This window comes from Hippichthys cyanospilos, chromosome 20, assembly GCF_059441005.1.
Source record: "Hippichthys cyanospilos isolate Australia breed blue-spotted pipefish chromosome 20, RoL_Hcya_1.0, whole genome shotgun sequence".
NCBI lineage: Eukaryota > Metazoa > Chordata > Actinopteri > Syngnathiformes > Syngnathidae > Hippichthys > Hippichthys cyanospilos.
This window is the reverse complement of record NC_142388.1, coordinates 13478119-13530843: the sequence shown is the minus strand read 5'-3', so window position 1 is coordinate 13530843 and position 52725 is coordinate 13478119. Positions and strand designations below refer to the sequence as shown.

Below are 52725 nucleotides of genomic sequence, written 5' to 3'. Positions count from 1 at the left end.
TATATCGAATTAGAGGTGGTGTATGTGTATGTATGTATATATATATATATATATATATATATATATATATATATACGTACACATACACACACATTTCAAACATGGTAAATGACATATTACTTGTTTCGCATTCAAATTATATATTATCCACATATATTTGGATATGTTATACACCCCCCCCCACACACACACACACACACACACACACACACACACACACACACACACACACACACACACATACGAACACACCACAGTTACGGGGGTTGAAATTGAGAGAAGAAAACCTGACTTGTCCTCTAAGAAATATGGTATATCACAGTATTGATCTATGACTGTTTTTTCTGATTTTGGTTGCAATTTATAGTGGTGTAAGAATGCATGCATCGCTGCATGCTACTGAGTTTTTGTTGTTCTTAGTGACTAGAAGAAAAGATGAAAAAAGATTTTTTTTTTCAAATATGAACAGCTCATTGTGCAGTTCTTCACTGCTGCGATTCACAGCAACATGGGAAAAGGCAGTAAAATAATCACATATCCTGGATCTCGTTAGATTTTACCTGTTAAATGCTCTTTTTTTCCCCATATATGTAAGAATAATTAAAACATACCATTTAATTTAGAGTGGGGAAACAGTGAAAGAAATAATTCATTCGAAGCAATTATCGCAGCAGCCCTCAGCGGGGAACCAGCAGACATTCATGGAGAAGAAAAGCCTTCACAGTGAAAGTGAGAGAAGAGCGGAAACACATCCTAGTATGATTAAGTCCTTCTATATTTGTCGGATGTGTTGACAACAGGGCAGATGTTCTATGTAGCCTGCTAATTGAAAAAAAAAGGAGCTCTGATTAGGCATACTGTATACGGTAGTATGCTGGAATCATATCTGTACCACGTTCAGACATCATTAAAAGGAAACACGTTAGAAAGGGGAGAAACGTGAGAACAGAGAGGAGGATGTGAGGTGGCAGAAGAGCTTGAGAAAAGGAAGCACAAATAATCCATTGCAGGGACGCGACATGATTAAGAAGCAGCAAGAGTCAAAAATATCCCAGGCCAAGACATCTTGCCGCAATAATGTAGCAACAAAGCACAATATGACAGCAGTAACTCCTGCTGTCTTGTATCTGCGCAGGAGGGTTAACATTTGGGGGAAATCATGAAAACGGCACAAGGACATCAGTAAGGGGCAAAAATGCTCCACAGGTTCAACACTTATGATTATTGAAGCTTTTGTCAGTTTTGAACATAAGTGAGGGGAAAATGCAAAGCATCCCTGTGATGCTCAGAAAGAAAGGTTTATAAAGTTTAGTAAAAAAATAAATAAAATAAAAAATCCGAAAACATTTGTGGCTTTGCAGGTTTTATTAGACCAAACTTGTACTAGCTTTCATAACCAAATTGTCAAGACATTCTGCACCCAGCCATACTTGCCAGAAAGGCAAAGAATGGAAACTCGAACAGCCATTGAGACAGGCAGTCTTTTCCATTCAATATGCAACGTTTTCTGTCAGAAATGCAGTATTCCTTAGTCAGTCTCGCCACGTCGCCATTTCAATGCTGTCGGATTGACAGGCTTGTCAGTATTAACTCTGTAAAAATTGCTGATTCGTCAAAATCTGACCAAGAAAATGTCGCATGTTGAATGTTAGCAATAGCGTGTAAAGACAGCTGTCAATGCTGCAGCGCCATATCATTGCTGCTTTCAGGCAAGTATGGCTGCACACATTAGTCGTCATTTCCAAATACAGTGATCCCTCCTACTTCGCTGTCTCAGATATCGCGGTCTCAGTACTTCGAGGGTTTTTCCAGGAAATATTAAAAATATTTCAAAATAAAAAAATCATTTAAAAAATGCGCAAAAATAGAAAAAATGAAAAAAGAAAAAAGTACATTATGCAGTACTGTATTCATCAAATAACTAAGTAATATTAGCTAAAAACTATGTTAAGAATTATTCAAGCGTTAGAGTTCGTGACGTTTTCTATCTTATTTTGAAATGCATGCTTTTAATTTTTCGGGTCGCGTTGCATTTCCGTTTACCTTTTTTACGTTCTCTGCGCGTCATTCGGCTCGTTAAGGTGAAGTAGAGAATGACGACGTAAACTCATATTTATAGATTATTATTATTTATGTTGATAACGCACGCTACTGCCTATGTTTAGTAAGCGATGAGTGTTTATTCTGTTTATGTGTTCGTTTGTGTAGAGGTTGCATTATATAGTTAGTAGTTGTTGCTAACCTGCTAATGTCAGCTAAAAATACAGTAAATTCACAGATTAAAGTTCGGCAAGTGTTTATATGTTAGTTGACTGACTCTAACATTGTTGTTGATTTATTATTCAACAGATACTGCATGATACACCATACATGATGATACACCATTCTCAACAAACAAAATTAGTTATTTAATAAATATACAATAATGTTAATAAGGCTAATGTAATGTTAAATGATAGGAGAAAGGAAATAAAATATGCAAAAAATACAAAAAAAAAAAGAATTGTTTATGGTTACTGCGGCTATATTGGGGCGTACATAGAAATCTAAGAACTGATACCCTACTTCGAGGGTTTCATACTTCGCGGGAGGCTGACACCCCCCATTAACCGTGAGGTAGGGGGGGATCACTGTCGTGTCGATTTGAGATTTAATCTAGAAAATTGATTTTTTTTTTTTAAATACAAAAATACTAAATTAGAACTGATTAATTTTACACTGCTACTGGCTATAATACAGCAGATGTGCAAATTACTGTTGCAGAAATCATTTCCTGAGGTGTGAACAAAAGTTTGAACATTTTTTTTACTTTTGACTTATGGTACGATAAAGTACAGTATTCGTATTTTAAGGAGCTCTGTTTTTATTAATTTTGTTTTGATTCAATGTACAGTAGCTGTTTCTTATTTTTCATATGTACAAGTCGACCTCGCTTATAAGACGCCCTCCCCACCCTCATTTTTACTTAAATTTGGGACATCACAGACGTCCTTATCTTCCTCCTCATCAATTGATCAAACATCCTCTTTACTCTTCCACGGGTAGTCATCTTCAGACCCGTCGAACTTGTTTGAAATTGAGTTTTGTTCTGTGCAAACACTCTAAAACGGATGCCTACAATATTGAATTAGTGGTATATATTATCATTTTAAGCCTTGTAAATGACATATGACTTATTTCACATTTGAATTTATGTTATTTAAACACAGGTGGAAAAAACAGGTCTGTTTTCAGCAATGTGGTTATGTCGTTTTGTTTTGTTTTTTACAAAAAAAAGACTTGCAATTCGAGAAATACAGTCTATCTCATCCCATGTTCATAGCTTTATCATATTGACTAGGTTTTTGTTCACTTTTTGTGCCAATCATCCCATCAATCCATTCCCCATTGTCTTGTTCAGGTGTGCCTATCAGTTTGCGTATACGTATTTAGTTCCCAGGTTTCTCACAAGCTTGTCAATTCATTGTTGCTGTTATTGTGTAATGTAAATCCAATTGTGTTATATTTCCTAACGTCATGACTTTATTCCCTGTGTTCTTTGTTTCTTTGAATCTCCCAGTTAGTTTGTGTTATGCATCTTCTCTACAGTATGCTTTTGTATTTCCTCATTCGGTCTATAAGCTTTTAATGTACTGGAATTCTCTTACCTGTGTGAATGAGCCTAAGTAGAGGACAAAATGGAGTCAATACACACAAACAGAATGTTGGCAATTACATCCAATTTAAATGTGAATGATCAACATTAACAGTGCACTGTGCAAGGAAAAAGATCTAGTATACTGGTAACATTCCACTGTTTATTACTGGTCTACTGTGTTCAACTTTTTTCCCCATTTTCATTCTTTTTTATATATGAAAATCATGTCAAAAATCGTTCTATAGCATATATTTTCTTAGAAAATATACAAAATAATATAATACATTTATTTTACACATAGAACATCCTCTGGCATTTGTTAGGATCATACATGACTCATTATTTTCTCAGCTCATGGTTTTACAGAATATGCATTGAAAGAACAAACATACGTCAGAAGAGGTTTGGCAAATCATATAAAACAAGTTCCATACATGCATACATAGAATGCAGTGCCATGCAAACACAGTCAATATGTCACCTTTGCTCTTTTTTTCCCCTGACACTTCATGCCTTCTTGCTATACATATTTGACATGTCGTTCATCACGTGCCGTTCAGCTGCCACTACTGCTCTTTTCTGAGCAGGGCAACGTTTGACTGATGATAGGTGGAAGTGAGAATTCAACGCTGACTTGTCAGGAGAACCTATTCCATTGCTGAGCTGTCATTTGTTACTGGAAACGCATAGTTGTGAAATTCACACACAACTTTCGATGTCATCAAAGATTTCTAACCATCTCATTCAACATGGATCCATCATGAGCTGTGTAATCGTTCAACAATACACGAAGACGCACACACACTCACACACACACACACACACACACACACGCGACTGCCAATGTGTGATCCATTCAGTTTGTCATCGGCACGACAAAGAAAAGCTCCTTCATGACAAACCTGAAACAATACACTGACAAGTCTCCTGTGTCATTTCATCACCGTTTCATGACTGGTGTCCAAAGTGGCCTTTGACCTTCCGTGTGTACTTTTTGGGCTGCAACTGAAAAGTATTTGCAATGCGTATCGAAAGGGAAAAGCATATCATGAAATCAGAATAAAGCCATAATGTTGAGAAAATGAGGCAGGCTTTGATGAAAATCAACTCATTATTGCAAGAATAAACCAAAGTCATGATCTCATCAGAATAAAGCTTGAATTTGAAAAAGAAGTGGCTGTCAGTGCAAGAAAAATGCTACAATTTCACGAGAAAAAGTCGTATTTTCACTGTCAGCATATTTGGCAAAATTCGAATCAGAATGTACATTCATAAATGTTCCAAAATTTCATAGTTGAAGACCTAAAAAACTTAACGAGGAAATATTATCCAAGTATCACTGTTTTTTTTCACTGGGACACAAACAATAATACAGATGAGAAGATGATGTTGTAAAATTTTACATAACTATTTCTAGACTAAACTAACATGATTACCTTCCATGTTCCTTATCTTCAACCACGTTACAAATTTTGAGTTCATTGACATTATGTTTTGATTCACAAAAAATATCCTGAATTTAATATCAAAATATTTTTAAATGAAAAAAAAAGTTGTACAAGGGTGCCGTTACATCCTTTTTTTCACCTTCACAAACATCAATTTATACTATAACTTGAATTCTATTTTGGTATAGTAATGTGAAACTACTGTCCTATTGCGTAGCCATTAGTTATAAAACATAATACAATTTCTAGCTTTTAAATTATAAAACTATTTTGGCTGGATCATAGTCCTTTGAAATGTGAGCAAATAAAAATGAATGAATGAAACAAGAACAAAACTCACAAAAATAAATGAAGCTCTTCCCCGTTGTTTCATTCCATGGATTGTCCCTGGCAGGATATATTGAGCCTGACAGTGAAGAGCCTTTGTCTATAGATGGTTGCTCCCTTTTTTAGTACTGATTTCATAAACCAAAACGCATACTGTATACAATCTCGCCGATCAAAGTTAGTGGGGTGGGGTGACTGAAGTTGCCAACGGATGAGCCGTCATCTTACGGACCGACAATTAGAATTTTAAAATGAAAGAAATGGCAGACTGATGTAAGGGGGCGGGAAACTGACAACTAACTGATTGTTGGACCAGCAAAAAAAATTGAGTTGGCCTCCTATAGTGAAAATACAATAAGGATTCATAGAATACTTGATCTAGCAAAATCTGCAACAACTAAAATTCAAAAATAAATCCAAGAATCAATCACCTATTAGTACAATTTCTTTACTCCTGTTTGGTAACAGAGCCTCCCAAATCTTTTCTAAAATAAAACTCTTGAGTGTTTGTGCATAAATGCTCTTGAAAATTCATCTGCTTCTCTATAACATATTTATGCCTTTTGTTGCCTGGCTCTTTAATTTTAAATCATACTGTATTTTTTAAGTTTTGGTTGTGTTGTAAAAACTTGTTGAATGCTGCCGGGAGCAAAAGCTACAGCTGTCTGTTGGGAATTTCATTTTAGATGTTAAAGCTAGTATCGCAAATTGTGTAAAACGGTTCATTTTCAATAAGTGAAGGTTAGCAACATTGCTACATCATTATTGTTTGTTTTTCCAACGTATATATTCCAAGGCAACAATATTCAAATGCAAATTTTATGACCTGGAAATAGCCATATTTTTAGTTTTTCATAGCATTCTAATTTGCACTTGTTTATTTAAGCCAGCTGCATAGTTTGTCACGCACAACATTTCTGATTGCTGAGGTTACACTTATTAAAATTTATGACCAAAACACTTCACATTGGTGATGCAAAATCATTTTGCCAGTGTAAAAACCACACATTAGAAAAGTTTAACTCATAATGTCATCGTGTAAAGATCAATATCATCATTATACTTTTTTCCTTTACTGATCAACAATAAAACCTAGCTTGTGTGTTTATGTGAACTACACTGTTGATTATACATAAATATAGTCAGTTCCCATATCAGTTTTCTAAGGGCTAGTCGGGGCTTTGCACAAAACCTCAACAAACCTAAAATAATTTGCCTACTGCAATAATATTTGTCATTTACTAGAACATAAATGATTGAATTTTGGAAAGTATAAGGTATGTAATAAAAATGTTTCGGTAATTCTCTTCATAAGTACAGTATGTATTTAATGATGAAATAAGTGCACATGCTATATGTAGTGTTTCTAATATATGCCATTCAATGGTGAAAACGTTAAATGGCGAAAACCAGTGAAAACTCACACCTGGATCAACCTTAAACTTAATCAAAGTAAATAAAATATTCATGCTCTCAAACTTAAATGTCCATTCCAAAGACAAAAAATATATTCACAAGACAATTCATTTGTAACACTAATATAATCGATGTGTTATAACAACAAAATCGGAAAATCATGTGAATAAAGGCTTTTTAAAGCTTTTTTTTTTAAATCAATCATAGAGTGATTTTCGTATTATTGTTATTATTATTATTATTATTATTAGTAGTAGTAGTAGTAGTAGTATTATGACTTTCTAACTGAATTAAGGGTTTTAGTAATGTTAATCGTAATGTATCTGTATCATATCAAGTTTGTGTGAGGGAAAGTGTTTTTATTTTTCTCAATGCATTTGATAATTGATACAGAGAAATTATTCAGCTGCAAATTAATAATCGCAAATACACCTTAAATCAGGAGTGTCAAACTCATATTAATCATGGGCTGCATTGTAGTTAATAGTTTCTGTTGGAGAGGCATTATGACTGTGGTCGAATAAATTGTAGGTATGATCGTTACACATTTGCACAATTTGAAATCAGAGGCCGCTAAAAATATATAAAAAAAAAATGGTACAAAAATGTTTGTTGTTCCTCACAAAAATTGTAAAAAAAAAGTTGAAGACAACTTGCAAATTTTATATTTAGCCCAGTAACTTTTCGTTCACGGTTATATTTTGCATTTCGTGGGCCATATAAAATGATGCGGTGGGCCGGATCTAGCCCCCAGGCCTTGAGTTTGACAAATGTTCCTTAAATAAATGTTTTCACTGTTAAATCTTGTACACAAGTATTAACATAATAACATAAATATAAATAGGATAAAATAAAGAAATATTTCACGCTCTTTGTTCATTTGATGCACAATATTGAAGGAAGCACCTTTTGTTTTGATTGGGCTCACCTCATGGTTAGAATAATGGAAGAGCAGGAACATGAAAAAAAAATGCCTTAAGCATGAATGACGAATTACTTTAAATTGGCGTGACGTCCTCAATTTGCATGTTCAACTCAAATCCAAAGGCTCAGATCTACGAATGCAAAGAATCAGATCCACCAATCCAAAGATGAGTCGCAAATCCAAAGGAGAGATTCATGCAAAGACGTGAAGTCGTGTCTCGCGGGTTGTACTCATACGAATGATGAAACACGCCTATGTCTTTTTGACATCAATCTTACTTCATGGAGAATGGGATTGTTTTGCTGTTTTAGTCTGACTACCAGTTTTGATTTTGATCAATCAAAGATTTGATCAATCTAATAGCCTAACAGATATGACTAGTCAATGTCCATCCACCCTTCCATTTTCTAGAGCCACTCATGTTCACAAGGGTCGTAGGCTTGCTGGTGCCTATCCCAGATGACTTCTGGGAGTAAGCGGGGGACAACCTGAACTGGTTTCCAGTCAAATACAGGACACAAAGAGACAAACAACCATTCACACGCCCAATCACACCTAAGGACAATTTAGTATGTCAAAAGCACCTGCCATGCATGTTTTTGGAGTATGGGAGAAAGCCGGAGTGGCCAGAGCGAACCCACGCGAGCTCAGGGAGAACATGTAAACTCTACATAGGAAGGCCGGAACGAGGTGGATTTGAACTCGGGTCCCTGAACTGTGAAGCAGACATGCTAACCACTGCTCCACCACGGCGCTAACTTGTGTGATTATTATTATTATTACTTCTATTAGGAATTTGCTGCTGAACAATGTTTTGTTAGAAAATTGTCAGGAAAGTGTTTGACACAAGAGACAATTAACATAAACCATGCATATCTGCATCCTGCTAATGTGTTTTAGAAATAACCTTAATGCTTGGGAGACTGTTGTAACAAAGTTTCTTGACATCATGGGAAAGCTGGTCTCCCTTTGAATGATAACCCTAATTGTAAAGGCTATTGACACATTTATCTGACTTTGATAAAGTCTGGGGACTTCATATTGACTACGCTTACATGCAGTCAATAATATTAAAATCTGAACATTACCAATATTTGAATTTTGACATGCAAATATGTAATAACTCAACATGCTCATAATCCGGGGGGCGTTTAATCCCGAATAAAATCACTACACTACCCCTTTTTATAACATGTATATTTGAGCATTAGAATGAGATCAGGTTGCTACCTTTAAGCAGAACATTGTTTTTCTGAATTTTGATCTTTTGAATACAGAAAGAATGTGTAACGATGCCAATTACTTGTCATATTGAGGAGTCAAGCCACCAGTGTTGTTATCAGGTTGTTGCTTGCAAAAGCAAAACCATCTTGAATGCATCGATTTTTCACAGTTTGTTACTTCTTGTTTCCACTGTGAAAAAGGAATTGTGTGTAGATAATCACAAGCATACCATACGTGTGACTAAACCGTAAATATACACAGGGAGAGGTTAACAAACATGGCTAAACTTACAAAGTAGGAAGTCACTATTTTGGAGTAGGAAAAACTTTATTTATTGTGGTTGGTGCCATGATTGTGTTTTACTATCTAAAAATCCTGAAGCAGAAATGGCATCTACTGCATTTCTAGTACAGAGTACAAGTGGGCCTCACTTATAAATCGCCGCCCTCCCACACCCCTTTTTTTTTTTTTTTTTTTACTTCAATTTGGATGAATTTTACAAAACCGCGATTATAAGTCTACCCCTGACTTTAGCGGTTCATGGCTGGTCACATTTCTTCATCGTATATCGAATAACATACTGTAGCGGTTGGAAGGAGGGATGGGGCAGAAAAGAGACAACTGAAAGGCAATGTACGCGTGCGCATAGACACAAATGCTGAAACTCATGCTACAACAGTAGAATGAAGTTTGAATACTTTATTTTTTCGACACAGCTGAATATTGTCGAAAAGCCCTAAAAGTCATCATCACGATCTGACACTCCAAATAGCCCCTATCGTTCCCAGACATCCTAAAACCTCGTTACCTTTCGGACCCAACCAATTTTTTTGAAATGGAGGTCTTTGGAAAAGAATTCCTGATCATCTTACTTGGGACGAAGAGGATATTGGACGGCGCAGGATGAAAGCGCATATTTGACGTTCTGTGGAAATGCTCTAAAACAAATGCATGTCTATATCGAATTAGATGTGTAAATATATATATATATATATATATATATATATATATATATATATATATATATATATATATATATATATATATATATATATATGGGGGTTGAAAATGAGGAGAAAAAACTCGACTTATACTTGGAGAAACAGGATGTCTTATTACCATGTATGCAAAATGTATTATTCCAAATGTTTCAAAAACCAGAATTTGAAACATGGCCAAATATTACTGAATGTAAAAATAGAATGTCGCTGCATTATTGAATTGGCAGTCAAATGACACAGCTAAAACGAGGACTAAAATGAGTTTTTACTAACCACGCACTCACGTTTCGCAGAATATGTTCAGCTTTACGGCTCAATTATACACTAAGGAAATTTAATGCCTCTCTGTGGATGAGAACACACTTATGATCTTTTTTGCTTTATGATATGATTTACTCCAAAGTCCCATATTTGTCTTATAAAATCACCACAACAACTAACGCAGCATGAACCATTATTTTCTTTTTTTTTTTGGGGGGGGGGGGGGGGGGGGGCAAAAACAAAACTGTAGTCCACATTATTTTTGCTTTTATGTAGGCACATCTAACAAATTGGCACACAGCTGTAAATAAAAAATGTTGAGGAGATTTGGTTTTCTGCTTGTTATCGAAGCCGTGTTATTAGCATATGGGGGCCACCGTCAGTACCCAAGTTTTCAGTCGATGCAATGCAACACAGGCAATTCATCAGTTGACAGGCACAAACAACCAACACGTCATTTTCATTTCCTGTATATGAAACACAGTATCGCTTGCTTAAATGGATGACCCTCCCCTGATTTACTGCTAGTTTTTAAATGATTACATTTCCAGCAGCCTGTTTGCGCATACTTGGCTGAACAGACTGCTTTGCACCTCACTTGCGTAGACGAGGGCTGCTGTAGAGTTAGCCTGACTTACAAATGTTTCAGTAGGACAATCAACTAGATATTCATAATTTGCGTACAGTTCTGGTCACCTAGTTTCACATATACTGCACCTAGTAGGAGACTATGCGTATGCTGTGGTTGGTACCAATGACACGTTGCCCAATGGGACTGCGCTCTACTATGGGCTGCTTAGCTGCTATTGGCCGGGAGTACGCAGTGCTCGTCACACGGGTGACAGGCATCGTCACTGCCCTCTATGACTTAATAGTTGTCTAATTACGTTACATAATCCAAACTACTCAGACATTTGTCACATGATCAGGATTCTCTCTAACGTCTATGCATTCGATTTCCTCTCTTTCTCTCTCCCGCTCCCTTTCTTTCCGCTTGGCCCGTTTCTTTTTCTTGTGTCTCTTTTTTGACGGCGGGAAGAAAGTGAGGAAGACGGGCAGAATGACAAAGCAGTGAAGCATGGTGCAGCCGGCTGTGAGGAGCGAGCACTTGAACAGTGTGTAGGTCAGATTGGAAGGCACAAACACTAAAGGTATGATCCCAATCACAAAGCAAGATGTGTTCTGCAAGATGGCCGCACCATGCTCCTCCAGCGCCAACTTGATGCACTGCGTCCTTGTGTGCTCGGTGGCCAACACAAACGTGTATAGGTGTGGGGCACAGTGATCCATGGCGAAGTTCAGGGTATAAATAAGGCACAGGATTGAGATGCTGTCCATACCAACACTCCAAAGAGTCATCAAACCCAAGACGCCCAGCTCCACTGACGTAACTGTGAGGATGAGCCAGAAGTTCCCTAAGGGGTTAATAACAAGGAAGAAAGTAAGGATAAGGATGGTGAGCACACTAAAGCCTGAGGTTAGGATTGGAGAGATGACAGAGGAACTGTAGCGGTCCATAAACACAAATGTGGGATTGAAGGCAATGAATTGGATGCTTTTTATCAGCATCAGTGGACGAAGCTTCTCTAGAAGCTCCACCACCTCCTCGCGCTTTTTTTCAGTGGTCCGCGCCACCAAATAGATGCGCGAGGCAATTATATCGTACTCATTTGTGTCACGGTTTTTGGAGAAAATGATGTCCTCTGTGAAATGCTGGTACTCGGGGCTCCGCAGGAATGAACCTTTGAGAATGTTGATGAAGTCGCTCTTGGTTGATGCGCTCACATTCACGACACGCAGGTAGTGGAAAAAGTTGTCAATCCAAGAAATCTTGTTGAAGCCGTGACTCAGTGTCTTCAAATGCTCCTGCACCGTGGAGTTCCAATACTCGATGGGCTCATAAATGTAAAACCCAATCACAGGACTGTAATTGCTGAAGTATTTCTGCTGAGTCAGCGCATACGAAACACTTGGAGAGTTACTCGCCAGAAGGTTTACAATGTTTGAGCCATCGCTGATTTGTAAACATCCCATGAAGGAGAAGGAGGCATAGATGAGATAGAGAATGACCACAAAGGGCTTGACATAAGTGTTGGTAATCCACTCTGTGTAGTGTTCACGCAGGAAGTGCTGGATGAAGTGGTTCTGGTAAGGGACACTGTCATGGTGTGTAGAGAGGTCGTGGCCATCACTCATCATGGTTTTAAACCAAGTGGGCTGGCGGTCCAAGTACTCCACTGAGGGAATTTTACAACAGAAAACACTGTGGTAGCGGTTCTGCTCCAATTGTCCAGCAAACACCAAGCAGGAGCCATAGAATGAGAAAACGTAAAAGTAGTTGACCAGGATGGCGACGCACATGCTTTGGCAGAAAATCTTCACAGATTCAATGTTGGTGAACGGGCTTGCTCCCATGCCGAACGTGATGATGTAGAGCGAGCTGGTCATTGTGTAGCACACCATCACGTCGGCAAAAGCATCAGCGACGCGCTCTTTAAAAGGCAGGTTTTCCCTTGTTCTCCTCCAGCCTGCCAGCAGCTCAAATACCCCTTTGGTTCCATGACCTGGAGAATACATGAAAGAGAACACAGTACTTCATTAGAATAGTCACGGCTACTTCACGACCACTGATGGCCAAAAACGTCAATGTTCCATTTTAACTGGCCTGAAAGTGAATACAGTTATTCCTCGTTTTTCAAGGTTAATTGGGACAATCTGTCAAATAGCTCAAATGGCACTCCTACAAGATGCGGGGACAGATGAGGAGTGGAAAACTACTGGGATACTAGTTGTGTTACAACTCCTGCCCTCATTGGTCGATTGTTGCGCCGGGAGTCTATCATGTGTCTTGTAGGAGTGCCCGCGTCTTCTAGGAGTTCCCCTTCAGCTTATAGAGAGACTGCCTATGACAATAACACATATGACATATAAATTGAAAATAAAACTCTTAAATCTTGAATATTCTGTTTATTTTGCATTTAGCCTACAAGTACATTCCCATTGCCACAGAATATGTACCAATGCATTAAGCCTACATGTACGTTTGTACTTTCGAATGTACCCGTACTTGTAGGCTTGATGCATGGGAACATTTCCTGTGGCATTATGGGAAAAATAGTTTTTGTATTTAGACTACAAGTGTGTTCAAATGCATTTGCAAGTATGTTGGAACATATTTGCAAGTGCGTGCTAAGATACTTGCATGTACGTACAAGCATATATTTAAATACAGCATGTTCAAATGTACTTGTAAATATGTTCAAACAAGTCAGTTTTTTTTTTCCCCCCACATTGGCAGTTCCGCACATTCATTCTTATGTAATTCAGCTTTTAGGAGGTTTAGGAAATGCAGTACCTCTGCAACCAGCAGGACTTTAATTTGAAGATCTGCACCATACACAAACTTTTTGAACCTTCCCATTTATTTACTGCTTTAGAAAATGAAGCAAAGTAATATGGAACCTCTTGACGTGCACAGCCGCCCTTTATGGTTGTACAGTTTTAAATTATTAAAAGTTTCCATACACTTACAAATTACTGTGCTGGTAAAGAATAAAATGTGGATTTGGTTTGTAAAAACTGTCTGGCCCCTACGGCTGGAGAAATGGCTCATGTCAACCAACAGAAGGAGCTGAAACAAAATGTGGGGCGAAAAATATGCCTGGGAGGCAAGCTGCTGCTCAATGCTAATCAGCTTTGGAGCTCACTGGAAATTCTCAGAATGTTGAATGATGCACAACCAGAATGGCAGCAAGATGACAAACTCTTGAGAAGGGGGGCAGGATAAAATAAGCTGAAGACAGTGAGTGGTTTGCTGAGTTTCAATGATATGACCCATACAACACATTCAAATAAGAAAACCTCTGATTATAACAAATAGCAAAAGTGGACAAAATGTTATACATAAGGGCAATGCTATATTCAAACAACCCCAACCTAAAATTTTCACAAGAGAGGTTTACTATATTTCCAAGTATTCTAGTACATTTGTGAGCCTGGTGTGTGTGTGTGTATATATATATATATATATATATATATACCAACACTGGTGCACATTTTTAAAGCCATAATTCATTTAAAAATAAAAACACGCAGGCCTCTCTGCCTCAAATGAGCTACTGAAGTACCGTATTTTGCACACTATAAGGCGCATCTAAAAACCTTAATTTTTTTTAAAAAGCCGATGGTGCGCTTTATAATCCGGAGCGCCTTATTTTGGGATCAATATTGAGATTGGGATTTGTAGATGGGGAATGAACTGATAAAGTAAGCTTTATCTGTTTCTTTTGTGTTTACAGTTGAACAAGGTTGGTCATATTGACATTGAGTTATTATACTATTGAGAGTTTAGAGTTAATATTGGAGTTATTATTGTTATTACTTTGAGTATTACTATATTGTGATTGAAAAAGTTTTAAAATAAGTCATTAATTGAGGGTGCGCCTTATAATCCGGTGCGCCTTATATATGGAAAACGCTTTAAAATACGTCATTAATTGAGGGTGCGCCTTATAATCCGGTGAGCCTTATAGATGCGGAAAATACGGTACTGTATTTTTCAACCTCGCATATCAGTCGACTCACCCTTTTTTTATTTAATTTTCGTGAATTTTACAAAAATATCATTACAAGTCTAACCCTGACTATAGTGGTTACATAGACCACGGCTGTCCAATTATAACACATGATGTGTGAGGGAATTACTCTTCTTTTAGAGGCATTTCTACATCTATAATGTGTAACATACTGTTGCCGTAATGGGGAGAACATGTGCGAGGCAATGCACACGTGCACGTAGACACAAATGCTGTACATAATGTTGCAACAATAAAGTGATTTGAAGTGTCAATTCTTTATTCTTTTTGACGCAGCTGAATGTGAATTCATCTAAAAGCATTATCTGACACGTCAAATAGCTCCTCCCATTTCACTCACAGACATTTCAAACATCCTTGTAACTCTTCCAAGGGCAGTCTTCTTTGGGCCTGTCCAATTTGTTTGAAATGAAGGTTTTTGGAGATGATATGCTGATGATCTTACTTGGGATGTTCTTTACATGAGTGATAATTGTGAGATCAGAGCATGGAAGGTTGCCCTTCGCTGTTAGCTGTTCGCTGTTTCCCCCCCTCACCTGTCCACCTCAATGCCGGCTTGTTCAAGCATACGCCCAAGGGCTGAATCCATCTTTTCATTTTACAATTAATTATTAAGTCTTGTAAATGACATGTATTACTTATTTTGCATTCGAATTAATGTTATTCAAACAGATATGCGACAAAAAAAGATCTGTTTTGAATTATATGATAACATTTTTCTTCTACTCTGAGAAATACGGTACATGTAGTCTTCTAAATTCAAAATCATTGTCAAACCAGAATACAGAGCTTATCACTTCAAATAGTGAACTGCTTGAGCGTTCCAAATTTGTTCAGCGATTTGGTAGCTCAGATGCTCTGTTTTGTTCTTTTTCCCTGCATCACGATAAACTGATTGATAATGGCCTTCATAACCAGCTGCAAATCCTTATCACCTTACCCTATTTCCCTTGTGTAAGGGGCAGCCTGTGCTGTCTGGCAGCCACTGCAGCAGTTAGTCAGCATGCAGGGTTGGCTAAAGAGCGAGCAAAAGATAAGAAACTATAGCTCAGTATGAAAGGACGCAGAGACACAAGGCATTGTAGCTCAAGCCTGTCCCACTTGCAGGTTCAGGGCTCAATGGATCGTAGGAGGGCAGTTTGTCAACGGCTGTCCACGGGCTATTTTATCTAGAGACAAGGTGTGTGTGCATGTGTGTGTCTGTGTTCAATAATCCCACAGTCTGATCACGCCACTCTAATAATGGAAGCCTTGGCTGCATTTGCCCTCCCGTCCTCCCTTGGCCCACACCAAAATGCCACTGAGTCATTAAACTAAATCACTTCACTGAAACCTTTTGTGGCTCTCGCACCCCAAAAACACATCCATCACATGGCAAGAGAGCGGATCAGCTCCTCCCACCCACCATACTGTCTTTCCAATCAGGATGACTGTAGGAATGGCAGCAGAGACAATATTGCAAGAGGGATGCTGGACAGCAGACAAGATCGAAGCCCAATAAAAAACACACGAGGAAGGTGAGGATGAACGCATGGGAAAATGAAATCCATCTGTCGATATTTGGGAGAGAACACTTCTTGACAGGCCTTTTTCTGTGATTGACTTTTAACTGAGCAAACTTCACATGCCCGTGCATATGCAAACATAACATTTCTTCATACTCTCGAATTACATTTGAAGTTTGTAGTTCCTTTACAGTACTGTGTGCTTTTTTTTTCTAGATCTCATGCAGATTTCCCCAAATGCCGATCCGTGGTCCAGTACAGGTTTGTGGATCAGCTTGTAACAGGCCGCATGGGCTGCACCTGTAACTAAAGATGTTTTGGAACTGATTTAGTTTATTCTTTGACAGTTCATCTGTGTATGCTTTGTTTGGATTGATCTGTGTAATTTTGGCGCTCCCGCTGGCCACTGTTGATATTACATTTAGTAGTGAGGAAAAATTGGTGTGGCTTCTCTTGGGCTGCATCTGAAATAATATTTTGGAACTGATTTAGTATGTCCTTTGACATTTCATTTATGTGTGCTTTGTTTGGCTTGATCTTTGTTTTTGACGCCCCCTCTGAATATTGATGTTATTCCATTTTGTAGTGAGTAAAGACGATGTGGCTTCAATTGAGAGCAGCAAATGTCTGTGATGCACACGTTCTTCTATCTGTCTGTGAAATCTGGCCCACGAGTGTCTGTTACTTGTACTTTCTTTGTAAGAATGTTGTCATTTATGATATGCCCAAAATTAGTCTGTTGATCCAAGAACTTGTGACTGTGGATAGCACGCTAGCCAATGTTGGTTCTTATCTTCAGCATGTTATAGTATACTGCTTTGTATGTGTTTAACTTGTTAGCATTTTAGCGCCGGGTACTTTCCTTCAGTATATGTTAGCATATGCTAAATTGCAAATCCAACATTTTTAATTCACCGTTTTTTGCGTATTTCCAGCATTCCTCAGTCTATCGGCAAAACAGGCATCCGCCGGCAAGGGACTGATGGGCAGTCGGTCAATGCTGGCAAAGTGCCCACCTCTGGATATTATTTGCTATGTGGTTGCTAAGTTCATGTATTTGTCACTTTTGTCATAATGGTCATATTTGTCACTTTTGCCATTTATGTGTATTTATCACTTTTGATATTTATTGTCATGTATTTACTGTTGTGAGCGGTTTTGTCCCTTGATGTATCAGTTGCTATGGTCTCAAACTGTCATGTCAAGCTGTACTCCTAGGTACTTTCTGAGTTTAGTTTCTCAGTCTAGCTTTGGATGCTCGCTGTGGTTACGCTGGATTTTTGTGTATAAAGACTTTCTACTTTTCTACATCCATGTTCCGTCTGCTCTTTTCCTCACATGACAGGGGGACCTGACTAATGACCCATAACCTATCATTTTTAGTCATGATCAAAGTAAAGCAAAAACGCAAGTTGTTTTTCTATATAAGGAAGAATGCTGCAGTACATTCAGCCGTAGGAGTAAATAAAAAGGTGTGTTGAAGATAATCTATTTTTAATGGGACATGCTGCAGGAAGTGGGGTCTCAAAAGGTTTGAATATTGCTAAATATAGCATCTCAGAGTGACAGTGTGCTGAATTTTTAAAGGGTAAAGAATTATCATTGCCAATCAAACATAACAAATGTATATTTAGTCCTACTGTGCTATTTTTATACGCGTTGTCAATATTTTGTTATGAAGTTAGAAGACAGCGATGTTTTTCTTTGCTGTTCACATGCAAAAAAAGCTTTGATTTATTATTTCAATGCTGATGTGCTTTCTGTATTTTGTGGTCCAACTCATTTGTGAATTGACATCAGAAGGCTTCTGATAAATGATTCTATGCTTCATCCAGGTAAAACAATCAATCCATATCCATCCACGACAATGGAAATCACTCACAACACCATTGAGCTCAGTGTGCGATTCTAAAAATACAATTTGATTTATTGCACTAAAGGTTGCTGATCATGCAAATGGCTGGCAACCAGTTCCAGCGACCCTTGTAGGGACAAGTGGCTATAGAAAATGGATGGGATGATGTTTGCTGATCATTGTGAAATCTATCCACAGATAATCAAAATGTCTGTGCAAAATCCGTCATAAAATTGAAGAGGTTGAAAACAATAGGTGTATTCAGAAAATGGTGTCCTGAACCACTAATCACTCCATGTGCTGGATGAAAGCTTGCATTCTTTGCCATCTATGTATGAGTTATTTCTGTGAAAAGGTGAATGAGACAAAGTTTGCAAAGCACCTTGAAATGCACCCCATTTAAAATGCACCAGTAAGTACTCAGCCTGGCCTCGTTGTGAGGTTCTGAGTGGGTGTCGGAGCCAACCATTCCTTTACTGGCTTTTTCAAAAATGTCATTTTCTTCTCTTGAAAGCAGAGCTCCTCTTTTTTTTAATGTTTTTTTTTTTTTTGCAAAAATCCCTCCCAGGAAAGAGCCCCCCCCAACACACACACACACACACACACACACACACACACACACACTCATTGCGCTAACGCTCAATAAGATTATCATCCATAAAAGTTGTATAGCTAAAATTGTATCCATCCACTTTATAGCGCCACTTATCCTCACATGGTTCGCAGTCTTGCTGGTGCCTATCTCAGCTGGCTTCGGGCAGTAGGCAATACACCCTGAACTGATTGAAAGCCAACTGCAGGGCACACAGAGACGAACAACCATTCACGCACCCAATCACACCTAAGGACAGTTTAGTATGTCTAAAATTGTATCCTGCAATATACTGTAAATTAACTTTCAAAAATTGTTAATTACGTTTTACAATGGTTATGAAGGTTAGTCTAAATCTGAAAGAAAAATAGCCAAGTGCATCAAAGTGCCTGAAAAAAAAAGCTAATCCTTCCCCACTATATGAGAAGGATTGCTTTAACGTACGTTTGAAAATATCTTTATCATACCTTGTCAATGTTTGAGAGTTTTTCTGAGAAGTCATCGAATGTTGCTTTTTCCTTTTAAAGTTGCAGGTGCTCGTCAACTGTTATAATGTTTATGTTTCTTTTTTTATTGACAAGAAAAAATAGTTGAGAATAGTACGTGAATTATGGTTGACTTTTTGGAGTTGAATAAACATAGTTTTTAAATCAATGAATACTCATATTAATAATCCTGATTTGAGTATAAAAGTAAATATCAAAATACTCATATGATTATTTTTTTTGTCCATGCAGGGCATATATTCCGATAACTCTAACATGAAACATTGACAATTTTAAATTATTAAGGCAGTGCCTCTCAATTATATTTTGCCAAGCCCCCCCAGGAAAGAGAAAACCTTTCGCGCCTCCCCCTCGTTGCGTTGACTAGAAATAAGATTTTTATCTATAAACATTATATAAGTATATCGAAACCTGTATCCTTTTTAACATTAACAAAAGAAAAAAAAAACTTTCAACGACTCTTAATTTTTTTTAGCGTTTGTACGAGTTACAGCTTAGTCTAAAACAGAAAAAAAAGAAGTGCGTCAAAGTGCCTTAATTTAAAAAAAAAATGCTGAAAATTCAAATTCATTGCAATTACACTTCACATGACAAAAACAAAGCCTCTTCCCTGGGGTTGTCCTATCATAAGTCCACCACTGACTTTAGCGGTTATATAGATCATGGCTCTACAAGTATAACACATGATCATCATCATGATCTGACACACCAAATAGTTCCTCCCATTTAACTCACGGACATCCTTTTACTGCTTGTCATTTGCGCAAACCTCCTAGTTACTCTTCCGCGGCTAGTCATCTTCTGATCCATCCAGTTTGTTTGAAATGGAGGTCTTGGGAAAAAAGAATTGCTGATCATCTTACTTGGGATGTTCTTCACCCAAGTGACGACTGTTGTCTGTTGCATGGAGGGTTGGCCTTCGGTGTTTCTCCCCCGACCTGCCGACATCCATGCCAGCTTCAAGCACATGTCCATGGGCTGACAGAGACAAGCCAAGCTGTCTTTTCCGTTTTATAACCCGTCAATGTTTGTAGCCTCGTTGTTGACAGCAAAAAGGCAATTAGACGAGAGTGCATTTTGCATTCTGTGCAAACGCTTTAAAATGGATGCATACTATGTAGAATTAGAGGTACGTATAATCATTTTAATCCTTGTAAATTACATGATAGTATTTATTTTGCAATTTAATTATTGTTATTAAAACACAGAGACGTGGAAAAAATTGGTCTGTGTTGAGTTTTGCGACAGTTGACCCCCTAAAAAACGCCAAATACGGTAATACAGAACTCATACAGCTTAAGAAAAAAATGCAAAGTAGTTCATTCTCCAAACTGCACAAAGTAAATGGCACAAATACCTTTTTTATTTGCTATACTGTCATTTATCATAAATAATATAAATATTATATAAATTAGTATTTAGTGTGGTGCTGCAAAGAAACAGCAACAAAAGAATGTGCATTACAGCAAAGGCTAAGTATTGCAAAACAAGCTTCAAAACAGCAAGACTGAAAATTTAAGAAAATGCTTTGACTTAATTGTTTTCATTAACATAAACATTTTGTGGCAGTGTGGCATATAAATGGGCCTATCTATTTGGTGTTGTGAATGCAGTATTGCAAATATGACAAGCTGTGAATATAAACATGTTTGCCACTGATAACAAAATTGTAGGCAATGTGTTTGACATCTTAAACCAGCGATAAAGCCCAACACGACACATGACACTGTTGGTATAATTTGAATGATGGACATGGTAAATAGTGGCCTTGGGCGCTAAATCCAGAAGTCCGGTATCATGGGGAATATTTATTTTTCAGGTCAGTGGAAAACACAAAGTGTTACCTCGTAGGTGTTAAAAATAGGAGAAAAAATGAGTTTTTTTTGTGATATACAAACAAAATATTTATCAGTATGTCTTTTGAAAGAGACTCTTTCCTGCCTGTGCACATTCTAATAGGCAGGTGGTTTAGTATATACACAACCAACCTGAAGCTGTCTACTTGCCACTCCATTCAATTTAAGAAAGAGCACAGAGAAGAGAAAGTATGTTTGTGTTTGTTTTTTGTTTGTTTGTTTAATTATGTATGCTTATTGACTACACGCATAACCAATATCCTATTGGTGTCCAAACTAAAGCATTTGTAGCCTGCAATCCACAGTTCACAATGACAGCAATGTGAATGATAAAAAAGTGTAGAGACAGTGGGACCCCATATGCCCCACGGCTGCATCACACCTCATCACTATGAAGTACTTAAATAAAGCAGTAACAGATTTTCCATGTTATGCCCCCAGAATAAAGGCTGAGTGTCACTTGAGATGACAAAACTTTCCTGCCCTGAGATCTACTTTTCCAGCAGCTAATGTCTTGGGGTGGGGGTTGGTGGTGGGAGCGGTGACCGAATGACCTATTATAATCTCATAACCAATGATGGTCTATGTAATACATTAAGAGCTCTGCTTTTGCAGTATATATATATATATATATATATATATATATATATATATATATATATATATATATATATATATATATATATAAATGTTTTGTGATATTACTTAAGCAAACACCACACGGATGAAAATGCACATCTGGGCTGTGTCACAGGAGTGACATGAGTCTGTAGATTTGTCCAACTGCAGCGAATCTGCTCAGCTTACTTTGGCTGGGAGTACTCATATTGCTTCTTCTTTCATCAAGACAGGGAAGAGTACAATGACCCCCAGGCAGAATTGACATATTTACGAACAGTAACTGAAAGCAATGGGAAGAGATTGTTGTATCTTGTGGGGCCAGAAATGCAATAAGAAACATGGAAAAATGCTGGCTGTGAAGCTACTGTACTATAACAAGTAATGTATGGCATGAACAGCCATGGTAGTCTTTATTTTGAAGTTCCTGTAGGAAGCAAGGTAAGTAACCTCGCTGCTGTATATTATATGGGGAAGCTAGTTTAATTCCAGATCGCTCCGGCCCTCCCGTGTGAAGTTTGCATAGGGCACCATGGCTTCCTTCCACATTGCAAAAAAATGCATGTCAGGTGTATTGGGCACTCTAAATTGTCCTTGGCTGTGATTGGGTGTTTGAATGGTTGGTTGTTTCTATGTGCCCTGCAATTGGCTGGCGATCTGTTCAGGGTGTCTCCAGCCTACTGCCAGATGTCAGCTGGGAAAGGCCCCAGCAAGACAGAGACACTAGTGCAGATAAGCGACAATAGAAAATGGATGGAAGCATTTAAATTATTAGTGTTTCAGTTGTGCACAAAACCACGGTTGAATCCAATGAATAACGCAGCTAAGAGGAATAACTCAGAAAGGTCTTGCTGTAGCAAAAGAAAAAAGAAAGCCCCATCATAGTCAACATATTGCTGTGGCTGCAGGCCAACTCATTAACACAAAAGTAGAAAGTGTTTTCGCTAAACTGGGCCAAATTCAAGATGTCCTGAATAGCTAACCCTTGGTGGGATTTCTCCTCACGAACAAAAAGAGAAGTATATGTGTGGTGAAGTCTCAACATGGGGTACCACATTGGTAGATTGGTCTCTCAAGTGAGGTAATAAGTCAGTATCCATTTCATTTGGCAACCTTGATGTGACGTGGATACAGTGATAGGAAGAGTGTGTGTCAGCCAGAGTCTCCAGAGAGGAGGATGGACATCTACAGTCTCTGAGGTCCTGTCACATAAAATTATAAACTTAATCAAGTCCACTCAATCTCTTTGCCCATCTCTTCCTCTCTCCTTTTTTTCACTGTCTTTTTCATTCCCACTCCCATGTTTTTATTCCTAATAGGTGATGCATCTTCTTCTTCTTTGCTCTGTTCTCATTTTATAAGTTTAATTTCTCTTCACACCATCCCTACTGGGCCTCCTCCCTTTTGGTCAATGATCCTTAATTATAGGACTGTGGGCCAAAGTTGGGCCATGAATGCCAGCTAGTGGGCAGCAAAATCATTTTAAAAAGTATTTAAATGAGTTTCCACCTATGGGCTGTGAAGGTCACCAGATGACAATAACGAAACAAAACAAAAACAACCAAAAAAACAAAACAAAGCAAGACTGATAATTAGGAATGTTACAATAGTCTTGGTATTAAAAGTTCTTTGCAATCTTTGAATTTGTTTTTTGGTTGCAAATTTTTTGTTTACAATGTGTGGCAGTTCGCTTTGAAGCGGTTCCTTGTTTGCGTTAAAGCCGCTTATTGCAACACAGCGCCCGATTGGCTGAATAACCTATTTGATGATGTGACAAGTATGGAGAAGTGCACTGATGATTGGCTGGTGAACAAAACTTAACTCCCACAATCTATGAAAACAGAGGTGCCCAAACTCAGGCCTTGAGTGCAAGTATATTCATATTTTCCATGTTTTGTTACCCTGACACATTTGATTAAAATTTTCAGGCTTTTTCTGAGCTAGTTGATTTGCTCGCTAATTAACTAGCTGATTAGCTGAACAAATGAATCAGGTGTGTCGGTTAAAGAAAGCTGGAAAACATGCAGGATGCCGGGCTTTGAGGACTGAGTTTGGACACCCACCAAAGAGGAGAGACATAGTCTATCCTGCGTGTCCTGGATCATCTCAGGGGCCTCCTCCCGGTGGCATGCCAGGAACAGCTCACCAGGGAAGCATCCTAACCAGATGCCCTAACCACCTCAACTGGCTCCTCTCAACATGGAGGAGCAGGTCGATGCTGATCCCCTCCAGGGTGAAAAGCTAGGCAAACAGGGGCTTTAACATGCAGGAAGTTCAAAACAGAGATTCAAACCAGACAAGGAGAGGTCACATTCTACTCCCTGCAGCTGTGCTTGATTGTAAAAGGCTTTGCTTGTTCTAAATCCAAAAACAATTACAAATGCTTTTAAAGAAAAATTATTTGTGAATGACGGCGCGCTGCTCAGAAACATGTATCAATGTGACACCTAAAAATTTCCCCTGCAAGCTTGTATTCAATTATATTTTTATTGCTCGAGTATCTGGTGTGAAAACTCTGGTGTGAAAAAGAAAATGAAAGCACTAACATGAATCCTGATTTGATATTATTGTCTAAAAGCCTCAAAAGCCATTGAGCCCTTCACTCTCAGCCCAGTTAAAATGGTTCTGTGACATCTATAGTCATCAATGGCACTGAATGAGTTAATATTGACATGCAAAAAAATAAAAACATTCCCACACTCACCCATAGCGAAGAATGGAATTCCCAGGAGTGTGGAATTGAATTTCCCATCTGATATGAAAAAGATCCCTGCGGCAGTCACATTGGCAATGCAAATGGTCAAGACCCCGAGGAGGCCCAGAAAGGGTTTTCCCCTCAAACAATCCCGCATGGAGCTGGATATGGTGGCGGCAAGAAGAACCAGCACCAGGCTGACCAACACCTCCCCCTTGGCTAGCACACCCGTCTGATGGAAGTCTCGCCACAAGCTGAAGGAGGTGAGGGATTGGATGTGGAGCTGATCCGGTCCGTGAGGAGCTTCGGCAGTAGACAGACGACTGACCAGGGCGCAGAACTCGTTCTCCCAGCGCTCTGCGATGCTATCCTGCACTACAGGTCCATTGTTGCGGAGGTAGTAGGTGATCTGGACAGCGCGGGCGAACTTAACTTGTTGATCCCGACTGTTGGGTGAGAAAGACACGCCTCCCAGCTGATGACCGATGAAGGATACTCGACCATCCTGCAGGGAGATATTGGTATTCAGCATTCACCAAACTATAGAATTAACATTACTACTCTATATCATATGGTATATACAGATAAAGTACTGGCCAAATGTTTGGATACACTTTCTAGTTTAATTCCTTAAAGAGATAATAAACACTTGTTTTTCTTTAGTTAGCTGATTGGTTCTTGCCATGAAATGAATTTTAAATGATGTCCAATAGATCTGTCGACTGTGTAATAACCTGTCATCGGCACTGCACAACTTATGACCCCAGCCCAATTGTTTAAGAAAGCAACTTCACAAATTAACCCTGATAATACAGACCAATGAAGTGAAAACCATTTGAGACTATCAATATGACTATCTCTTGAAGTTCCTCGACAGAATATCCAAAGTATACAAAGCAGCAATATAATATAATATAATATAATATAATATAATATAATATAATATAATATAATATAATATAATATAATATAATATAATATAATATAATATAATATAATATAATATAATATAATTCATGTATTAGTCGTAGGCTCCTTGCTGAATTTCAATGGTGCTTCTAAAACAGGTGGACAGAATTGCATATTCCCACAATGATGCAATCACTTGGATTCATGACGATTGCACCCATTTCAGAACATTTTCGAGTTAAACAGAATGCATAAAATCTGGTTTGGTAGCTGTTAAAAAAAGATAACTCAATGTTACAGCTCGTTTTTGACTTCTCTGCCTGCAAATTTTGAATGATTAAAAAAAAAAAAAAAAAAAAGATCACATATATGAGTTCAGACTCCAAAATCATGATAAAAAGAGCAAAATTGTTTGACGCTGTGGTCATGTTTGCTGAAGTTACGGAAACACCCACAACTCAAACTTCATATGTAAATCAAGTACCTAATTTCACACCAATCAAGGTCCACAAGGCATACATTTTCTCCAAAATGTAAAGGGTGCCTTATAATGCAGGATTGCCTTATGTGTGCGCAAGGAACCTAAATCTATGAATGTTTTCGTGTGACTTTGATGAGTGCTCCGCTTGACCGACTGGAAGGATTTCTTGCCGACATGCTGGTTTAATAGAAGAAAGATGGACGTGAGTGAGAACAGCCTGAGGATGTTCACGGGGGAAGGGTACGCATGAAAGGACGCTAAAAGCATGCCCCCTGCAGGGATGGGCAATCAGGGGAGGCAGGAGAGGCGGAGCCTCACCTATCAATCTTTAAAAGAAGAAAGGTTCTTCATTTGTACCCTCAGTTTACTCTTGTGTTCTTCCAATTTACTAATCTGTTCTCTCAATTTACTAATCTGTTCCTTAAATTTACTAATCAATTCCCTCACAATTCAAGAGTTGTATTGTCATGTGGATAGTAATACCAAACAATGAAATTCTTATACCGTTCACCTCCCCGAGCAGACTACATTCCATAATCGAGCAATAATAAGATCGGCAATAAAACAAAAACAAAACAAAAAAACAGTAATAGAGCAATGAGGACAGTAATAATGAACCACTAATACATGAATAGACTTACATTCTGTGCATGTTACAGAGTAGATTGAGTGAAAAGACTGTTTACATATGAGGAAGACAGTACAAAATATCATGTAGTGCAAAATATCTATTTAGCAGTTTAGTTATATTATAAATTTTAATACCGTATTTTACGGACCATAAGCCGCGACTTTTTCCTCATGATTTGAGCCCTGCGGTTTATAGTCTAGTGCGGCTTATCTGTTTTTTTGGGGGTTTTTTTATGCTAGCCACCAGCAAGCGAATGTGTGTATCTGTTCCAGGTTTTAATTTATAGAACGTGAAATAGAATTTGAATCAATGGCTGTGTTCAAAAAGATGTTTAAAAATATATTATTAAAAAATATATATTATTTAAAAAATATACATGTCTAAATTTTTGGGTAAATTTGTGAAGTAAATTTTATATAAAGTACACAGTATATATGATTTTATTTATGTATTTATGATTGTATATATAAATTATGTGCAATGAGTTTTTATATTCACCTAGATAATCTATCAAACAAAGGGAGATAAAAAATGATGCTATTGAAGTATTGATTTTCATTTTGAACTGCTATTTAACTAACAGTATTCTGTTTGTGTTGAAAATATCCATCCATCCATTTTCTGTAAATATGTTCTATAAACATGCAGGCATGTTTAGTCTGTTAAAGAGAGGATGTTGTTGTTCGCAGACAATTACAAAAAAATTAAATACGAAAAAAATAAAATATAAACTTCCATGTAGCATCTTTTTGAGTAAATATCTCATGTTATTACCTGCGGCTTGTAGTTCAGTGCGGCTTCTCTGCGACAAAAATCAATTTTTTGCTCATATTTTGCTGCTGCGGTTTATATACCAGTGTGGCTTATAGTCCAGAAAAGACGGTATTTGTCGGCTGGTATGTACGTACCTAATAACCCATTTTCCATTTTAATCCCACAATAAAATGGTTTTTATTCATTAATGTGGCAAAATTTATATAAGTCCTGTTCAAATACAGGGAGGAGACAGAGGCTACACCCTGCTGTGATGCTCAGTAGTCCAATCCCTCACAAACTATGCTGTTTGTCTTTTGTTAAACCCTCTGTGGATAAATGCTTTGAAATGTTTTCAAACACTTTCGTTAAACGTTTTGCCTTTCCCGAACCATAATGATGTAAAAGATGTATTTCTGTAATGTGTTTAGGCTCACAGTTTCATCATAAAACTTTAAAGGGACAATTTTTTCATTAAAAAGGAATAAATTAAATTATTATAAATTAAAAAAACTTGCAAATAAATGTGTTCTTAATGACCAACAGTATGGTTTGAATTAAATTTCAGGTCTAGTTATTCTTAAACTATTTTACATGTGGAGTGGCACTTTCAAAAATCAATAAGTAATGAATAAAAGAAAACCAACACCGGAGCTGAAAGGATGATTTCAGACCACCTTTTTCCATCAAGTCGTAACAGTGTCTGTACTCGGATGGGATATTTTGACCCTAAAACTTTACAGCGAAGTTTGACATGAGCAGTCGACCACTCACATCCAAAGCCAAATACAGTACTTAACTACTAAAAACTTTTAAATTGGCTTTGGACGCATGACCAAGACTTACAGTAACAGCAGCATCCAGAATGTGAATGTAATTTAAGAGGTTTTATCGATCTCATGAAGCCACCTTCTTACTCACCAAACAGCAGCTAGCATTTTGCACAAACCCTGCTAATCGTGGCAAATATGTTGAACTTTTATTTTGTTTTGTTGAGAAAGATGACAGGATAGCTAACCGTTTGAAGACAATCACTTGATTTTTGGGCTTGTCAAATTGAATAGAGAATGATTTATTCAAAGCAGTCCTGGCCATCATTAGACGTCATCACATTAAATGTGCTTCTTTGTGCACTTCATGTATGCTTAGGTTCTGACCTGTGAATGGGTTAAATCCAGCCCGTGATATAATTTTGTAATATAAAGTATAAAAATGAGCAATTAATAATGAAACACTTAAAATGTTTTATGATTAACAGCAGTGGTGGACCATCAAGGCCTTCTCTGCTGGCCTAACATGACCTGGCATCATTATCATAATAAACTATAATAATTTTAATAACTACAATAAAAGTCAATTTCATTTCAAATTCATTTCTCTCTCTCTCTCTCTCTCTCTCTCTCTCTCTCTCTCTCTCTATATATATATATATATATATATATATATATATATATATATATATATATATATATATATATATATATATATATATTAACTATAATAAAAGTCCATTTAATTTTGAAGTAATTTTTACTATACTAATATTTATATATATACAAATAAAAAAAATATATAAAATTACTCTCCATATTTTGTTCTTTTTCATGCCATACTATATCCATTTGGTTGTGCGCCTTCTGGTGTTGTAGTATTGAGTTGGAGTTATTAGCCAATTAGAATTCAGCTAACTTGTGTCGCCTGTATGGCTATATGTAATCTGCCTTAGCCAGAAGCCAGGGCATTTGCATCAGCATGGCAAGCACAGATGGATATGTGAGCGGCCCGTATAACTTACAGGCTACAACGTGAGGTTGAACGTGACGGGAGTGGATGCTCACTGCAGGAAGACGCTGCAGTTCTCAACAAGCAAGCTACATGGTGTTGGCTTTGCCTGATTGCTATATTAGCTAACCTGTCCCGACTTGGCCATATTCCTGACTGGGCTACCAGGGGCGTGAACTAACACTGGCAAATCGTTCTACTGGGAATGCCTTTTGTTTGCAAAGGATCGATTTGGTGTTTGGAGCTCCACGAGATTTGCAAACTTCAATTGTTTAACCGAGGCAGCAACGAGACACCAAAGCACGGCTGGACACACGCGCTACGGTACTTTTAAAAACTTATGGGGACACCCAAGTGGATATTCAATATTGTACATCTCAGTTCGAAGGTAAAGAGAGGACCTCAATGTGCAACGGTGCTTTTAAAAATACTTTTGGAACACCCGAGTGGATACACTGTACATCTCAGTGCCAAGAGAAAGAGATCTCCATAATGAAAAGGTGAAGAGAAATCAGGAGATATTAGTATTGCGTACGTGTGTGCATGGGGGCTATTAATTCAAGAGTCTGACATCACAAAAGGCGTACGTGTGAAAGTCATGGCCCGGCCACTGATTGATAGTAATGTTAATATTTTATTATTAATAGTGATGTGCTTGTACTATTATGGACAGTATCTAAATAGAATAATAAATCTGAAGTTTCTATTTTAAAGTGACAAACATATATACCATGATTTTATTGGTCAGGTCCATTGGGAATAGAGTTTCCTCTTTGCACCCCATAAGCTAAAACTAGTTTGACACCCCTTGGCCGAGGACCCCCATGAATGATACCAACAAAGAGGCATGTTTATAGATCGCAGTTTAATCTGGAAGCTATCAAGTTATGCAGAGGCACATAGGAATCGAGCATACGTGAGAAAATTCAAGATCAATTACTCCATGGAGGAAGCAGGAAAACAAGCTTCGCCAAATCAAGAAGAAAAAGCTGAATTTCTGTGGAAACAGGACAATAACACTTGCAGACTATTTGAAAATAGAACATTTTCAAAGAAGTCCGTCGTGCTGCTTTCATTTTTTGAAAAAATGCCTTCTAGCCATCTGGACAAGGACTTCTGGCGGATTACAAGGAAAAGCTGGCCATCTTCCGCTCCTACTCCAGTAAAAAGATTGCCAACAAACAAATCCAACCCAACAACATAACCAACTGGACTAAGCGCTCACTTTCGCCATCCCGTTGATAAGGGTTTTAACTCTAGGCTACAATATACCATCATTCAGGGAAAGAGAGTGCAATCATGTCCACTGGATGTCATCATCATGCTATACATGACGCTCAAATATTGGATGTTGGATCTTATTTATAATTTCCTGCCCTACAACTATAGAAAATGGTTTCATTAACAAATTCCATCTGTCACATCCACTACAAGAGAAGTATTAGAAGTATTGCTGAGGTTGACTATGAAAAATTGACTTTAATTAGTGAATTTAATAAAACTTCTATCCTGCATTTCATGACCAAGAGACAATCAGAGCAAGAATGCAAATTTAGTCTGCTTTCATTGGTTATTTGAAACACATCCCAGATTGGTTTTACCAGCAAGAAACCTGAAACCAGGACTAAGAAAGGGAGCAACTACAAATAAATCACGGCTAAAGTTATGACAAGTAGTGAATTGCACCAAGCCAGTTTATTCACTCAACTGGAACATACTTCTCCACTGCTTAGTTGTACTGTAAAGAGACTATTGTCACATTGACTTCAGGCTGATTGCAGTTTGTACTTTAAGGATGCAGCAATATAGCGGATAAATATCCAAGTCAGTTGAATTTTATTTCAGTAAAAAGCAAAAAGGGGCTTAGCGGGCTGACGGACATATGACAGACATCTGACTCAATGTCTTGCCCAACGATTACAATGACGGATGAAAATTGCAACTCCGACATTTTTAATTTTTTTTTTTTTGCGTCGGCAAAACGGGCGTCGGCAAAACGGGCGTCAGCAAAATGAGTGTCCTTCGGCAACGGACTGACGGACAGTCCATCAGTGCTGACGAAGTGCGAATGTCTGGACTTGAAGGAAAAAAGGAATTGTAACCGCTGAATATTGATGTAATTCAGCAGGGCATTTGAAGTCAAATTGTGAGTGGTGTGGGAGCGTTGCATGTCAGATGGCAAACACAGCTTTACGAAGACTGAGGGGCAGTGCGCCAGGTGAGTTATGCCAGAATTTGTGAAAGCATTGGTCTGCTTGGAAGTTTGTATTAACAAGACACAAGCAAATCCATTTCCTCTTCTTCTATGTGAAGGATGATCAGCGCAACTCACTTGCATGGCATTTAACAGGAATGTGAGGTGTCATTTCACTTGGTGGTAAAGCAAGTTGACTATGTTCATGCCCCACCCCATAAAGTTCTATAAAATGTGTCATGGTGTACCATCTTGACATGGGTCTGTGACCATACCAAAACTTAGTCTAGTCCTTAGGAAGAAATACATCACACTTTGTGATAGACTTGCATTTGGCATAGGAAAAAAAAATCATAGTTTCATGCACCACAATTCAATACTAAATTGTTCTCGATCTTTGACCATTTATTCAAACTCTTCTCTACAATTAAATAGTGGGTGGGGTATTTCCACTGCTAGGTTAGAACATTAGCCGCCCCACTGTTCGAGAAGACAAGAAAATAAATGCAGGAAATATCTGCAACTGCACTGAGCACAAGTATATTTGAAGCATAACCAGCCACAACTTTACGACCACTTACATAATGTAATGTTATCAAATGCCAGGCCAATATCAAATATTGTGCCTTTACAATGGTAATGCAGTTTAGATGTGAGAGGCAGTAATTTCAGCGTTGTGGAACTGTACTGCATCATGAGTGCTGTACCTCATATTTTAATGGCCTAATATTATCTCAATTAACTCGCAAAAAACAGCAATATTTGACATGCTTCTGAAATACAATTGTTTTGTTTTGTTTTGTTTTTTACAATGGCAAGATGCTTGTAATGAATTTCGCCATGTACATGTAGCTCATGCTGTTGCCACTGAATGCATATTCATTCATTTGAATTAAAGATTTTTCAGAAAGGTTAATGTGATATTCAACGATACTCTTGACTTGCTTTTATTGCCTTGTTCACACACGGACAGTAAACTGAGACCATTTCAACTGTCACTGACCTGCTGCATGGTGAAGCTGCATTTCAACCCCTGTTGTATGATTTGTTAAAAAGAATTGTGCAAAACAAGCAGTAAACTTGTTGTGATATATAGGAATCATTTACTGTACAAGTCTAGATGAGCAGTAATATTTCTTTTTGGATTATTTTGAGCGTGTAAGTCAACCTGTAAGCGCCAACGACGTACTAACGACACTAACGTCAAACTCGACAGCCCAAAATGTTATGTTATGTTAGTTCTACGGTGTAAATTGTTGGTAGGAAATTTGGATGAAACCCGTAAAGAAGAAAAGTGCAAGACCTGGCGCCAAAAACTATTGTCTCGTTTGTAAGTAAGCCGGCATATTAATAAATTATTAAATTAATCAAATTAATCTAATCTAATTAATTATCAAACACTGTAACAAATACAGTAGACATGATGGCTTATGATAAACTATTACATTACAGTCATGTTGGCGCAAGCACTGGTGTCTTGTGTCTCATATGCCATCAATGGCGCCTTTTATATCCTGAATTTTCCCCTCATTACTATAGCCAATATTTTTCCGTCAAGGTGATTCACTGTAATCTAAAATAAACACGGGTAAAGTCAAGTTTCCTGATATTGTAATTAGCTAATTTTGCATTTTTTGTTTAAGTCACAAGGAACCTAAATTTCTGACTAGAAACCGCTGCTGTTTTTAACACTTTGAACCCTGCGGCTAATAGTTCAAGTCGTCTAATCAGCAGATTTTATTTTTAGGAGCCACCAGAGCGCAATGTCCTAGCAAGCAAAGGGAGACAGAAGAAGAGCTCCATAACAGTGGAGGCTGGGTTAGCCCTGTGCAGTTTTAGCGAAAAGAATACATTTTAAAAAATGCTAGTTTAATGCAAAATTTCTTATCACACACACTATACTCATCAAATCTTCACTCAAAAACCAACATAGGGAACACATAATGCATTGCCTGTGCCGTTACTACACATGATACCAAAATTCTAATTTGTGTCTCATTAAAAAGTTTGATTGTTGACTGACTCCACTTGGTGGTGTTTACAGTTTGCAGGGATATTTTTTTCCCCTCATTCAACAGAAATATTTATAAATATCGTCATCCCCCCGATATAAGATGCATTTATTCTTCTGAAAATGGAAGCCAAAATATAGTTGCATCGTATTAACAGTAATGTTTTTTTTTTTTGTCATTCAACACCATTTGAGCGTCTACTTACAACAATTTCCATAATGGGACGAGCAAGAGGGCAGACGTCACTTCGCTGTTAGCAGCAGATGCCTGTCGCCGCTAACAGCACCGTGTGTTAGCTGAGGTTGTTACAGCATTATTCTCAAAAAAGGAAGCTAGCAGACTGAACCACCATCCGAGTCCATCCTTGTTCACACACAGGAATATTACTAAAACAGAGAGGATCATGTAAGGGACATGATATCTCCAGCTGATTCAATGAAGTATGCACTGGTTATAGAAAATGGAAATGGAAAATTTGACTTATTAATTGCTGTCTTTTGGCATTACACACAATCATAAACTTGGTGAAACACGGATGTTGCGAAACTTTGGGTATTCCTGGTAAAATGAACTTGAACCGTGTAGCGAGGAAAAGTGAAAACACACTGCTTCTAGAGCATTCAACATTAAATGGGAGAGGCATTCATTGACCGCTCACAATATGGGAAATCTGAAACATGCTTAACGAGCAAGAAATATGTAATTTACGGATAGAACACTAGAAAATATGAAGAGTTTACAAAAGATGAGCCAAACTGTTGGAGCATCTTATACGTGGTAACATAGAAAATAACATAATTTGACCCCAAAACTGAGGGTGATTTTTATACACGGGTTCTTCTTATAGTTGGGGAATTACGGTACTTAATGAAAAAAAAGACCCTGACTGGATTACATATGTATGAGTCTCCGCACTTTAGAAAACATAAGTAGGGTTAGGGGGGCAAAAAGTTTACAAACAAGGTCAACACAAAGTCTGTGGTTCACTGACATCTTTTTTACTGCACTGTCCACACACTCACTTGCATTACTGGTAGTCATCACAGTGAGTGATTTAGCTTCAATGTGGTGGAAAATGTGTACCCACAAAATGCAAATGGATATACGCTGGATAGACTTCTTAAAAAAAATGATAACACAACAACGTAATAAAATTTTACTATAGATTTCATAAAATAGTCATTAGTTGACAACATTTATCTAATAGATTGATTTTGAAATAAAATGTATTGTAAATTCAATCAATGTATCTGATTATTCAAGAGAAAAATCAGTATGATATCCAATTCTGAAAATTATTGGTTATCAACTGTTAGCTATGCTAAGAAAGGTGTAGCATGGCGACATCCAAACTTATCTGACCTGTGCTTTAAGTATGTGAACATGTCCTAATGGCTAACAGAAGATAATCACATACGAGTACTATCATATGTTCAGGCTGTTGCTGGAAAAGCAGTCAGTAAGCTTTAATTAACCATTGGGGAGTCATGTGGCAAGACGGTTGCTTGCAGAGTGCTTGCAGAATGAAACCACCGACCAACACGCCATCACACCTAACCTACAACATGTCATTTTCTTAAGAGTCTCAAAGTGCTTCCTCTACTTAATTCAATATGAGTCAATACACAATATACAAATCACAAATGGAAGCTGGAGCAAGTCCTAAAATTGCACCCAATGAAGAGGCCATAGCTGTAAGTACATGTTAGCGCCGTTGTATGGAAAAGAACCATAATTTTTGCAGCACATTCATGCTGTGTAAAGATTGACTTGACAGTCTTACATTTCTCGATATGAGCCTCTTGAGTTTCTTGAACATTATTTACAGACCGCAAGGTTATGATGTAAGATCTTTTTTTGTTTGTTTGTTTGTTTTTATTTTATGGCCGCTCGGCTTCAGAACAATATCACGAATAGTACACAGCAGTCACACAGTGAGAGGTGGGGTATCAGTCAACAAGATGTTTCACTTTTTGGTTGGAAATGTTCCTACCAAAAACCTCGCATTTCATTATAATTTAAATTGTTTAAGTTTAAATGTTTTAAATACCATGATACAAGTTCTTTAAAATGTGTTTAACAAATTAGTTAGGCAAATTAGTTTCTATCTATCATTATCGAAAATATGTCAAATGACTGTATGAGTTCAGGGCGGGGACACCAAGAACGTCCCCCACAAACTGCTTTCCATTGGACTGCACCCCACCCTTTACGACTGGCTGTAGGACTTTCTGACTGGAAGGCAGCAGGACTTCAGCCTGAATCATCACCAACATGGGAACACCACAGGAGTGCGTGTAACATTAAAAAAGGAAGCTTCGTAAATTTCAAATGAAGCATTTCAGTTATCTTATTACCAGAAGCTAAACGCAAGGTTAAGACTTCATTAAGCTTAAGAAATAGCAAGCGAAGAAATCCTGCAAGAAGTGCGTCAATTTGGTTTATGCTTGACACCTCTGCGAGTTTCGCGGGATTCCATGCGTCAAAATGACATCATTTTGGCAGCGTTTGGCAAAGTTTTGAGAGCCTCACATCTGAGGACAAGTTTTAATGGCTGATGCGGGTTTATTGACATTTAAAAGCTCCAGAAAATAGCCTGTGTAGTCCATTAATATACACGCGCACATAGGGGCTATTTATTCGAGAGTCTGACATCACAGAAGGCGTAGGTTTGAAAGTCACGGCTTACCACTGTTATTTTTACGTATTGAGCCTTGAAGCCTTTTTTATATACAGCTTGTTTTAAAAAAAGTGCAATAAATAGACATGTTTGACCAACCACGCTGAATAATCGTGATTAATAATCGTGATTTCAATATTGACCAAAATAATTCTGATTATATTTTGGGCATAATCGTGCTGCCCTAAGCAAATCTATGTCTCGGACGTAAACATAAAAAAAAAAAAAGTGCAATCTACACTCTGACTGAAGTTAAAAACGAAACCATCTGACATTATTTTCATTAAAAGAAGCAAGCAGACTGAACCAACGTCTGAATCCATCTGTGTTCACAAACAGAGGCATTAAGATGAGATTTAGTCAATGTTAAGAATTTTTTCGACCGCTCCAGTTTGTATTGTAGACTTACCTGTGTTATCTTAATTTGAAATATATACATTGATCCCTCCTACTTCGCGGTCTCAGATATTGCGGTCTCAGTACTTTGCGATTTTTTCCAGGAAAAATTAAAAATATTTCAAAATAAAAAATAAGTTAAAAAATGCGCAAAAATGGAAAAAATTTGAAAAAAGCAAAAAAAGTACATTATACAGTACTGTATTCATCAAATAACTAAGTAATATTAGTTGATAACTATGTTAAGAATTCTTCAAGTGATAGAGTTCGTGACATTTTTTATCTTATTTTGCATCTTTTAATTTGTCGGGTCGCGTTGCATTTCCGTTTCCTATTTTACGTTCTCTGTGCATCATTCAGCTCGTTACGATGACGTAGTGAATGACAACGTACGCTCATATTTATAGTTTATTATCATTTATGTTGATAACGCACGCTACTGCCTATGTTTAGTAAGTGATGTGTGTTTATTCTGTTTATGTGTTAGAGATTTTTGATACTGACGTTTTTAACTTGGAAGTAAAATGTCTCATTGGTGGGCCATGCTTCTCATCGTGTGACTAACACGCCCCCTTTATGATGTAGCTTAATGCCGCCGGCCACAAAACATCCATCCAACCATCATCTTGACCATTTCGCCTCATGAGAGGTGCAGAGTGAATGAAGGAGTCTCCTCAAATTCAGAACTAAAACGAAACTAAAAGATAAGGATAAGGTTGGCATGTACAGGGCCGAAGGTACGGATTTCTTCTGTCATCATAAGCATTTTTCAAGTCATATATAGTTAGAGTGCAGGATAAGCAAGGAATGCTTAGAATTGCAGGAAATAATGAAAGAAAATATCATTTTGGAGGTGTTTAGAGTGAGACCAACATCGTGACGTGGTTAAAATCCCCAAGACAATTTTTCATGATAGGCCCCCTTGTATCTGACTATTATTATCACCCAACTTGGGCTGAGTTGTCAAATATAAATATAGTTTTACTTTCAACCCTTCAAAATGTTAAGTGGCATCAGCCCTTTCCATTAATATGTATATTTACACACACATACAACACAACTCACATATGGACCATTTTCATTCCGAGTAATCATTCAGGATCATTCTAATTGGAATACATGGCTCCATGTAAACCCATTTACAGTCAGAAAGTCAAGCCCCAAGCTGTCATGTCAAGCTGTCTTCCAATTTTCTAGTTTTCGGGTTTAGTTTCCGAATCAGAGATAAAATTTATTTTTATGAGTTTGCGTATGTTTTGTGTGTTAGATGTGCCTATGGAGCACTTGAGGCTTGATTGGTCATTCAGATCCATTCAAATACGAATACATGACGATGTAAACCCAGCTACAGTTAGAAAAGTCAAGTGAAGCTTTTAAGCTGTCATGCCAAGGTGTCTTCCAATTTGAGTTTTCGTTTGAGCTTTAGTTGTCAAGTCAGAGGTACATTTCTTTCTACGAGTTTTTTTTCTGAGTCTCGTTTTCTGATTTCATTTGATTCTTGTGTATGAAGAATAAAGTCTATCTACTTTTCGTCCTTTGTGTCTTGTCTGCATTGCCCTGGGTCAAAACTCTGCCCCTCATGTGGCAAGTAACTGTATTTAAAACTCGATTTAACGATTGCAAATAAAAGACTGGTGAGAAGAGCAGTGTGAGCGTTTGAGTTGGTCATGTGCTTCGACAGTCTTCTTTTTTTTGTCAGTTATCTGTTTTAAATTATATTTGAGGTGTTTAAAGTGCTCCTTTCATGTTTTTTTTAATTCCCCAAAATAATGGTCACTTGTCACTTTGCTACACGCATGTTCTCACTCAGTCCGGATGACCAGTGGGAAAAGTATTTGTTTTTGCCATGTGAAGTGTAATTGTGATAAAATAAGGATTGGAATATTTTCTTTCTTTCAGGCCTTTGGATGCACTTGTTTCTTTTTTTTTTTTTTTTAAGACTAGCCTGCAACCTGTATAAACGCTGTAAAAAATAATTAACAGTCATATTGTTTTTTTAAGATGAAAAATGATACAGTTTTAGGTACAAATATTCAATTTTTATAGATAATAATTTTATTTTTATCAAGCGCGGTGAGTGGGGGGGGCTTGAAATATTTTCTCATTTTCTTTTCATTTCATTTTCATTTTTTTCAGGTACTCTGATGCAGTTGGCTATTGCTGTAAAAAAGTAGTTAACAGTTGTTGAAAGTTTTTTTTTAATATTGCTTTTTCCTTTTGTCAATGTTAAATGATGTGAATATTTTAAAAATACAGTTTTAGGTATACTTACACATTTTTAATTCATAATTATTTTATTTATGTTGGCATGGCAAGTCGGGCTGGGCATGAATCATTTTCTCTTTCCTACGGGGGGGTTTGCAAAATATAATTGAGAACCAAAGCCTTAACCTGATAATTGAAAAAAAATAATTTGCACAAAGACAATAAATCCATACACTGTTTCTCTGTACCTCGTCCTCATTTCAGTGAGCGAAAGTCTATAACAGCTGAGCTTTTGGGGTTAGAGGCAGGGTATAAACACGACTAGCCTTAAGCCAGTCACAGAAGAATTTGTCATCATCATATGCCAACCACAATCCAATGCCACTGTGGTGCCAAAAGTACCAGTCAAACTAATAGATATGACTAATCTTGCTGACTGCTATTGGCTGGAAACAGTTCTACGCCTACTGCCCCAAAATGGCTGCGATATGCACCAGCAACCCATTGACCCTGGAGATGATAAGAAGCAATGCAAAATGGATGGATGGATAAGCTTGCTGAGGAAAAAGCATGTCAAAAATGGACAAGTGGAAAAAAAGCTATCTTATTATTAACCGACAGTACAAAAAATGAAAAGAATGGAATGTTTGCTTTTCTTGCAAAATTGTGAAAATGTTGTCCATTCGACTGTTCTGGTAAGTTCAGGTCACTGATGTTAGTTCAGGATCTTATTTTGTGTTCATCTCAAAGGTCTGTATTTGAGAGATCAAGGCAGTAATTTGCTTCTTTTATAACATATCCAAAGTATTTGTTGTTATGGACTACTCGGGGTTGTCAAACTCATTTTTATCGTGGGCCACATTTTAATTCTAGTTTCTGTCAGAGGGCTGGAAAACATTTTAAATGTATTTGTCATACGCTTACCTAGTTTTGAAAGGTTTTGAGGCCGGTAAAAACAGTTCAAAAGACAGATTGGGAACAAAAAACATTTTTTTTGTTTGTTTTTTTTTAAAAACAACTTGCAAGTTCTGTACTTTAGCCAGACACTTGTAAAAACATTTTGTGGGCCACATAAAATGATTTGGCTGAGCTGATCAGGCCCCTTTGAGTTTTACATCTGCGGAGTACACTGTGACTTGACCATATCCGTGAATTTAAAGCTAAAATACTATGATATCGTTTTAAATGTCAACGTTCTGATACATGCAGAATGCACCCATATCTATAAATCAAAACATGCTGCAGAGTAGCACTGTTTCATTCATATTTTTCCAATGTTGGAAGAGCCGGGAAAAAAAAAATATATATATATATAAAATGGGAAAATGCACCCGAATCATGCGGATAAGTATCCCAAAAGTCAAACTGCAACCTCACTGCTGAATTACAAACAGCTGCCTTTTATAGGCAATTAGCCACTGTTGAGAATTGTGTATTCCAGACTGTGTGAGTGCAGGATGAGGTCACAAGAAAGAGATGGAAAATGAATTCTAAAGGAGCCTGTTAGCTATTGCAGTCATGTCATGCTGCATGTGTTGCCAGGAGATGGCATGAGGGAACCACTGCATAAAAAAAGAAAGAGGATATCCCTGTTGTGTGTGCGTGTGTGGAGGAGCCAATCAATTCACCTGCACCAACACATGTGAGAGTGAAACCCAGAAAAGCTATTGCAGATGTCTGGGTTACGAAGAGGGTTCCCTCATATGCTGTTATGTTCTGTAGATGGGCCACACTGCACCTAGCAATGCCCAGCCCACCATAGTGCAAATGCTGCATTCATTGAGAAATCGTGGCAGAGGCTGCACGTATGTCTATTTGCATTCTGCACCATCACAGAGACGACCCACAAGTCAGTTTTTTTTTTTTTTTTTTTTTTTTTTTGTGTTTGTTGCGGGGAGTGTGGTGCGTTTCAAGAGCAGGCCTGCTTCCAAGGAGCTGCAAGGGCTCAAGCTCACCTTTAGCGTCGTGTTGGGGTAGCTGACGGGCACCTTGTGGAAAGTGCTGTTGGAAAGCACCGCTTGTCTGATGTCCTCGAAGATGGTGATGATATCATCCAGCAGGCAGCGCTTGTCTCTGTGGCTCAGCACGCAGAGGTGCGCGAACGTGTAGTTGAATCCTTTGTAATTGACTCGCAAATCCAACACCTGCTTGTGAACTTGCAGCACCTGATCGGCCACCTCCAGGATGTTCCCCCCAGACTTGGCCAGCAGTATCAGCCTGCCATATCTGCCCGGGGTGTGTAAATCCGAGTACAGCTTGTGCTTAGACTGGTCGATGTGAAACAGGCTGTTGGCCAGACTTCGCTCAATCTTTGCCAGGCTGTGCGTCGGGGCCACCAGCAACTCGAGGTCCGTCTCCGGCTTGAATCGACTCAGCACCGTAGATCCAAAAATGATGGTGAGAACCGCTGGCACGGTGAGAAAGAAAACGGGGTGTCTGCTAACGAATAAGCCCAACCAGTAGAAGGAAGCCTTGAGCCCTCTGTGTATCACTTGCCGCAGCATCCTCCACAAAATCCAGCTTGCAGATGCCCCGTCTCCTCCGATGAAGCACATGTGACATCAGACTCTCGTTTCCCGGCTCGGTCCAATTCGTAAGAGAAATAACGCCATGCACACACGCGCGCGCGCGCATACACACACCTGGAAAGACAGCATTGCAGCAATTCGCTGCGAGACGCGCGGAGAGTCACGGCGACAGTCGGACGCTCACTAATTCATCCTTCATCAGCCTCTCCAGAAGAATCCGTCTTGTCTCATTTCAAGCCATTGCGCCTGTGCGCGTGAGTGGTGGTGGTGGTAGGGAGGGTGGAGAGGGGGGTGCCGCGCCGCGAGCGAGTCCACTTGACTGTAGCGGCGGCGTGCAATGTGCATGTGCTTGAGCATGTGCTTGGCTCCTGTCTGCCTCCGCTCAGTGGCGGCTGCTTTATGTGCTTAATTGTGAGCGCGTGACGCTGGAGAGACGGCTGCAAGGTGCTGGAGGTGGTGTCTGGTTATTTAAGAAAGTGTGGCGGCAACAGGCAATGCGAGCGTGGTAAAATCCCTCCTGCAGGTGGTGGGGGCAAGCCTTGTCGTGTGCGGATTTCGTGCTGGGTGGGTTGCACTTGCACAGGCCATGTGATGCCTAGAGAGAAAATTATACCCATCATCCTTTGTTTTGTATGAACGGCATCATTAATTTACTGAGCTATTGTTTGGACTGAAAAAAAATAGTAAAACTTAGGCCGCCTCTTCGGAAAATGTATGAATGCTGAAAGAACAGATAGACCCCAAATAGACCCCCGCCCCAAAAAGTGACAAAATGGGCAGCATAATCACGTAACAAATTTGCTTTCCCGCAGGACATTGAATTATGCTCGTATAGATGGCAACAAAAGCCACTTGAAGCTTGTCATGACATTTTAGTCCAGTAATCCCTCATTTGTCGTGGTTAATTGGGACCCCCCCCCCCACCATGCGAGTGAAAAACTTCACTTATTTAAGACAAATGTTAATTCAGTACACTTATTCACTTAAATCTTAAACTATTAAACCTTATACAGAAAAGTGTACTGTTATGCTTCCTGGTTTCCATGGCTGTACGTACGTAGCCACAGTTGATTCCTTGGCTGATCACTGTGAGTCACAGTTGCCCTGCAAGTAGGCGCCCCAATGTCTAACTATAGTGAAGGGATTAGCTGACCAAACATGGTTAAAAAGCAGAGTCTACACTTGAAATCTCAATTTATTACAAAAGGTAAGTGGATACCAAAGCTTTCTTTCTTCCTTTTGGTCTCTTTCAGCCGCTCCTATGTGATTGACTCACAGAAAAAAAAGAAAATAAAAAAGTGGTACTGCTCTCAACTGACTGACCAGGCGATCTGTCAATTAGCTTAAGTGGCACTCCTACAAGATGCGGGCAACAATGAGGAGTGGATTTTAACTTCTGAGTGGGAGTGGGTTACATCTCCTGCCCTTATTGGTCAATTGTCGTGCCGGGAGACGATCACATGTATTGTCGGAGTATCCACGTCTTGTAGGCGTGCCCCTTCAGCTTATTGACAGCATGCCTGGCCAGTCAGTTGAGAATGATACAATATTTTTGAGGGGGTCATTGCGGAGGAAGTTCTCAGTCAATTACACGATTTTTTAAAATAAACATGTACTGAAGTAGTTTGATGTCAGAGGAGTGACTATGATGTGTGCATTTACAGTTAACACCAGTTGTCTGGCATGAGGGGAATCTTTGCAGCATGTCTCTCAGCAATATTTCCTTTTTTTTTTCATGAAAAAAAGTTTGCACTGAGAGCGTGATTAGTAGCGAGGGATCACTATATTTGTAGTGTGAACACGGGCAAATTCAAAATGGCTTCAACTATAACCCTAAACCTAACCCATCTTAAAAGGGGAAGGTGTCTTATGAATTTTCTTTACAATAATCAGTTGTATGCAGTTCAAATAATCTTACCATGTTATTCTGATTAATATTGCATTGTTGGAATATGAGTTAAGCCTCAATATCTACCTGCTATTATCCATCAAAGGGGGTCGGCCATTTTGCCATTTGCTGTTTACTGAAAATCACATGAAAATTGTGTAACGACCAATCACGGGTTTGCTTGTGCATGTCACATTGACAAACAAACAAAATCTTACTGAGGCAAACAGTTATATTTAGTTACATTATTAATCAATTGATCTGACAATTATTATGTCGCATAATCAATTAACTGGATTTTAAAAAGTATGAATTTTCATCTCACTTTTCAAAAGCATAGTACTACTTTAAATTCACAGGGAAATAACAGACTAAAATTCAAACGTTTGCAAAAGTTTTGTTTTGATTCATCACAAAGGTCTGCTTACATGGGTAACTACAGAAACACGATGATAATTGCAGGTGAGGGTTAAAATTCTGTGGATTGGAATGTAAAACTAAACTAAATTCGATTAGTTATTGATTCATTGCATTAATCATTGCAGCTCTAGTGGATTCATTACCTGAGGAACTGCAATGTCATTTTTAGCAAACAGCAAGTGGCTAAATTGTTGCCCCCTAAGATTGATAAAAACTGTTGGATTGTGCTGCTTGATTCAAAATCTGCTCTTGCCCTGTTTAGACAAGTGTGGTTGACATCTTATAATATAGAACATTTTAACTTGAATCGACTTTAGAAAAACAAAAAACAAAACAAAGGATCAGAGGACGAATCCGAAATAGTCATGTGTTTTGACTTTTTAGAAAGTAAAACAAGTATAGGCCACCCAAACCAGATGTACATCTTTTTATGGTTCAAATCATAGGTGTCAAACTCCAGTCTTTGAAGGTCGGTATCCTGCCTGTTTTCTAGGCTTCTCTCTCAAACACACCCGATTCAAATGACTAGCTAATTAGTAAGCTCCACAGGAGCTTGAAAGTAATTCTAATCATTTTAATCAGGTGTGTTGAGGAGAGAAGCCTGGAAAACATGCAGGATGTAATCCCTTGAGGACTGGATTTTGACATGTATGGTTTAAATGACGGATGCCGAACTCCAGACCTTGGGCTGATATCCTGCATATTTTCTAAACTTCTCGACTCGAACACACCCGATTCAAATGATTAGGATTGTTTTCAAGCTCCTGCAGTGCTTGCTAATTAGCTAATCATTTGAATCAGTTGTCTTGGGGTAAGAAAACCGGAAAACAAGGAGGATACCAGCCCTTGAGGACTGGAGTTCACACTTATGTTTTAAATGTATTGCGTAATCAAGCATGACCAGATCGAGTGATCGTCTCTCAGAATTCAAAAGACGTACACATACGCACGCACACACACACACACACACACACACACACACACACACACACACACACACACACACACACACACACACAAAAACCCTGCCACTTCTGTTAATCAAGTGCATGATAAAAGAAAAAATTGCATTTATGCGCAGCAAATCTATGAGTGGACATAGAAAGTGTGTCCACCATCAAATATTACTTTGAAGATAGGAATGACGTATGCAAAATATTCAATTATTCTTATTGTGCATTTGATAGATTTGAAGAACTGGTGCTTCAGTCAGACATATGAGAACAGATCTATTATCATAAATTAAACAAATTACAGCCCTGTGATCGACTGCCAACCAGCCCTAGGTGTTCCCTGGTGCTCGCCTGAAGTCAGTTGGGCTACTTTCCTGTGCGACACGAGGTGCGACCGTAATGAGGGCAAGCAAAAGAAAAAAAATTGATGGATGGATCACAAGTGTGCAAAAACATACCCTCACCGAATGTGTCTGTTGTCCTCTGGGATAATACAATCATTTACTGCAGCAATGTCTGAATTTATGCTTTTCTTTTTTAAGTGAATGAACTGCAATCAATGCCAATACTGCTGAGTGCTAACATATCTGTCAGTCAACTCACTTTTGTGGCTAACTGGTCATTGACCACTGCCAAGGATTAAACCTTATCCCTTGACTTTTGCCGGAAACATCTTACCATGAAAGACTCTATTACAGTTTACTTCCAGAAATGTACGTGTGTCCAACCCCCAAATGAGAAAATATTTGGAACGATTTTCAATGAGTGCCAGACTGAGTTATAAAAGATCACTTCACGTACCTTCTAAAATGGTTACACGGCAAGCCATTCGCCCAAACCTTGAGCTCATTACAGTATGTATTCCCACCTACAGAGCTCTGTCAAACAAAAATTCTCAGCCCCACCCCCCCCACCCCCAAAAAAACCATGCGTTATATTATCTACGACTATATTACATTAACGATCGTTCTCTTGCAACAGATATTCCACAACCTAGAAGCAATACGGAAGGCCGCACTACCGCAAACGGAGGAAGTTCTCGCTCCATACTACAGAATTACTGTGTCCGCTCCTCCTTTTTCAATCTTCTACCAACGGATCCAATACATGTAAGTGACTCTTTATTGTTAAGAGTTTGGCTGTATATGCGAAAGATTTTAAAGTTGTTCATTTAGATCAATCATCCATAGGAAAATAAACGGATGAAGAAGATGCCCAATTCAACTCCTGATCAAAAGCCATCGTCCAGCAAGGACGCGAGGGAGATGGCATCAAAAATCTATCTGTATGCACAAAAATGACCAGATATCAGCGATGATTAACAAGACAGTTACTTGCAATTAGCAACGCAACTGCATATTACGCGGGCAAACATTTTCACAAAGCAAAAAATGAATTCACACAACAACTCAAAACACTATTTTTTTCCCAAGGCAGACAACACTCAACATATAAACAACATCAAATACAATACTGTAGTTAAGTACAGTGCAATACTGTACTGTACTGGTGTTAATTTATATACAGTACAGTATTTGTACCATTTTTTTACATTTTCCAGTATTGTGTTCATATGCTGTACATGTTCTGAATACTGCAGTTTTTGTTTAACAAACATGTTTTGGACAACATATCTTTACATTTTTTTACTTGTGTTGTTACACATGTAATGTATTTTGTTAACGTACTTGCAAGTTTGTGCAGGACATGTACCGTCTTTTCCCACACAAGGAAATTCTGTTATAAGTAAAGATTGGACTATGCAAATATGATCCCTTACTTGAGAATACTTACTGTACTTGCAAACAGGTGCTGTATTTGTTTGTTGGGTAGTTCCCACAAGAGTAAAAACACCACTAGTTACACATGTCTGCTGATAATAGTGGATGAATGAAAATCCAATAACGTTTTCAAAAAAATGTTTATCCCTTTTAACCTCTTGATCTCACACATGCTGCTGATGGTGCATATTAACACTTTGCACCCTCCATTGGGTGTTGATCCCTTGACAGGCGGACCTGCAATGCTGCTTGGGGCCGTGCCAAGCTGGAGACCACAGACAAGCCCCATGTTCAGATTTGGGTCTACTGAGGGCCAAAGGATAATTCAAGATTCAAGAGTGTTATTGTAATATGCATATTAACACTACACAAATAAATTCTTATTTTCTTTACTTCCCTGGGCTGACTTAAATTCCACACAAGAAAATGCAAACAATCTAGACGCATACAAGGCAGCACTATATAACATGCTAAAGATAAGCGCTAACAGGTACAATTTTATCCACAATCACAAGTTGTTGGGTGAACAAACAAAGTACTCTTCGGCATATTATCATAAATGACAACATTCTTACAAAGAAAGTGCAAACTTACAGACACTTGTGGGCCAAATTTAACAGAGAGACAAAATGACGCGTGCGTCACGGGCAGTAACTGCTCTCATTTGAAGCCACACCGTCCTTCCTCACTACAGAATGAAATATCTGCAGCGGCCAGAGGCAACGCCAAAAACAAAGATCAAGCCAAACAAAACACGAGCACATATCTATCACTGTTAAAGGATCAATTAAATCAGTCCCAAAACATCATTATTTCGGGTGCACCCCATGCGGCTCGATGCCAGTTAATCCATGGATCAGTTCCGAGCCGCAGACTGACGGTTGGGTGAACATGCGTGTTTCTAAAATATGGCAGCAAGTTGTAGAGAATTCATAAAAGTGCAACATGTACACTTTATACAGGAAGGCCAGATGTGAGATTCAAACCTGAAACCTCAGATCTGTAAGTCAAAGAGGTACTCAACCGACTGGCAATCTTCGCTATCTTAAAAACATATAGTGGTGCTATAGCAGGCTCGTGCATCCCGTTGCCGCATTAAATCTCCGTGCAGATTATTGAGATCTAAATCGAGAGGACATGATGTGATATGTAAGGCCGTCATGCCTATCTGATGTTTTTCTTGTTGTTTAGCAATAAATCTAAACATTTGGTTCGCTTGAAGAGGCACGTCACCTGACCAAGGAGTTATCATCTAAATCTATAGCCACCATATCAAGCAAGAAGGCAGGGAAGGGGTGATGCTGGAGCATTGCATAAAAATTTGAATCCTGGATTGATGACTCAACAATTTGAATCCTAATGCTCTGCACCCAAAAAGCAGAGCTTGGCCTGTGGAAGCTCTCTTTCAGGCTAATTTGATCATAAACAGTAAAGACAGGGCCCACAGATTTTTATGTTGAATTCATATTAATTTTATTGATATTAGTATTTGAAAAATTGACAACAGTTATCCATCAAAGTTCATAATTTTTTCCCCAAGATATTATTCTAAAGTAATATTTGACAAAATGTGTGATATGAAAATGTCTTTGTCATCTGATGTCCAAAATAAAGTTTTATAATATACATTATGTGTTCTGAAGATGCAAAGTACAATTTTTTAACGTTGTGATTTTCCCCTTTTTCTTCTCCCATTCATTTTCTTTACACTAATTAAAATACGACACTCTGATTAATGTCCCACTTTTGGAAAATTAAATATGCAGTAAAATCAACCCATTTTTATACATTCTGTGGTCTTCTGTGTTTAGATTTGATATATATATATATATATATATATATATATATATATATATATATATATATTTTATCTTTTTTTTTTTTTATCCAAACACCAAAATACTCAATAGAAGCAACCCTACAGGAAAAATACAGGATAGGGTTGTTTGTCTGAAATAACCTGTGTAGCAATGTTTTGGTTTTCTTGTTGAAGAAGTGAACGGTAAAATATTGGCATTTCAGAAAAGGACTGTTTGTAAACACACGCAAAAAAAATGTCAACCCCCTATGATTACACAAGTTGCATGTATTTTTTTTAAACTCGCTCAGCTGCAGCTGAAAGTTGAGCCTGTAACTCCTGTTTATGTATGTTCATATTTACACACAATTGTCAATTTTGCTCAAGAAAAAGAAACCTTTGAAAACTGGAAAATTATTTTGTATTACAAATGTTGCCAAATTCTCATTTTGCCAGACTTAAACTCATGAGAAATGGACAAATCTGTCTGTCTGTTCGCGTGTGCGTGTGCGTGTGTGTGTGAGTGTGTATGTATGTATGTATGTATGTATGTATGTATGTATGTATGTATGTATGTATGTATGGATGGATGTATGTGTTATAACTGTAGGAGGAAGCACAATACTATCCAACATACATGCAGGTCCAGAAAAACCTGTGCAGCAAATGACTATTCGGTGCATTTGTATTTCTGTGTGTGTGTGTGTGTGTGTGTGTGTGTGTGTGTGTGTGTGTGTGTGTGTGTGCGTGCGTGCGTGTGTGTGCGTGTGTGTGTGTATGTGCTCCCGTCACTATCCGAAAGTGATTTTCTGCCTGAATGGTTGTTTCCCTAATGCTGCCGATGCCTTGTAATCCTGCGGGAAGCTGAAAAGTTACCCCTCAACAATAATCAGATTCATTCATCAGCAACACATAAGCAACAGAAGGTATGCCTGAGGAGTTTTTTTTTTAACACAATGACAGTGATAGTTGCACATTTTATACATGTAAATAATAAAATATTTATTTTGTTTATTTTACTGGCATGGAATTTCGGACACATTTATTATTTTTCTATACCACATGACCTCATGAGGGTCATACTTAAGCAAAGGCCTATCCCAGCTGACTTTGGGTGAGTGACAGGTTAAACACTAGACTGATTGCCAGCCAGTTGCTTACCAAGAGAAAACCTATGGAGTATATGTCACTCAGAATGGCCAGGGCTGAAATTTGGACCCTGAACCCCAGAAATTTGTGCCATGCATTCAAAGCACTATGTCAGTATGATGTCCTATTTGGACAGTATGGTAAATACTGTACTGTATTTTTGGGACTGTAGGCTGTGACTTTTTCTTCATGATTTGAGCCCCGCAGTTTATAGCCCAGTGTGGCTTATCTGTGTTTTTTTGGAGGTTTTTTCTTTCTTTCTTTTTTTTTTTTTTTTGCTAGCCACCAGCAATCAAATGTGTGTATCTATCCGAGGTATCAATTTATGGAACAACTAAGAAATAGAACTGAAAATATGTCAATCAATGGCTATGTTTAAAGAGTTTAAAAAATATATTATTAAAAAAATATATATGTCTAAATTGAATAAGAGAATGTATACAATATGGGGTAATTTGTGATGTGGAAATTTTATATACAGTACACAGTATATATGCTTTTATTTATGTATTTATGATTGTATATATGAATTATGTGGAATGTGTTTTTATGTTCACTAAAATAATGTATCAAATAAAGGCATACTGTTATGTCCCAGTCTAGGGGCCTAAGGCACAACACGAGAAAAGGCCCCGTCTTCCCCAACTCCCAAGCAGTCAGCAGACGAAACAGGTGTTGGGTGGCAAAAAAAACATATATTTATTTACATAAAAAGGTTTACTGAAAATAGGAGCATTTAACTCAGGGTGAACCAAGGCCAAAAAAACAAACAAACAGTCCTATCTGGGAAATGACCAAACTAACCTAACAAACGAAACAAACAAAAGACAATAGGCTTACCTCCCTAACTTCCATAAACAAGAGGGAAAAAAGGGGTATAACAAAAATGGCAATTCTTACTGCTTCGATTACACCAACAATAACCTAACTAACAACTGTGCGGCCTGTTGTGAGCGAAGGAGGATGTGGAATCGTCTGCAGCTGTCCGCCATCTCGGCTCAATATATGGCAGGTGCGCAGCCGACAGCAGCCAATCACTGGCCCTCCTGAATCCGACCCTTCAATCCTTGCGTCGTTGTGGCACACACTTATTTGCATAGGAGATGCAAGGAAACACACAGGGAAAGAAAACAAAGCAGGCAGGCACCGGAGAGCAAAACCCATGAGCACCCTCGTAACCTGAACACACTCATAACACAGACAAAAAAGATGCTATTGAAGTATTGATTTTGGTTTTGAACTGCTATTTAACAGTATTCTGTTAGTGTTAGTGTTAGTGAAAATATCAATCCATCCATCCATCCATTTTCTATAAATATGTTGGGACTAAACATGCAGGCATGTTCAGTCTGTTAAAGGGAGGATGTTGGCAGACAATTACAAAATAAATAAATAGATAAATAAATGACTAAAAAAAATAAACTTTATATACCATCTTTTTGCATAAAGATCTGATGTTATTACCTGCGGCTTATAGTCGAGTGTGGCTTATCTGTGGCAATTTTTTTTTTTTTTTGCTCATATTTTGCTGCTGTTTGTTTGTTTATAAATAAAATAAACTGATCATATTCAAGTGTGTTCAAATTTCTTTCTAATTTGACAAAAGCATAAAATCAAATTGCTTTATATCCCCACATTTAAAAGTAAAATGTATGTAAATTAAGTCCTAAAACATTTGGAAGAGCAGTTTCAGTGAAATAGGTGAGCATGATTAAACACTTGTTCATTTGAAAAATAGGGGAGTTGTGTATCTAATTTTGGGCTGGTCTAGTATGTATTGTGACGTGACAATAATGCTTGGCTCTATTATGTACTTGATTAGTTTTTGTGTGTGCACGTTGTATTATAGTATTTGCACTTTACCACACCACTATCAGAGAGAATGGACTGTTCTAGTTTCGACCAGTTCAAGCCTTACGAAATCAATGACCTGGATGAATAAGAAAATCGCAGGCTGCCAGAAGAAAATCAACCACTGTTCATTTAAACTAAACCGAGCCTGTCTAAGGTGAACACAGTTTTAGTGGATAGTTGGTACAAGGAAACTCAAAATATTGCATTCTTGCTTTCTTCAGTGTGGTTTAAGAAAAAAAAATCCTAATTTAATATTTTGCCACTACTCTTGCTGCTTCAAGATGAATTATGAACTGTCGATGATAGTTCCTCCGGGAGATAATTAAAACATAGAAACATCACGAGGAGCCAATGCGAATGAGCCTGATGTTGGCTAGCATTAGTGGGAATTCAACCTCTAATTTCATGCTTGCTATGACTATGATGAATTTATGTCAACATTAGCTACAGTATACATATGTTAAGCAGGTGTATTGTGTGGGTGAGTCCAATTGTTTTTTTGTTTTTTTTCAGCCAGTGGCATATCTGAGGTTGACTTTCCATTCAACCATTCCAGTTTAGTGTTTTGTTCGTCTACTGGCCTTATCTATCATTCATTAAAATTGCCATTGTGATTATTATAGTAAAAGTTATTGTGTGAAGGCAAAATTTTGTGTTATTCCTGTTTTTTATTCTGCCCGTTTTTTTGACGCATTTCAACTCATTCCCAGTTCAATCGATTCACACCGTTCCAATTCACAATATTCCACTTATTTGTGAAAAGTGTGCTTCGATTTTTCTCATTCCAATTATTCAGCGTTTTCCCACAATTCCCTAGTGTCCACCTCAAAAATCCCATTGTCTTAACATTGGACGATTTTACATTTCATATTTACAGGTTTCATAGTCAATATTTAGTTCATTAATCTCGCTTTAGGGATCATTCTCATTATTCCAGTAATTCATCATTTCCAGTATTTTCCCATAATTCCATTTGTTCACCCTTTTAATAAATCACAACTCATTTCCCATTTCATATTCACAACACGTAACTCCTTTTTATGGATCATTCCCATCATACCCACACAATTTCCACTTTTTTCAATTTTTCCTTTGTATCTTTTAAATTATTTGTCCTATTCAAACCGTTCCAACTTTGTAATATTCACATTTTTTTCACAGATTCAACCCATTCAAACATTCAACGTCAGTCCACCATTCAACACCTCTCCCTTCAGCGCTTATGCTTAGTTATTATTACTATAGCTTATTCGGCTAGAAATACTGTCTCTTTGAATTAGGTAAATTCACCAATCGTTTCAATGTATTCATCTTTTTATTATACTTTTATTATACTAATTATTGTGGCAAGAGTGTGGGGGTTTGAAGTCTTAAAATGTGGGTCTAATTCTCGATTCCAAGGGGTAAGATTTTGAAGACTAAAATGACCTTCACTGAAAAGACACTCATCTTCTAATGAGAACCGCAGGGTGATATTCTGGAAGTCTGAAAATCAACATTCGCAATGGAAAAAGGATTATTTCTATGCACACCCGGGAACGTTCAAAAAAAACAACAACAAAAAAAACGGTCATTTAGAAAAAGTGGTGCGAGAGCAAACTGGGAAATTGTCATTGAAGTGGTGCAATCACAGGTTTACAAGATCATAAAAGCATTATAGCATTTACATTTGCTGCCAATATCTTGCTGAAAAACAGTGATCACATAAAAATAGTTGTCTGTTGAATAATAGCAGTGTTTAAAATAATGAAAGGCACAAACCTCTCAAACACAAATACCTGTACATTGGGAACACAAAACATTGTGTTTCAAATGGAAACAGGGAAAAAAAAATACTTGGGTAGTTTTGC

At 38.0% G+C, this 52725-nt stretch overlaps 1 protein-coding gene and 1 long non-coding RNA gene across 4 annotated transcripts; one reads left to right on the top strand and one right to left on the bottom strand.

Moving 5' to 3' along the window:
* Window positions 1-10505: 10505 nt before the first annotated feature.
* ptchd4 (patched domain containing 4) lies at window positions 10506-41220 on the bottom strand. 2 transcript variants are annotated; one of them, XM_088403533.1, is made up of 4 exons: window positions 41147-41220; window positions 40460-41040; window positions 24471-24966; window positions 10506-12803 (listed from the first exon to the last, which is right to left on the bottom strand). In XM_088403533.1, the coding sequence occupies exons 2-4, from the start codon at window positions 41006-41008 to the stop codon at window positions 11146-11148; spliced, it is 2703 nt and encodes a 900-aa protein (XP_088259659.1). In that variant the 5' UTR covers window positions 41009-41040; window positions 41147-41220; the 3' UTR covers window positions 10506-11145. The 2 variants fall into 2 exon arrangements, with proteins under 2 accessions (XP_088259659.1, XP_088259658.1); XM_088403532.1 differs by lacking the exon at window positions 41147-41220 and having other exon boundaries at window positions 40460-41132.
* Window positions 40546-46466, top strand: LOC148407469 (uncharacterized). Of its 2 annotated transcripts, none has more exons than XR_015863829.1 (3): window positions 40546-40901; window positions 45275-45402; window positions 45484-46466. It is a non-coding gene; the product is annotated as an uncharacterized LOC148407469 (long non-coding RNA). The 2 variants fall into 2 exon arrangements; XR_015863830.1 differs by having other exon boundaries at window positions 40546-41097.
* The last annotated feature ends 6259 nt before the right edge of the window (window positions 46467-52725 follow it).

Coding starts and splice junctions, on each gene's coding strand:
- ptchd4 (XM_088403532.1), bottom strand. CDS start 41,059: ATGTGCTTCATCGGAGGAGACGGGGCATCTGCAAGCTGGATTTTGTGG. Junction 24,967..40,459: donor ACCCCAACACGACGCTAAAG/GTGAGCTTGAGC, acceptor ATCTCCCTGCAG/GATGGTCGAGTATCCTTCAT. Junction 12,804..24,470: donor AATTCCATTCTTCGCTATGG/GTGAGTGTGGGA, acceptor TGTATTCTCCAG/GTCATGGAACCAAAGGGGTA.